The following is a 55,431-nucleotide window of genomic DNA, read 5'->3' on the forward strand; positions in this document are numbered from 1 at the left end:
AGCAACTTGCCACTGTCAAAATAACCTGGGGTTCACTCATCTCACCCCAGGTCTGCTACAGGGAGCGATTTATTGTTCAAAGGTGAGCCACTTGCCTAGATGTCGTGGGGTTGGCCGGTGGTTCTGGAACCCTCTTCCCTTCAAACTGGCTACAGCTGGACTGCAAGTCTCTTAGATGCTGCCCAGGTGCTCACAGACTACCTCTGCGCGATGCAGGATTGCTCAGCATTCATGGCTTGCCCTGGCTCCCTGCCCCTGTGAGCCAGGGGCCACCTTGTGTTCCTCCCTACAAGAGGGAGCCTGGGGTTTTTCTGCCACCAACACTGTCCTACCTCCCCGCCTTTATCTTCCCAGCTCTGCCGCCTATCTCTGCACCCCACTGAACCACAGACTCACCCACCTGCCCTATAGGCCTCCCAGCTCGCAGGGGGGTTCCTTGGCTTCCCAACTCCGCAGTCGGTCCCATGAACCAAAAATTGGACCAGCTCGACCTGAGAGCTGGGACAGGTCACCAGACCTTGGAGGCACTGGGGGTGGCCTCCGAGGTCTGAGGTGGTGAGTCGGGGGGCCTTCTGCACAACACCCAGCGGTGCACTCAGGCGGGTCCAGGAGCGCATGGTGTGTCGGCAGATACACGGATGGATCAGAGCCGGGCCACCAAGGAGGACCCCGGAGGGTGCTGGAGAGGACTTGCAGAGAACGGAAGAGAAAGGGGGGCCGGACTGAGCGCGCAGCAGATGGGGGTAGGTTCAAAGGAAAGAGCTACAGCACAGCGAAGAAACCTGTGGTGGGTTCAGGCTAAACAGCGCCGCAGGGCGGGGCGGGGCGGGTTGGGACTGGAGGCCGGGCCCCTTATGCGGGGCGGGGGTCTAGGAAGCGGCCTTGTCGCACAGAGGGGCCCGAGCGCTTCTAGGACCCCGAGCCTCGAAGGACTCAGCCCGGCCCCGCCCCGGCCCCGCCCCCGATCCCGCCCAGCGCTGCCCCCAAAGCCTGCTTCCCGGCCCCCCGCAGAGGCGGTGCCTGGAGCAGAGTCCGGGTGCCTGGTGCCGGCTGCGCGCGTCTCCTCCTCCGTATCTGCGCCAGGCTAGCTGTCCGCCACCCACCCTACCGCCGGCCCCTGGTGCTCCGGGCCGCCTGCGCCCCCCAGGTAAGTGAGACCCCAGCGCTCCGAACGCGGCCCGGAAAGCCACCCTAGCAGCGAGCTCCGGCCCCGCCTCCACGGCTATGGCGTCCACGGGGGTCCCCAGACACAGCCGCTGTCCCCCATCACCTCGTCCGGGACGGCCTCCCGGGGCTTACCGTCTGGTCCTAGGCCCCGGCCGCCTCCCTGAGAGAGCCCCGCTCCTCCGAGGGCCGGGACGCAGCGAGCGCAGGAGGACGAGGCGGCTGCGTAACGGGCGGGCGGGAGTGGGGACGACCCTAGCGTGGCGGGGGCGGGGGTCGTGGGGAGTCCGGAATGTGTGAACGAGAGGAGCGCAATGCGGGGGTCTGTCGGTCGGTCACCAGAGAATCTATACCTGCTGGGGATGCAGCCGGGGCCCTAACCTCAGAGCCCGTAGCCCGGCCGCGTAGACTGCTAGGAACCGCGTAAACAGACACGGATTATGCCAGTCCATGCACAGTGCGGGTCACGGAGGAATTCTCGGAAAAGGTGTCAGCCGGGCCTGAGAGAACCAGACAGCGAGGGGTTTTTAGGCCCAGAAAACAGCAGAAGATTATGAGGCAGGGCCCAAATTGGCGTGTCTGCAGAGCGGAAAAGAGGCGAGCGTGGCTCAAGTTCAGTGAGCCGGGTATCTGAGGTGCGAAGATTTTGGCCTCGGGCCACGAAGATAACGAGCAGTGTGTGGATTCCGTTCTCAGGTCTGTGGGGACCACGGAGGCTTAGGACAAAGTAAGTGACCGGGTCCAGCTGTGTCTTAAAAAGATCCCAGCAGCTACTCTGCCCCCAAAAAAGAGATGGGAGGAGGAGACTGTTGGTTTGGACCCGACAGGAAGGGGGAGATGGAAAGTGGGCGGTTTGGGGTTCTTCTTTGGCAGAGGGACTTCGCCTGCATTCCCTGCCTGCTCAGAAGAGGGGCAGAAGAAAGGGGCATGGAAGAGATTTCTGGTGTGGGCAGCTGGGAGTGTGGAAGGATGGGGAAACCGAGGGAGAAGCAGGTCAGCGGGTGTGAGGCTGTTATGACTCAGACTGATTTGAAAAACCTGAGATGCCACCCGAGGGGGGATGTCCTGAAGACACCACTGGGAACCCGGGCCAGGTCCAAGGCGACTGAGTGCAAGGGGGCAGCCTGGATCTGTCGTGTGGGGCCACTTGAAATAGAAATTCTGGAGTGCAGAGGTGTCTTTGAAGCCCCCAGAGTTCCCAGCCTCAACTCAGCCCCCTTCCAGGAGCATGTGTATGTGCTCAGTTGTGTCTGACTCTGCCACCCCATGGACCATAGCTCACCAGGCTCCTCTGTTCATGGAATTTTCCAGGCAATAATACTGGAGTGGGTTGCCATTCCCTTCTCCATGGAATCTTCCCGACCCAGGAATTGAACCCATGTGTCCTGCATTGGCAGGTGGATTCTTTACCACTGAGCCACATGGGAAGCCCCTTCCAGGAGCAGCTGCTATGAATAAACTTGGCAGTGATGGGAGTTCCTGGAACCTCACTCAGCATACCTGGGTCCCTGAGGCCCCAGCCAGGCTGCAGGGAGGAGGCAGTCGGAACCTTCCTAGCCTGGCCTTCTCGCTCACCTATTTCCAGCTGGGAGGGAGCCTTGGTCATTGCATTGGCCTTGGGGCCCTAGAGAAAGTTTTCCGGGCTTCAGTTTGCCCATCTATAAAATGGGTCCATAGTACCCGTATCTGGGAATGATGTTCCAATCAAAGGCAGCCTCAGCTAAGAAATAAAAAGGGGTTTGGCTAATCCCAGGGGCAGCCTTATGCCTCGGCTGCAGCCCTGGTGGGAGTTCAGGGCCCAGTGAGCCTCCATTTCTTGCTCTGAGAAATGGGAAGAACTCATAAGTGCGTCCACCTCTAGAACCCACAGGCGTCAACAGATCAAGTGAGTCAGGCATGCAAAGTGTTTGATTGGCCCAGCGCGAAGTGCTCACTGGGCACAGGAACTGCTGTCATGATTGTAGTTGGCCGTGGGGAGCAGGCCAGTCCTCCCACCGCCCCTGGGACTCCCACAGGAAGGCAGGCACTGGGGGGCACACTCCTGCCTTATCTGGGCACTGCAGGCTGTCCCCTCTCTGGCTGCTGGAAGCTGCCTCCGAGCTCATCCTGCCAGTTTGAATGCAGTGCTCCCAGGCTAGTGACTTCGCCTCAGGTTCAATTTCTTCACCTGTAAAATTGAGAATAATAGCAGTCATCACCTCAGAGGTGAGCGCAATGCCCGTCTGGTAATAATAACCACCTGGTAAAGCAGAGTGGATGCCTTGGGGGGTGGGGGAGGCAGAAGGAGGAGCCCAGAGAAGTGACCTGACTCAGCCTCGGGAGGGGTCAGGAGTCAGGCTTCTTGTTGGAGGTGACCATTGGCCTGGTTACTAAAGATGGTTAAGAGTTCATGGGCAGGACTTCCTTGCAGGTCCAGTTGTTAAGAGTCTGCCTGCCAATGCAGGGGATGTGGGCTCGATCTCTCTTCAGGGAGGAGTCCATGTGCTGTGGGGCAACTAGGCCCATGCACCACAGCAGAGGAGCCCATACTCTAGAGCTGTGACTACTGAAGCCTGCATGCCATAAAGTCCGCAGCAAGAGGAGCCACTGCAATGAGAAGCCCACATGCCACAACTAGAGAAAGCCTGTGCACAGCAACAGAGACCCAGCACAGCCAAAAATAAGTAAATAAATAAAAACTTTTAGTTAAAACAGTAGAGTTCACGGGCAGAGAGACCAGTGAACAGAGATGTGGAGGAGAGTCACCTTGGGTAAATGGGAGAAGCTGGGGGCATGGAACCAGAAAATCAGCATGAGAGAGACTGCACTGGTCCGGACCATGATGAGGCTGGACCAGGTGGAGGTGTGGTTGAGTGAGAAGTGAGTAGATCCTGGATAGACTTGAAGTTGGACTTCCCCAGTGGCTCAGCAGTAAAGAATCCGCCTGCAAAGCAAGAGACACAGGAGATGCGGGTTTGATCCCTAGGTCGGGAAGATCCCCTAGAGAAGGGAATGGCAACCCACTCCAGTATTCTTGCTTGGGGAATCCCCATGGACAGAGGAGCCTGGCAGGCTACGGCCCATAGTGTCGAAAAGAGTTGGATGTGACTGAAGCAATGCATGCACACCTTTGTCAGTATGATTCTGTCACACCAGGTCTCCACCCTGAAACAGCAGGAGTGCAGCCCTCTCCCCACATCCTCCTAGGCTTCCCAAATCATATGTGGCTTCAGGGCCCCGTGAGTATGTCTGGGGAGGGGGTCAAGCCCCTGCCAGCCAGCCCCTGGGGATCCCCTTCTACCTTGTGCTGGTCCCCAGTTCCCACCCGCCCCGTCTGTCATTGATTCATTCAGTACGTGCTGATGAAGTGTGCATGCTGGGAAGCAGTGGGGCCTAACAGGGAACAAAATGAAGCTTCTTTGCCACCCCCTCCCCAAGCACCAGCTCATGGGTGGAGCAGATGTTCTGGGAAGGGGGCAAGAGAAACCTGAAGGATGAGAAGGAGCCGGCCAGGCGGACATCTGGAGGAAGGGCATTTCAGGCAGAGGGACCAGCATGTGCAAAGATCTTGAGGCAGGACCCAGCCCGGCATGTTAGAGGTTTAGCAAAGAGGCCCGTGTGGCTGGAACAGCATGAGCTAGGGGGAGAGTGTCAGATGAAAAGACTGAGGGTCCTTAGGGCCCCTCAACCCAACAGCTGCAGACCCTGGGTGGGTCCCTGCTCAAGGGGGAGTGAGGTTGCTGGGCCCACTGCTGTGCAATCTGCTTTGGTGTGGTGTTCCCTGTGTGGAGTGGACAGTGTGCCCCAAAGGCAGAGGAGGCTGGCAGGAGGAAGGAAGAGAAGGCCAGCCCTTTCCTGGTGGGCAATGCTGATGCTGGGAAGGATTGAAGGCAAGGGGAGAAGGGGGTGACAGAGGATGAGATGGTTGGATGGCATCACCAACTCGATGGACATGAGTTTGAGCAAACTCTGGGAGATAGTGAGGCACAGGAAAGCCTGGCGTGCTGCAGTCCATGGGGTCGCAGAGTCAGATACAGCTGAGCGACTGAACAACAACAAAGCTTCTCCCCTTCCTTCTGCACATGCTGGGGCCTCTGATGACCTGGGAGGCTTCCTGGAAAGGCTGGAGGGAGTGGAAGGAAGGAACAAGGGGGAGGGCGCTAATGGATGCAGAGAAGGGGGCCAGGGAGGAAGAGAAGGACGCAGAGCCCAGAGCTGGGTGTTGGGGCAGCATGTTCACAGGGAGGTGACAGGAGATGGCAGGCAGGGGCCTGCTGAGCCTTGAGGACGAGCAGCAAAAACCCACGCAGGTGGTCCCCCCACCAGCCCACAGTCACTCCCTTTCCAGGTGTAGGAGAAAGGGTTTGGCGTCCCGCCCCAAACCCCCTGTGAACCTGGTCAGCTGCGCCTGTTCACCTTTCCCACCCTCACCATTCACCCGGGTGTGCACCAACCCCTCCAGTTTCAGACGCTCAGCGGTTGTGGTGCGTGGGCTTAGTTGCCCTCTGCCAGTGGGCCCTTAGTTCCCTGACCAGGGATCGAACCCTGAGGTCACAAAGAGTTGGACACGACTAAGCAGGTATGCATGCATGAACACAGGCCTGCAGACCTGTCAGGGGGCCAGAGGAGCCAAGGGTTGAGACAGAGGCAAACCGCGAGCTTTGGAGAAAAAAAGCCAGCCTGGACAGATCTGCTGTTGCATTGCAAGGCAAATTTTTAACCACTGGTCCACCAGGGAAGTCCCTGAAGACAGGCTTAGGTTTCAATGAATCCCAACTCTCCACTTCCTACCCGTCCCCTCCCCTGTGCCTCAGTTTCTCCAGCTGCAAAATGGAGATGACAGAAACACCAGGCACCAGACACCAGACACCAGCCACAGCTTCCTGGGGGCCTGACCAGGGAGTGGAAGGAGTTGGGGGCAAATTAGACCCTGGGGCAGGACACTTAGGACTTTCCTGTGTATTCCTAGAATTTTTCAGAAACGTGTGAAGAATGAGGAGGGGGGGCTACTTTACTTCTGGTAGCCCAAGTCTCTCTTAAAGGTAATGTGTGTGTGTGTGTGTGTGTGTGTGTATCTATCTATATATATACATATTTTTTTCCTCTCTTTGTAGGTTTCAAATCTCATTGTAGGATAAAAAAAATTTTTGGAACCCATTCTTCAGGACAAATGCCACAACCCTTTAGGATGTATGTGATCAGTATGTTACCTTCCAAATGGCTAATTTCTGGCATCCAAGTCCAGTTTCCCCTCTTCTGCTGAGTGTCAAGTTTTCTCTTGTCCTAGAGGCTTCTCTGGGCTGCAGTTTTTGTTTTTAGAGTTTTGTTTTATTTTGAGGTGGACCATTTTAAAAAATCTTCATTGAATTTATTACAATATTGTTTCTGTTTTATATTTTGGTTTTTTTTGGCCTTGAGGCATGTGGGATCTTAGTTTCCTGACCCAGGGTGAAACGCACAACCCCTGCATTGGAAGGCAAAGTCTTAACCACTGGACTATCAGGGAAGTCCCTGGGCTATAGATTTTAAGGCTATTCTTAAAGGAGGTATCAGGCTGTACTCTGGTACCTGCTTCCTCTGATGTAGTTCTCACTGGCAAAGTAGTAACTCTGAATGTTGAAACTGTCACCTTTTCTACACAACCAAATTCACATGACTCCACACACGTGTTGAGGTTTTATAGAATAAGATGCATTTATTTGATCTAAGAACCTGGCTTCCCAGGTGGCACTAGTGGGAAAAAAACCCACCTGCCAATGCAGGAGACATAAGTAACGCCGGCTCGATCCCTGGGTCAGGAAGATTCCCCTGAACGAGGGCAGGCAACTCACTCCAGTATTCTTGCCTGGAGAATCCCGTGGACAGGAGAGCTTGGTGGGCTACAGTCCATGGGGTCACATGAAGTCAGACACTACTGAAGCGACTTAGCACGCACACACACGAAGAGCCCTCAGAGCAAGCCTGAGTTGTGGGTTCTGGGTATGCCGAGGTTGACTCCGAGGTTAAGGATTTTCAGAAGCTTTTCCAGGGGTACAGCTATGGACTATAGTCTTTGTGCTTGAGTTGATAAAATCAGGAAGATGCTTGCAATGATGTCTACAAACCAAATAGCTGCAGACGCTTGCCTGTTTCAACCCGTTTCAACCAGTGACACTATTCAGTCAAGGCTCTGAGTGAAATTAACCGACTGAAATTTTAAAACTCGATGAAAAGGTCATGCCTTCGGACCTTGGGAAGTCCAAAAAGCACACAAGGCATCTGCATACCTTGCTCAAACATTACCGAGAAATAGGTCAAAAAATAGTGAGAAACCATCACTGTATGGACATTTGCAGCCACAGCTTTCTTCAGAGCAGTCCTTTTTTGTTATTTTATTCATTTCTGGCTGCGCTGAGTCTTCGTTGCTGCACAGGCTTTTCTCTAGTTGCAGCGAGCGGAGACTACCCTTCTTGCAGTGCACAGCCTTCTTATTGAGGTGGCTTCTCTTTGATGGGAAAGGTGGGCTCAAGGTCCCTCGGGCTTCAGTAGCTGTGTCTCAGGGGCTCTAAATCACAGACTCTGTAGTTGTGGTGCACGGGCTTCATTGTTCTGCGGCATGTGGTATCTTTCTGGACCAGGGATCGAACCTGTGTCTCCTGCATTGGCAGGCGAACTTTTTAGGAGGACATGGCAACCCACTCCAGTATACTTGCCTGGAAAATCCCATGGACAGAGGAGCCTGGTGGGCTACAGTCCATGGGGTTGCAAAGAGTCAGACACAACTGAGCAACTTAGCACAAACGCGCTGCATTACAGCCATGTTTCTGAGATTTGAACAGACCTCAGGAATCGTGGCCATGGACTCCAGGCTGAGAAGCATGAAGTCTCGTGGCTGAAGGAGGTTGGCGGGGTAGCGGGGGCCAGGCCAGAGCCAGATCATATAGACCTTGGTGATAACCCCAGGCACAAAGGGAAGATTGACTTCCCACCCCCAGCAGCCCAGTCTCCAGTGTGGGGGAAGGCTTTTAGAGTGAGACTCTGGGACTGCTGTGGGGAAAGAGGAAGTACTCTTGTTACAGAAACACCCCTGGGTCTTAAAGGGCCCATACACAGACTCCCCCTGGGGACTCTTCCCTTGGCTTTGGAACCTCCACCTACCCAGAGGGTGAGCCTTCTCACACAAGCCTAGCTTGGCTCCCCACCCTTACCTGGGAGGGCGGGTAGGTAGGCAGTGGGGTGATGACTACATCACTGGAGGCACTGCTAGCCTGGGGCCACCTGGCAAGAGTGGATCTGCCCAGGCTGGTTTTTTCCTCCAAACTCACAGTTTGCCTCTGTCTCAACCCTTGGTTCCCCTGGGACCCTGACAGCGCTGCATGCCTGTGTTCATGCATGCGTGCTCAGTTGTGTCCAACTCTTTGTGACCCTGTGGACTGTAGCCCTCCAGGCTCTTCTGTCCATGGGATTTTCCAGGCAAGAATACTGGAGTGGGTATCCATGTCCTCCTGCAGGGGATCTTCCTGACCCAGGGATCGAACCTGGGTTGCCTGCATTGGCAGATGGATTCTTTACCACTGAGCTACCTGGGAAGCCCTCCTTTAGGTTACTCACTTTAATGCTGTTACCAGAAAAGCAGCATTCCATTTCACTTCTCCTTGCTTCTGTTCCCTGTTGTTGAATACTTTAGAAACAACATCTACTAATTGAGAAGGGTTCAATTCAAATACACTGCCAGGGTCCTCTGTCCTTAGGATTCTCCAGACCAGAATACTGGAGTGGGTTGGCCATGTCCTTCTCCAGGGGATCTTCCCAACCCAGGGATTGAACCTGGGTCTCCCGCATTGCAGGCGGATTTCTTTACTGTCTGAACTACCAAACTACCAGGGAAGCCCATACACCATCTAATTTCTGTAATGTTTTAATCTCTGGGGCACTTCGCCTGATGCAGGTCATCTGAGGTCCCAAGGACAGCCCACGTGACAGGACTATTCACAGGAGAATCACCCCGCTTCTGGGAACATCAAGGCCCAAGGCTCCTGTTGCTGCTGCTGTGTCTTTAAGGCCCAGGTGACAACATTTGCCAACTTCCGCTTGAATGCTTAAACCAGGAGGGCTCAGACCTGGGCTGGCAGGCTCCCTAGAGTTCAGTACCTGCCAGGACCAAATGTCATCCTACTTACATTGTGTTTGTTTTATGCTCACTGTCTGCTTATGATGCTGACACTGGCTCTCTTTTTTCCTTTCCCATTAAAATTTATTACATGATATTGAATACAGTTCCCTGTGCTATCCAGTAGGTCCTTGTCGTTTATCTGTATATAGTAGCTTGAATCTGCTAATCTCAAACTCCTCATTGATTCCTCCCCTCACCCTTATCCCCTTTGGGAACTGTAAATTTGTTTTCTATGTCTGGGAGTCTGTTTCTGTTTTGTAAATAAGTTCATTTGTATCCTTGTTTTAGAGTCCACATGTAAGTGATATATGGTATTTGTCTTTGACTGACTTCATTTAATATGATATCTAAGGTCCCTCCATGTGACTGCAAATGGCATTATTTCATTCTCTTTATGGCTGAGTAATATTCCATTGTTAATATGCACCACATCATCTTTAAACATTCCTCTACTGATGGACTTCTAGGTTGCTTCCATGTCTTGTTTGCAAATGGTGCTGCTGTGAACACTGGGGTGTGTGTATCTTTTCAAATTAAAGTTTTCATATTTTCTGGGTACATGCCCAGAAGTGGGATTGCTGGATCATATGGGAGCTCTATTTTTAGTTTTTTCAGGAACCTCCCTACTATTCTCCATAGTGGCTGCACCAATTTGCATTCCTATCAACAGTGTACAAGGGTTCCATTTTCTCCACACCCTCTCCAGTGCTGGCTTTTCTCTTTCAGGGAAGGAAATGTGGATGGAGGGAGGCAGCCTGGGGAAAACCAGAGGCAGGGGACTTCCCTGGTGGTCCAGTGACTAAGATTCTGAACTCTCAATGAAGGGGGATCAGGGTTCGATCCCTGGTCAGGGAACTAGATCCCTCATGTGGAAACTAAGACCTGGTGCAACCAAATAAATAAATAAAAATAAATATTGATAACATTTTTAAAAAGAAAAGTAATACGAGAGGCAGAGAGATCAAGGTGGAGGTAACCACGAGAATTGAGATCAGAGACGGGTCCTTGGTAGTGGGAATTGAGCGGAGAAGAACTCGCTTGATTATTACGGGAGAGACAGATGCAATTGCAGGACCTGGAGAGTAGCTGAGTGTCTGGGGTGGTGGGGGGCGGGGGTGATGAGGAAGGGTCTGAGATGACTCTCAGATTCTTGTCCCCAAAGACTGGGTACATGGTGGGATGTTGGCCAAGAAGCACACTTACGGTGGAGGATGAGTTGAGTGAGATATATCTGGGCAAGGCATAGCCAGGCGCTGTTGGGTTAACCATTTTGACATTGGGAGAGAAACCTGGAAACTGCAGGAATCTGGAAAACCAAAGCACAGGCTCACTGATAGTGGGGGTGAGATTTCCCAGGGAGAAAAGCTGGTGTGAGAGGGTTCAGGACTGGCCTCATTTAGGGTCATAGGGGAAGAAAAACGGCTTGGATTAGATTAGCCAGGATGCCATGGTTCTTGGAAGGAGAGACAGACAAAAGGGGCAGATAGACCACTAGGAGGAATTGATGCTTTTGAATTGTGGTGCTGCAGAAGACTCTTGAGAGTCCCTTGGACAGCAAGGAGATCAAACCAGTTAATCCTAAAGGAAATCAGTCCAGAATATTCATTGGAAGGACTGAAGCTGAAGCTCCAATACTTTGGCCACCTGATGCAAAGAGCCAACTCATTGGAAAGGACCCTGATACTGGGAAGAATTGAGGGCAGCAGGAGAAAGGGACGACAGAGGATGAGATGGGTGGATAACATCACTGACTCAATGGACATGAATTTGAGCAAACTCCAGGAGATAGTGGAGGACAGATAAGCCTGGTGTACTGCAGTCCATGGGGTCTCAGAGGGCCGGACATGACTTAACAACAAGAACACACACCACTAGGAGGTCAGGAATCCACAGACAGAACTGACCACTGGGGTTGGCGTGGGCCAGGGGGTAGTCACTGAGGATCCAGGCAAAGCCCAGAGTAGATGGGGTGAAGTGTGGGCATAAAGGCAGCAGGTCCTGTTTTCCAAGAATGCAGGGGCTGATGTTCCGTGAGCCCATGTCCATCTAGAACACCGGGTGGTACGGGGCTGAGCTCACATGCAGCCTGGTCAGTTATCAGCTATGTGGCCCTGGGTAGATAAGTCAGTTCATCTGTGACAGGAGAACAGTAACTGCCTTTAGGATGGTATATTTTATGTTAGGTGAATTGTGCAATTAAAAAAAAAAAGATTAAGTCACCTTGAAATACACCTCTTGTAAAAATCAGTGACTCACAAAATAGGTGGACCAGCTCCCCCCATCCCCCAGCTTCCTGATAGAATACCTCTCCGGAGTGTGGACGATATCCTTTAGAGCACTGCAATTGCACATGTGTTGGATCTTTTGATGTTGTCCCAAGGTCACTGAGACTATATATTTTTTTAAGTTGTGGTAAAATGCATGCAAGCTAAACATTTTACCATTTTAACCATTTTTAATTGCATGACTAGGTAGCATTAAGTATATTCACAGTATTGTCCAGCCACCGCTGTCCATTTCTAGATACACATTTTTATTCAATCTTTAGTTTTTTCTTTTCTCTTCTTCTGTTCAGTATTTGTTATTATCAGTCTCCAAATTAGTTAGCTGTCTTTTTTACCATCTCCGATCTGCTATCAAGCCCACAGTGGGAGGGGAAAAAACACCAAAAAACTTTTTTTGGCTTTTTTTCTGGATACATAATGCTTTCTTTTTCTTCTTGTACAATGTATATTGTATTTTATCTATTTTTTAAGATATAGTTGATGTACAGTATTATATGTTTCAATATTATATGAATCACAGTATAGTGATTCACAATTTATAAAGGTTGTATTCCATTTGTTGTTATCATAAAATATTTACTATGTTCCCTGTGTTGTACAATATGTCCTTGTAGCTTATTTATTTTATATATAATAGCTTGTACCTCTTAATTTCCTACCCTTCTCTTGCCCCTCCCTCTTCTCTCTTCCTACCAGTAACCTGTAGTTTGTGGATCTGTTTCTTTTGTGGTATATTCACCCGCTTATTTTATGTTTTAGATTTCACATATAAGTGATATCATACAGTATTTGTCTTTCTCTGTCTGACTTATTTCACTAAGCATAATACCCTCCAAGTCCATCCCTGTTGTTGCAAATTGCAAAATTTCATTCTTTTTATGGCTGAGTCCACAGTCAATTTTTCTATTTCAAATATTGTATTTTTCAGTTTTAGAATCTCCATTTGGTGCATTTTTTTTTTTTTTATAATTTCTGCTTCCCTACTGAGGTTTTTGTTGTTGTTCATTCATTAGGAGGTACTTTTCCTTCACATCCTTGTACCTCTTAATTTCCTACCCTTCTCTTGCCCCTCCCTCTTCTCTCTTCCTACCAGTAACCTGTAGTTTGTGGATCTGTTTCTTTTGTGGTATATTCACCCGCTTATTTTATTTTTTAGATTTCACATATAAGTGATATCATACAGTATTTGTCTTTCTCTGTCTGACTTATTTCACTAAGCATAATACCCTCCAAGTCCATCCCTGTTGTTGCAAATTGCAAAATTTCATTCTTTTTATGGCTGAGTCCACAGTCAATTTTTCTATTTCAAATATTGTATTTTTCAGTTTTAGAATCTCCATTTGGTGCATTTTTTTTTTTTTTTATAATTTCTGCTTCCCTACTGAGGTTTTTGTTGTTGTTCATTCATTAGGAGGTACTTTTCCTTCACATCCTTGAATATATTTATAATAGCCACTTCAAAGTCCTTATCTGCTCATTCCAACATCTGGGTCATCTCAAGGTTGGTCCTCAGTAATTTCCTTCTTTCTTGGGCATAGGTCATGTGTTCCTGTTTCTTCACATGTCAAGTAATTTTGGATTGTATTCTGGACATTATGAAAGATACCTTGTAGACACTCTGGATTCTGTTGTGTTCCTCTGAAGAACATTGATTCTTCCCCACATCCCTTTTTTAAATTTTCACAGGCAATTAAACTGTCTGAACTCAAGTTCCAAAGTCTCTTTCCCCTGGGGTGGGAGGAGGGTGATATCTTACTTTTCTTTAGCTTAACCCAGGCTGGTTGAAGTCTGCCCTGCACATGGTTCAAGGGTTAGCAAGAGACTTGCACAGCAATTTTGGATAGAATTTGAACCTGATTTTTGGTTGTTGCTTTTTGGCTTTTTCCTTTCCTGTGTGTTCTGCCCCATTGTTGAACTGTTATAGTCCCTTTGGATTCTGTCTTATCATTTTTCAATCCAGTTTCTATTTCCAGTGAGAAATGGGAAGCTCACCCCATACCATTCCCTTAGAACAGGTAGAGACTCCCCTCCAACTTTTGCCTATTTTTGGTAACTCTCTAGAGCTGTACTGCCCAGTAGAATTTTCTGCATTGATGGGAATGTTCCATACCTTCACTACCCAATATGGTAGCCACAAGCCACATGTGGCTATTAAGTGTAGAAATGTTCATAATACAACTGAGGAACTGAATTTTAGATTTTAATTTTAATTAATTGGAAGTTAAATGAGCACATGTGGCTAATGGATACCATATAGGATGTTGGAACACCAAAACTTCAAGGTATAAGAGTTTTTTAGCCTTTAGTCCAGAGCTTATCATTATCATCTCCGAGAGGGCTGGTCTGATGCAGCTAACTCCACTGTTATAAATGCCAAGGACAGAACTTTTGGTGGTTTTCCATGACATGAATTACATATCAGTTCATTAGTGTCTCTGGATTTTGCTTTCATTTTTTCAACTCAGTGATATTACCAAGTCCATGAGCATAGCTTTCCCTCCTCTCTTCATCCCAATTTGATAATTTTCTTAATTAAAAATTATTTTAATTGTGGTAAACCACATATCGCAAAAAAATTATCATCTGGACCATTTTATACAAGATTCACATTGTCATGTAACCCATCTCCATGACTTATTCATTTTCCAAACAGAAACTGTTTTCATTGAACACTTAACTCCCCATCCAGCTACTCTAGCCCCTGGCACCCATCGTTCTACTTTCTGTCTCTATAAATCTGACTCCTCTAACTAAGGACCCCCTGTAAGTGGAATCAGATAATATCTGTCTTTCTGAGATTGGTTTATTTCACTGGGCATCATGACCTCCAGGTTGGTCTTCCTCCTCCTTTTAAATGCTTATGTAATATTTCATAGTATGGAATCCTGAATTTCTGATGGAATTTCTGATTCCCAGCATTGGACATCCAGGTTGCTTCCAGTTCTCACTGGAAGGGAGAGAGGGAGGAACTCCAAAGGAAGCAAGAAAATTTGGGGAGTGATGGATATGTGTGTGCTCTTTGCTATCTCGTGGACTGTAGCCTACCAGGCTCCTTTGGCTATGAATATTTTCAGGCAAGTGTACTAGAGTGGGTTGCCATTTCCTCCTCCAGGAGATCTTCCCAACCCAGGGATCGGGCCCACAGCTTCTGCATTGACAGGCGGATTTTTTCCCACTAAGCTACCTGGGAAGCCTATAGTGATGGATATCTTGATCCAGGTGATGAGTTCCATCAGTCCATACATATGTCAAATGCATTGAATCACACACTTTAAACATGCATAGTTTTTGTGTGTCACTCAATAAAGTTAGGTTTTTGGTTTTTTAAAAAAAATTTTGGCTGCATCACATAGCATGTGGGATCTTAGTTCCCCGACCAGGGATCAAACCCATGCTCTCTGCAATGGAAGCACAGAGTCTGGACCTCCAAGGAAGTCCCAGAGTTGTGTGGTTTTGTTTTTAACTAATTGCCTGAGCAGGAGACATAGGAGATGCAGGTTCGATTCCTGGGTCAGGAAGATCCCCTGGAAAAGGAAATAGCAACCTGCTCCAGTATTCTTGCCTGGGAAATCCCATGGACAGAGGAACCTGGAGGGCTACAGTCTATGGGGTCACAAAGAGTCAGACACGACTGAGCACACACTCAGCAAGCACTCTCCTTACAAGCCCATCAGTTTGCTTGACCTCTCTGAGTCCTGTGCAGGTAACAATCAGATACTGCTGCCCCACCCCCCTTGCCTCTGGGGCTGGATCTGCTCACTTGCCCACAAAAACTTCCAGAGACCTGATCTCTCTTCCCTCCGTCCTTCTTGAAACTACCCTAACCAACTCCCAACACACCCCTACACTGGGTGATGCTGGGGACCCCACAGGTCTCTTCCTGGTCTGACCCTCACTCTCTGGTAGGAAGGCTCAGCTCTCTAAGCTCCCTGGGGCCAGCCAGGGCTGAACAGAAGCTTTGAAGAAAGGCCCTGGTGGGGTGGGCGGGACTAGGGAGGGAGCTCTGCTTCCTTAGGGTAGGAAGGATAGAGAAGGCCTCTTAAGTAGGGAATTTAATCTGACCCAGGTTTTAAAGACTAGTACAAATGAGCCCAGTGAAGGGGGTGCCTAGTGAAGGGGTGAGGGCACTTAAGGAAAAAGGCACCACCTGTGTAAAGACTTTGCCGCCACTGGGTGGCGCCCTTGGGGGCTCTAGCACCTGGGATATTCCAGGAGATGTAGGAGGGAGGGAACAGATTCCAGGAGGGTGGATGGATGTCCCACAGTCAGCCCTCAGGCATCTGCAGATCAACCCTCACAGCCCTCCCTGATGGTTACTTTATTAGGGGGAGGGGGCAGTGGTAGGGGGTTGCATTGCCAAGGGGTGATTCTGAGAAGGTGCAGCCAGGGAACCTGGAGAAACAGGCTGTAGTGATGAGGGGTGGCCAATGGGCTGGGGATTCCAGGGAACATGGGCCAAGACTCTATGCTTCCAATGCAAGGGACCAGGGTTCCATACCTGGTCCAGGAAAATCCCATGTGCCATGGGGCAACTAAGCCCATGTGCTGCAACTACTGAAGCCTGCACACTGCAACAGAGACTCAGCACGGCCAAAAGTAAGTAAAGAAATAAATAATTGTAAGCATTAAAAAAAAAAAAAAGAAAACAGTTCAAGTGGGATGACAGGACTGAAGCAACAAAATTGGGTAAGGAGATGGAATAATATGATGGCTTCTTTGGTAGTGATCTGAGAAGAATTCTCCAAGGAGGTAACAGTGAAGCAAGATGTGAATGATGAGACAGAGATAGACAGGGGTTGCCTGGGAGAACAGCATGTGCAAGGGTCCTGAGGCAGGAATGAACTTGGTGAGTTGGTCATAGCACATGTAAAGGTCCTGAGATGGGAGTGAGCTTGGTGAGTTTTGGACACAGCACATGCAGACCCTGGAGGAGGAATCTGATTGGTGAATTGGAAGCCCACCAAGCAGCCATTGCAGTGAATTGAGTTGGGGGAGGGGGTGTACCAGCAGGGCCAGAGCATGAAGGGGAGAGGCAGAGCCCTGGACTTGGGACACCCCCCCGCTTAGGATCCTTGAAGGTGGTATCTCCTGGCCTGGCTACATCTCTGGTCGTGAGCACCCTGCAGGGACCCAGCTCAGAGAGGCCAAAGTGGAGGAGCAGGGGCTGGGTGCAGGAGTGGCTGTGGTTATCTACAAATAACCCCCTCTTAGCCCATCACGTGCTCCCTGCCTGGGCCTCTAGCCGAAGGAGTCAGGTGACCCCAAGCAGGCCAGGCTGTGGGGGCAGTGAGTGAGTATGTGTGTATGTGTCTGTTCTTCCCTGCACAGCCCAGACAAGCCCTGCACTTCCAGCCAGATTTAAAATAAAACGTGTGTGCACAGCTCTGCTCTGCTGGGTGTTGCCAGGGCAGGGGGGTGGGGGGCGGAGTTCAGGGGTGCTCTGCTCATCCTCCCCCTCCCCGTGTCAGCACAAAGCCCTGATCGCTGTCTTCTACTTGCCCCTCCAATCTGGGGATATTTTTAGGCACTAAGAAGGATTATCAGAGTCTGGCTCCCAGGTGGCAGAGGCAGGGCTGGGAGTGGGGCCAAAGTGCCTTTGAGAAGCAGTCCAGGCTGGGAGACCAGCTTGGGGAGGAGGGGGAGGAACTCGAGGGTGGGAGGGGAGATGAGGATAAAACCACAGGCTGGTTAGGCCTGACCAGCTGCCCGCTTGGTGATTCTCCAGATGACCCCTCAGCAGCCATCCTGAGCTCATTCATTGGCTACAGCTTTAAAGAAAGGCTGCAGAGGGAGGCGGGAGAGGAGCATGGATGGGAGGATGTCCCTGGGAGAACCACTCAGAACCTGCAGGGATCAATGCCCTCATTCCCAGACTGCTTCCCCCACCCAGCTGCTAACAGTAACTACATTTTTACTCAGAGCTCACTCCACCCCAGGCATCATTCCCAACCCCTCCCCCACATGGCGGGCGGCAGCGGGGGTGGGGCGGGTTGGGGGGTGGGGGTGGCATTGTTATTCCCATTTTACAAATGAGGAAACTGAAACAGTGGTGCGGTCAATGGCAGGTAAATTGGAGGAATCAAATCCGTTGCAAGACCAGCGTGGAGCATACAAGCCACCCAGCTTCCTGAACCTGTACAGGGTGCAGCAAAGCAGAAGATCTGGCTGTACACATTTTTCAGATGGGGCACCTTGAGGCCCAGAGAGGCAGAGGGTCCACAGGGAACAAGCAGAGGAGTTGGAGTCCAAAGGAGAAACAAATGAAAGTTATCCCTCACCACCCTGAGCCTTGCTCCCGCCTGCCCCTTAGGAGGAAGGCATCTGTTAGAGGAGGGAGTAGAAAAGAAGTTTGAGGCTTGCGGGCCATTGATGCCTAGTTACAGCCATACCTGAGCCCCTTCTGCATGTCAGACACTGCCCATGTTTTCCACATGCAGGCTCACTGGCCTGCTTGACCACAAAGAAAGGAGGTGGGTGAATTCTCAGAGTTCAGTGTCTCTTCTTTATCAAGAGAGTGAAGGGGGTGAGTGAATAGACAGACACAGTTTAGAGAAAGGGTTTTTCCAGTAGTCATGTGTGGATGTGAGACTTGAACCATAAAGAAAGCTGAGCACCAAATAATTGGTACTTTTGAACTGTGGTATTCAAGCAGACTCTTGAGAGTCCCATGGACTGCAAGGAGATCAAACTAGTCAATCCTAAAGGAAATCAATCCTGAATATTCATTGGAAGGACTGATGCTGAAGCTGAAGCTCCAATACTTTGGCCACCTGATGTGAAGAACTGACTCATTGGAAGAGACTCTGACGCTGGAAAAGATTGAAGGCAGGAGGAGAAGGGGATGACAGAGGATGAGATGATCGGATGGTATCACTGACTCAATGGACATGTTTGAGCAAGCTCTGGGAGTTGGTAATGAACAGGGAAGCCTAGCATGCTGCAGTCCATGGGGTCATGAAGAGTTGGACATGACTGAGCAACTGAACTGACTGAGGAGGCCCAAGGCTGAGTCTTCTGCAGTCTGCAGCCCCCTTTGGAAGGCTCTGAGATTTGGAAAGTGCATTTCTGTTTTCCCTTCTGACTTGATGACCAGACAAGGCTATGCCTGCTTCAGCTGAGAGGACTAGGCATTGAGGTTGGTCATGCTCCCTTCCTTCTCCAACCCCCCTCTAAAGAAGGGCTGTCTGGCCAGCTTCCAACATCACAGTGAATGAGGCAGGGCTGGCAGAGGGTGCTTTAACTGGATCTGAGGTGGGAACAATTGAGAGGTGCCTCCAGGAGGAAGTGGCAACTGAACCGGGTTTTGAAGGATGTGTAGGAGTTTGCCAGACAGACAGGAGAGGTACGTTAGCCCTGTGAGGGCTGAGACCTTACCAGTTTTCGTCACCATTTTGTGTTCTCACTACTCAGCATGGGGCAAAAAATATTAGATGGTCACTCTAGGCAGAGGACGGCATTCGTAAAAGCTGGGGTGTGTGCTAGGAGCGGAATGTATCAAGCAGTGGAAGTGGGCTTTGAGCTGGGGACATGGGCAGAGGCCTGGGATTATGGGATGCCACTGCTTGCGTGCATTTTCACTTGTCCCCAAAGCTCATCGTGACATGCCAGCACCATGGGTGCAGGGGACTCAGATCTTGGGAAGAACATGCGGCTGGGGGCCTGGACTTCTGAGTTCTGGCTCCAGCTCTAGCTGGCTGTGGGCCTTTCCAGGCTGCCCAGCCCGCTTACATCTGTACTGAGGGGTGTTCAGATAGGTGTGAGGGCCCTTGAGAAGGCTATAGATACCCTGTCGTGAATGTAGCTCTTGCTGGGAAGTTGTGTGGGGGTGAGGCCAGAAATTCTGGGCAGGGCATGTGCACTCATGCCCCTGTGGGTGCATGGGATCAGGCCAGATTTTCCTGTTAGTGAATTTTTTATGTGTTTTTTTTTTTAACCATTTTTAAAAATTGAAGTTTTGTTAATTTATGTGTTAGTTTCAGGTGTATAGGACAGTGATTCAGTTTATATATATATATGGTTAGTTGTGGAGAAGGAAATGGCAACCCACTCCAGTACTCTTGCCTGGAAAATCCCATGGATAGAGGAGCCTGATAGGCTACAGTCCATGGGGTCGAAAAGGGTCGGACGCAACTGAGCGACTTCACTCACTCATGGTTAGTTGCTCAGTCATGTCCAACTCTTTGCGACTCTATGGACTATAACCCTCCAGGCTCCTCTGTCCATGGGATTCTCCAGGCAAGAATACTGGAGTGGGTTGCCATGCCCTCCTCCAGGGGATCTTCCAACCCAGGGATCAAACCCAGTCTCCCACATGCAGGCAGATCCTTTACCATCTGAGCTACCAAGGAAGCCCAAGAATACTGGAGTGGGTAGCCTATCCCTTCTCCAGGGCAATCTTTCAGACCCAAGAATCGAACTGGGGTCTCCTGCATTGTAGACGGATTCTTTACCAGCTGGGCTACCCAGGAACTATATATATATACTTTTTCAGAATTCCTTAAGTTCTTTTATATATATATATATTCTTTTTTAGATTCTTTTCCATTCTAGTTATTACAAGATATTAAATACAATTCCTTGTGGTATACAACTGGTCCTCTTGTTTACCAATTTCATATTTGTGTGTTTAGTTGCTCAGTCATGTCCGACTCTTTGCGACCTCATGGATTATAGCCCACTAGGCTCCTCTGCCCATGGGATTCTCCAGCAAGAATGCTGGAATGGGTAGCCGTTACCTTCTCCAGGGCATCTTTCTGATTCAGGGATCAAACCCGGTCTCCTGCATTGCAGGTGGATTCTTTACTGTCTGAGCCACCAGGGAAGTAGTGTTATCTGTTATATGTTAATCACAAACTCCTAATTTATCTTTTTTTAAAGACATCAACCACTTGGGCAGAAGTCCCTCCATCCTCCTATCCATCTGTCTGTTCTGTCTGGGTCTCCTGAACCTTGTGGGTCTAAACTAACCACTGTCACACACCTGTCTTAAGGAAAATTGCACAAGAGGAGAGCTGTGAGTTTACTTTTTATTCAGAGTCTTTATATGTGCACTCAGTCGTGTCTGACTCTTTGCAACCCCATGGACTGTAGCCCGCCAGGCTCCTCTGTCCAAGGGATTTTCCAGGAATAGAGGTGTAGGTTGCCATGGCCTCCTCGAGGGGATCGTCCCAACCCAGGGATCAAACCTGTGTCTCTTGTGTCTCCTGCATTGCCAAGGGGGTTCTTTACCACCGCGCCACCTCAGGGTCTTCTAGAGACAGCCACTTGGTAGCTCTGAGTAAACAGCTCCAAAGATGAAGGGGAGGAGCCAGAATATACATGAATTTTGCGGGGTAGGAAATACATGCAGTCCAGCACACACCTTGGGAAAATATGATTGCCTGTCATGAAGAATAGATAAGATAATCATTTTCGTGCTTTTCTGTGTTTGGGAAGATGCGAGAATCTGAGGTCATTGAAATTCTTCTGGCTACGAGTCTAACTATCCAGGGACCCTTTTTGTCCAAAGCACAGAATGCCTCATCCTGTTTTTCTTCTATCCTGAATTCCCCTGTGGGCTCACTGCCTGTAGGTTGCAATTTAACCCTTCATGTAACTGGATGGTGAGCAACACTCTTTGTTCCCTTTTTTTTTTTGACACTTTTACCATCTGTCAGGCTGGGGCCTCTTGGTGTCCCTCCCACGCCAGCGTGTCCAGTGGTGGTGGCTACTCTTCATCACTTCACTGATGCCTGAACTCGAACGCCCTCTGCCATGGTCTTTGGGCTGATTCCTCATGTACACTTCCTCCCTGGGGGATTTCATCCATTACCTGCCCCAACCCTGGAGGAGCTCCAGCCGAATCCGTGGCCTCAGGGACATCCAAGGCACGGCCCTCCAAATCCACCCAACTCCTGCCCCCCAAATCCACTGTCCACTGAAAAAAAAAAAAGCACAACCTAAAACCTGAGAATTATATTTTACTCTGTGGACATTCTGAGGACTTCAAGCCCAGAGACAGCCTCTCAGATAGCTCTGAGGAAGTGCTCTGAAGAGATGAGGGAGGAATCAGGATATATAGGAATGTTTGTAACAAAGACCAGGTAGTCGGAACTTCAAAAGATTACTGCTAGTTAAAACCAGGGCTTCCCTGCTGGTCTGGTGCTTTAAGAATCCACCTGCCGATGCAGGGGACACGAGTTCAATCCCTGACCCGAGGAGATTGCATGTGGCAGAGGGCAACTGGCCTGGTACCCCACAATGACTGAAGCCCATGCTCCATAACAAGAGAAGCCAAAACATTGGGTCCTAGATTTTTTTCAAGGCAGATGTTTTAATCTGCACAGAGGAGGGCGCACAGCGTGGAAGCACAGCTCAGCGTGTTTTCTCAACCAGAATACCACATGCATCAGGAGACAGGACATTCCAACCCCCAGCAACCTCTCCTGGCCCCTCTGATCCCTGCCTGCTCCTAAGAGTAACCCCCCTTACCTGGCAATGTGCGTGGGGAGAAATAACGCCCCCCTTAATGACGTCTGCATCCTAATCCAGAACCTGGGGGTATGTGCTACCCCATGTGGCAAAGGGAATCTGAGCTTTCAGGTGGACCTAACGTTGCTAGTTGGCAGATCTTGGTGGGGAGGCGGGGAATGTAGTAGCTTCTCCGGGTTTATCTGGGTGGGCCCCTATTCTGGCCTCCAAAGCCACTTCCTGTCTGGGAATCCACCCCCGCCCTTGCCATCTCACCTAAAATAAAACTGAGGGCCATAAAACTCCCAGACTTCACAAGATCAAGTGTAAAATGGTGCAGCCACTCCAGAATACAATTTGGTAGTTGCTCATCAAGGAAGATATGCAGTGAAAGTAAAAAAGTGAAAGTGTTAGTCACTCTGTCATGTCTGATACTTTGCGACCTCATGGATTCGGGCAAGAACACTGGAGTGGGTTGCCGTTCACTTTTCCAGGGGATCCTCCTGACCCAGGGATCAAACCAGGGTCTCCTGCATTGCAGGCAGATTCTTTACTGTCTGAACCACCAAGGAAGCCCAAGTATGACCCAGTAATTCCACTCCTCTGGACAGACCCAGGAAACAGAAAGACATCTATTCACACAAGACTGGGGACGTGAATGTTCTGAACAGTTTTGCTCATAACTACCCCAAACTGAATGCATCTCGGATGTCCATCAAGTGAATGATAAGACTTTCTTGGTGGTCCAGCGGTTGATTGGATCCCTGGTCTGGGAGGATCCCGCAGACTTCGGAGCAACTAAGTCCATGGGCCACAACTACTGAAGCCCACGTGCCCTAGAGCCCGTGCTCCTCAACGAGAAGCCACTGCAACAAAGCCTGCTCACTGCGATTAGAGAGTAGCCCCTGCTCACCACAACTAGAGAAAAGCCTGCATGCAGCAACAAAGACCCAGTGCCGCCAAAAAAATAAACAAAACAAATACATTTAATAATAATAAGTAAAAGTTAAAAAAACAAGTGAATGCCAACCAACTGTGGTATATTCATTTAGTGGGGCTTCCCTGGTAGCTCAGATGGTAAAGAATCTGCCTGCAATGTGGGAGACCTGGGTTTGGTCCCTGGGTTGGGAAGATCCCCTGGAGAAGGGAACGGCAACCCACTCCACTATTCTTGCCTGGAGAATTCCATGGATTGAAGAGCCTGACAGGCTAACAGTCCATGGGGTCGCAAAGAGTCCGACACCAGTGAGCAACTTTCACTGTTCATTTAGTACCAACAATTTGAGAATTAAAGCTACTGAACTTGCAACAACAGAGGTGAATCTTGAAAATATTATACAAGTGAAAGAAGCTAGACACAAAGATGGGGTTTGTGATTCCATTTATATGAAGCTCTGGAACAGACAAAAGTAACCCCCAATGGAAAAAAAAAAAACTGGAGCAGAGGTTACCTTTGGACGGTGGAGATGGAGGTTGACTGAGAAGGGGCTGAGAGAGAGACAGAAGGTGATGGAGGGAGGAGAATGTTTGTGGCTGGAGGTTGGTTTACATAGGTGCGTGTATTGGTCAAAACTCAGCAATTGCGCACTTAATGTTGATGCATTGTGCTCTAGTAAATTTTACCTTCAAAGAAAAAAAAACACGTAAGTCAATATTGAACTCTAGTTAATGATCTGCATGCTGAAATATTTAAGGGTGATATGACTTGATGTCAGCTACTTTTTTAAAAGAATTTATTGAAGTATGGCCCTAGTGGCAGTGGCAAAGAATCCGCCTGCCAGTGCAGAAGATGCAAGAAACTCGGGTTCAGTCCCTCAGCGGGGAAGATCCCCTGGAGGAGGAAATGGCAACCCACTCCAGTATTCTTGACTGGAAAATTCCATGGGCAGGGGAGCCTGGTAGGCTACAGACCATGTGGTCGCAAAGACTTGGACACACCAGTGTGCATACATGCACCAGTGTGCATGTACATGGACACACCAGTGCATACACGGTTGATTTCCACTGTTGTGTTAGCTTCAGGTATACCGCATGGTGAACCAGTTATACACGATATATATTCTTTTTTAGATTCTTTTCCATTACAGGTTATTACAAGAAATTGAATAGAGTCCCCTGTGCTATTCAGTAGGTCCTTGTTGGTTATCAGTTTTATATATAGTAGTATATTGGCACCCCACTCCAGTACTCTTGCCTGGAAAATTCCATGGACAGAGGAGCCTGGTAGGCTACAGTCCATAGGGTTGCAAAGAGTCAGACACGACTGAGCAACTTCACTTTCATATGTATTTTAACCCCAAACTCCTAATTTATTCCTCCCCCTAAGCTGCTTATTTTGTGGGTTTCTGTTTGCTTTTAATGCAAATTCAGATCAGATCAGTCGCTCAGTCGTGTCCAACTCTTTGCAACCCCATGAATCGCAGCACACCAGGCCTCCCTGTCCATCACCAACTCCTGGAGTTCACTGAGACTCACGTCCATCGAGTCAGTGATGCCATCCAGCCATCTCATCCTCTGTCGTCCCCTTCTCCTCTTGCCCCCAATCCCTCCCAGCATCAGAGTCTTTTCCAATGAGTCAACTCTTCGCATGAGGTGGCCAAAGTACTGGAGTTTCAGCTTTAGCATCATTCCTGCCAAAGAAATCCCAGGGCTGATCTCCTTCAGAATGGACTGGTTGGGTCTCCTTGCAGTCCAAGGGACTCTCAAGAGTCTTCTCCAACACCACAGTTCAAAAGCATCAATTCTTCGGCGCTCAGCCTTCTTCACAGTCCAACTCTCACATCCATACATGAGCACTGGAAAAACCATAGCCTTGACTAGACGAACCTTTGTTGGCAAAGTAATGTCTCTGCTTTTGAATATGCTATCTAGGTTGGTCATAACTTTCCTTCCAAGGAGTAAGCGTCTTTTAATTTCATGGCTGCAGTCACCATCTGTAGTGATTTTGGAGCCCAGAAAAATAAAGTCTGACACTGTTTCCACTGTTTCCCCATCTATTTGCCATGAAGTGGTGGGACCGGATGCCATGATCTTCGTTTTCTGAATGTTGAGCTTTAAGCCAACTTTTTCACTCTCCACTTTCACTTTCATCAAGAGGCTTTTGAGTTCCTCTTCACTTTCTGCAATAAGGGTGGTGTCACCTGCATATCTGAGGTTATTGATATTTCTCCTGGCAATCTTGATTCCAGCTTGTGTTTCTTCCAGTCCAGCATTTCTCATGATGTACTCTGCATATTTATTATTAATAGTATACCAATTTTATGCTAATATCACAGGATTTTACAACTTAACAAATAGTTATTAAAGTACATTTAGAAAAGACATGTCAAAGAATTAAAAGGTAAGATAAAAAGACAGCAAATCAAGACGTGGTAATGGTGTAAAGATGGAAATATAGATAAGTGCAACAGAAGAGAAAATTCCATAAATAGATTTTGAAATATAATAACTTTTTAAAAGCTAAAATACTTACTAAAACAAGATAGGAAAGGTGAGCTACTAAGTGGTACTTAAAGAACAAATTGAGAAAAAAGTTCTGATTCCCAGCTTAGTTGTCCCAGCCAAATAAATTCTAAGTAAAGTCTTAAATACACATGTATATGTATGTGCATATATAAAATCACATTGTAGAAACTGTAGTAATAAAAATAGAATATGTATTAAATTGGAGGGTAAATCGCAATCTCTGAAGCAGCAGATAAAATCTTGAGAATAAGTCTTTTTTAAAAAACCATATTATTTAATCTTGAAAGAAGTAAGGTGTTAGTCGCTCAGTCGTGTCCAACTCTCTGCAACCCCATGGACCCCATAGCCCGCCAGGTTCCTCTGTTCATGGGATTTCCCAGGCAAGAATATGGAGTGGGTTGCCATTTCCTCCTCCAGAGGATCTTCCCAGCTCAGGGATGGAACCCAAGTTTCTTGCATCTTCTGTATTGGTAGGTGGATTCTTTACAGCACCAACAGTCTGAACCTGGGTCTCCCGCATTGCAGGCAGATTCTTTAACATCTGAGCCACCAGGGAATGATGTCTTAAGATTAAAACAGCATTAAGAGGAGCTGGTTCTTTTGTTGGTTCTCTGCTGTCATAGACTTTGGGGTGATAAAAGTTCTCCTGGGCTGAGTAAGAAGCAACGTTGTGGTCCCCCAGCTGTTTTTTTGAAGTCCACCCAAAAATGCACTGGTGGGTGGATAGAGGGATGGATGGATGCATGGGCAGATGTGTTATAAAGCAGCAGAGCAAAACGCGAATGGTAGCCTAGTGGTGGGTATATAAACACTCACTGTAAATTTGGCTTCTCTGTAAGATGTTGGAGGAAATCATCTGATTCCGCCTCACAGTCCACAGAGCATGACCTGCCCCCACCCCCTTCCTGCACTCACCTCCTCCCACTCTCTCCCCTTGCTCACTCTGCTCCAGCCACAAAGACATCTTACTGGTCCCCCCCTGCTCAGTGTTGCTCAGTCCTGCCTCAGGGCCTTTGCACCTGCCACTCTGGAAAGTCCCTCCCAGCCCCTCTCCCACCACCACTACCCACTTCTGCACATACCCAAGCCTTCCTCATCTCTAGGTCTCAGCTCAGATTGTGTTTCCTTAGAGACCTTCCATGATAAATCATGTCACCCTGTTTCTACCAGGCCCCATCAAGAAGTGTTGTCTCATTTATATATGAATCTGTTTACTTGTGGGCTGGCTGCCTCCCCCTGCAGGGCTGTGAGCTTCATGGGAACAGGAATGTGTCTGCTTTGTTCCCTGCTGTGTCTCCAACATCCAGCCTCAGGCTCTGGCATGTATAAGACACTCAGAGAACATCTCATGGATGGATGGGTGGATAGATAGGTAGACAGATGGGTGGATGAATGGATGGATGAGTGGATGGATGGGTGGGTGGATGAACAGATGATAGATGAATTGATGGATGGGTAGATGGCTGGATGCATAGATGTAAAGGTGGGCAGGCATGTGGCTGGCTGGCTGAACAGATGAATAGGTGTGTGGAGGGATGGACGGATGAATAGATGGACAGTGGGTGGGTGGATGGATGAACAGACAGGTAGACAGACAGGTGGGTATGGATGTGTGGACAGGTGGATGGATGGATGGGATGATGGACAGGTAAATGGGTGGATGGATAGGTGAATGGATGGATGGATGGATGGATGAACTCGTACATGTACAGGTGGGCAAGCAAATGATATGGCTGGATAGATGAATAGTTGAATAGGTGGACTGAACGGATGGGTGGGTGGGCTGATGGGTGGATGGATGGATGGACGGACAGACAAATGAATGAATAGACTTTGCAAGTGAGGAACAGTATAGGGGTTGGGGCACTTGTTTTAAATCTTGGGAACCAGAGAAGCTATTTGGGCTCCTCAGGACAGCTGGGCCCCACAGCAGCTCCCCAGCAGCTCTTGGTGGAAAGCTGGCCCACCTTGACCATTGCTCCATTATCTGGCAGCAAGCTCGGTTAGACTGTAAGTACTCTTGCCCAGCCGTGGTCAGGAGAAAGTGAGACAGCTGACATTCACACCTCAAGGAGAGTCCATGCGTGGAAGGATGGCCAGGGAGGGAATTGTGGATTCCTTAAATCCTTCATCTTTGGGCTGTTTCAGAGGAACCTCCCCTCAATGACAGAAAAGCTTCCCGGCTGCTTGAGAACTCAAGGTCATCACCCTAATCAGCCTCTCCCTTCTGCCTGCCTTTCTCATGTCTGTAAAGTACAGTATAATAACTACCATCATGAGCTACATTTAAGGGTCAGTAGTCACCAGGCTAAGCACTTTGTGCACCTTATGAAGCTGGGCTGTGAGGTGGATATTGCCATTCCAGTTTTACAAATGAACTTGAGATTCAGAGAGGTCAGGTCATTTGCCTGAGGACATACAGCCCCAGTCTATCCTTCACACTGGCTCTAATAAGCTCCAGGTTGCCAGGGGCTGGGGGGAAGAGGGCAGGTTGCCCGGTCCTCCCACTCAACGTGTCCTGTGTGCCGAGCTGTCCATTCACTGGACCCTGTGTCCACAGGATGTGGTCCAGCCTGAACGACTGGCTGTGGAACGAGAGGTTGTGGCTCCCCGCCAACATCTCATGGGCTCAACTGGAGGACCACGATGGCCTGGTCTTCCCCCACCCCCAGGACACATTGATGGCTGTGCCCCTGGCGCTGGCCCTGGTGGTCGTTCGCTTCACCTTCGAGAGGTAAGTGACTGCGCCACCCACCCTGCGCTCTCCCATCTGCAGGATCGCATCCTCGTGTGTCCCTGGAGGGAGCCTGGCTTTGAGTCACAGTGCTCTTCTGGCTCCATCCTGCCCCCTACCCCAGCTGCCGCCGCCCATATTCTGAGGGTCTCCGAGGCCTGGGACATTGGCTGCAGGTTTCTGGAAGTGCCAGCATCTCGGAAAACAAGTGGGGGCCTTGGGGGGGCAGGGGATGCTCTTGCTTTGCTGACCTGGGATGGGTCTGCAGAGGCCAGTCAGTAAGTGAAGAACTCCCACCCACTCCCTCGTCCTTCCTTCCTGTATGAGTGCCTCTCCTCCCTCCCTGGGCCCCACTCTTCCTTCCTGGTTCCTTCCAATGCCTCCCCTTTGATCTCCTTTGTAGCCAAAGGAAGGGCTAGGGTACTCCAGCCCCCACTTTGGGACCCCCTGTCACTCAGCTCCTGTAGCCGGGCCCCTGGCCCTGAGTGTATGCTGAACGCACCCATGGGTTTTCAGTTATTTCTCATGCGATCCAGCCACTGCCCCAGACTGCAGTTCTTCTTTCCCTGGCCGTCCGTCTCCTGGGTCCCTTCCCTCTGTCCCACGCTCTTCTACCTGACTTACACTGTGGTCACAGCTCCCACATCTGCCTGGCCCCCACGGCCCACCCCCCACAAGGTTTGCCCCCCTCAAAGCTTCCCACTCGGTGCTAGGGGCCCCTCCCGCTCCCCTTCCTGCACAGCTCACATGTGATTTCAGATTCCACTTTTTTCTAAAAAATATGTATGATCTTCGCTGCAGGATGTGGTATCTTTAGTTCCAGCATGCAGCAGCTGTGGCATGTGGGATCTAGTCCCCTGACCAGGGGTTGAACCTGGGCCCCCTGCATTGGGAGCATGGAGTTTCAGCCACTGGACTGCCAGGGCCGTCCCAGGTCCCCAACCTTCTTTGCAACCCCCTGGCGTTTCTACACCGTGCTTGTCCCACTCACAAGGAGCTTCCTGGAGTCAAGGTTCCCGGGACACAGGCTGGACATGGGGGACCCAGGGCCCATTCATTGACATTATATTTACCAGACACTCTTGGAGCTTTTACTCTGCCAACCCCTGCTCTGAGCAGTTTGCCTGTCTTAACTCAGCCCTCATGGCCACCCGGTGAAGTGGTACTGTTATTATCCCCATTTTACAGAAGAGGAAATGGAGGCACAGAGAGGTCAAGTGACCTGCCTGGGGTCACACAGCAGGTAGGTCATCTAGGACCAAGGCTTTGCCTGAGGGATTCTGGGAGGCCCAATTCAGCCAGGCCTTGAAGGCTGGGTCTGTTTTCTTACCTATTTAGCCAATGGCTCCAGCTGAGATGGGCATGTTAACTCCTCCCAAAGATATCCCTTGCTTTTCTAAAGGGCAATGAGGTTGTAAGTAGCTTTTCTGGGGTCAAACACAGGCAGAGGTTTTCCCCATTAAGGGAAAGTGACTCCTGGGCCTGCCTTTCGCTTGCTGTGTCGCCTGGGGTGGATCTCTGGCCTTCCTGAGCCTCAGTTTGCCTATCAGGACAATAATAATAGGGTTAAGTGAGCGGCACACAAGGTGGACTTAGACACGTGCTTGGCAGATCGTACGTTTCAATAAATGGCAGTCGTGGGACCTCCTAGTGGTCCAACGCTTACGAGTCCACGGTTCAGCTGCAGAGGGCCAGGGTTCCATCCCTTGTTGGGGAACTAGGATCCAGAATAACCTGAGGCATAGCCAAAAGAAAAAAACAAAACATGGCAGTCATGTCCCATTCCTGCCTCCTCCCTTCCTGCCCCCCAGCATGAGTGAGTCTGGAATGAGTCCCTTGCTGCGCTGCCCTGAACCTCAGTTTCCCCCAATGTAAGGTGATATTGACACGGTGGACATGCAGCTTGGTCCTGACCCTGGTCTTGGACACCCCCTTGTGAGCACTGTGGTGATTGCCTCACCAGGGTCCCAGCTCCTCCAAATGTCCACAAGAGAGGAGGGGATGCCAGGAGGGAGGAGCCCTGAGAAGGAGCAGACGTGCTCCTGCCTATGGGGGGCCCCCACCCAGGTTGGGGGGCGCAGATCAGAACTCAGGCAATGAAGGGATGATCATCCCTGCTTTGGGATGGAGTGAAGGTGCCTGCTGTTTAGTCACTAAGTCGTATCCAACTTTGCCACCCCATGGACTGCAGCACGCCAGGCTTACCTGTCCTTCACTATGTCCCGCAGTTTGCTCAAACTCATGTCCATTGAGTCTATGATGCCATCCATCCATCTCATCCTCTGCATCCCCCTTCTTCTGCCTTCAATCTTTCCCAGCATCAGGGTCTTTTCCATTGATTCAGCTCTTCACATCAGGTGGCCAAACTATTGGAGCTTCAGCTTCAGCATCAGTCCTTCCAGTGAATATTCAGGATTGAATTCCTTTAGGATTGACTGGTTGGATCTCCTTGCGGTCCACAGGGCTCTCAAGAGTCTTCTCCAGCACCACTATTCCAAAGCATCAATTCTTCGGTGCTCAGCCTTTTTTATAGTCCAACTCTCACATCCAGAGCTACCTGAGTACCACCAAAGTTGATCATCTCACATCCTGAAGACCAATCCAACTACCTTTTTTTTTTTTTTTTTTTTCAATTTTTGGCCGTACTCCGAGGCATGTAAGAGATCCAGCCTGTGCCCCCACCATTGGAAGGTGGCGTCATAACCACGGGACCACCAAGGAAGCCCCCCGAGCTGTCTTTCTTAGGTCGTGCCCATTGCAACAGGCTACCCCCTGCAGGCTCCCAAACTATGGCCTCGCCCCAGTGACCCCTGTTTCCCCACTTGGACTGACAGGCTTTGTCTCCCCTGCACCCAGATTCGTCGCCCTGCCCCTGAGCCGGTGGCTGGGCGTGCGGAACCAGATCAGGAGGCCAGCGGACCCCAACGCCACGCTGGAGAAGCATTACCTAATGAAAGGGCGGGAGCCCACGGAGGTGAGATCCCCGACCCTCTCCTCCATCCCCGTTGGCCTGCTTGGGTGCCCTGGGGGTAGCTCTGGAAGGGGTGCAAGAAAACCCCCACCGCCAACCCCTTGAATCCCAAGGCCCATCAGCCTGTGAGCAGGACTGGGTTTTGGTTTTTATCCTTATTTTCGGCTGTGCTGGTTCTCTTGTTGCTCTGCATAGGCTTTCTCTGCTTGTGGTGAGTGGAGGGAGGGCTGCTCTCTAGATCGGCATGCAGGCCTTTCATTTTGACTTCTCTTGTTGCACGGAGCATGGGCTTCAGGGCGCTCGGGCTTTTGGCACACGGGTCTGGTGGCCCTGAGGCATGTGCAGTCTTCCTGGACCAGGGATTGAACCTGTGTTCCCTGTGTTGGCAGACAGATTTTTAACTGTTAGACCATCAGGAAAGTCCCAGGGCTGGGTTTTTATAAGGCCTGCTTTGGGGGGCTCCACCCTATGGACTTCCCCATGGCTCAGCAGTAACAAATCCACCTGCCAATGCGGGAGACTTGGGTTCAATCCCTGGGTTTGGGAAGATTCCCCTGGAGGAGGAAATGGCAACCCACTCCAGTATTCCTGCCTAGAGAATCCCAAAAGAGTTAGACATGACTGAAGCGACTGAGTACACACACATCACCCTGTGAAACCCCCTATTCCCCTATCAACATAGGTAGACCACCCCACGGGTGAGGTTTAGGACCACGGCGCGGGGAGGGGGTATGCAGAGCTGGGTCTTGGCTGTCCTGGGACAGTGGCGGGAGGCCACCTCTGTGACCCTGGCCCCCATCACCCGCTCTCCAGTCCCAGATGAACCTCCTGGCCTCGCAGTGCGGCCTCACGCTGCGGCAGACTCAGTGCTGGTTCCGGAGACGCAGGAACCAGGACCGGCCCTGCCTGACCAAGAAGTTCTGTGAGTCCAGGTAAGCCCAGGGTGGGGCTGGTGAGGGGGTGTCTGGGGGTGCTGTGAGGGGGGCAGTCTGCTCCTTTGGCAGCTTGCTTCATGGGCTCCCTCCCCACCTGCAGCTGGAAGTTTGTCTTCTATCTGTGCTGCTTCGTCTGTGGAACCATGGTTCTTTATCACGTGAGTGTACCTGATGTGTACCTGCCGTACCCCACAAGCGCCTACTATGTGCTGGGCCCAGACTGGATTGGGGAGGGGTGTGTGGGGCTCAGGCAGAGGGGGAAGCGTGCAAAGGCACAGAGAGGGCGGAAGGAATGTGGCAAGGTTACAGTGAATGTCCACTTGATGGGTGGCCTGTTGAGGACCTACTGTGTGTCAGGGCTGGGGATTCTGAATAATAAGCCTCTGGTGTACAGTGAGAGGGCCTTCCAGGTGGCACCAGTGGTAAAGAACCTACTTGCCAACGCAGGAGACATAAGAGATGAGGGTTCAATCCCTGGGTCGGGAAGATCCCCTGGAGGAGGGCATGGCAACCCACTCCAGTATTACAGTCCATAGGGTTACAGTCCATGGGGTCACAAAGGGTTGGACACAACTGAAGGGCCTTAGCACACACACACTCATGCCCACACCCTACAGTGAGAGCAGGGCTGTAGTTGGCGGGAAACAGCCAGCCTGAGTGAGAGCAGCACGTTGAGAGCCAGAAGTCCGGGAGGAGGACCCAGGCCGGGGTGGGAGTTCTGGGTGCTAACCTTTGGATATCCTCAGACTCCCCCCGTCCCTGCAGGAGTCATGGCTGTGGACGCCGGTCAAGTGCTGGGAAAACTACCCACATCAGGTGAGTGCCAGGGCGGGTGTTTGGAGGCTGGTGGGAAGATCAGCATGGTCAGAGTTCCTATGGTCACAGGCAGGAGAGCCAAAGCGGGACATCCTACCATCATTCCCCTGAGTCCCACTCTATTTTTTGGCTCCCTTGTGGAATGGAGAGGGGCCAGGAGTCAGGACACTCAGAGCAGGAAACCACAAAACCACCACTCTTGGTTACCTTTACGGACAAGGAGCTCATGCCTTCCTCACTCATTGGGATTCATGTGTGGTGGGTTTGAGCAAATGGGGAGGGCCTTGCCCCATACCCCATGCCCTGTGGGCGCCTCCACTCCCCACAGCTAACCTTGCACCCCTGCCACAGCCCCTGAAGCCAGGCCTGTACCACTGGTACCTCTTGGAGCTGAGTTTCTACATCTCTCTGCTGATGACACTGCCCTTTGACACCAAGCGCAAGGTGAGGCCAGGCCAAGACTCTGGCTGAGGAAGTGATGCCCTGGGATGATTATGACCCAGTTCCAGGTGGGGAGGGGTGGCCTTATCCCACACCCCAAGAACCTTGGCACCTCAGGGAGGTGGCAGGGTATCCATCCTCCAAGCAACCTCCCTGGGAGGGCCTGCTCCAGCCACCCAGCGTCATCCCAGCTGTAACCCTCCCTCTCACACAGGACTTCAAGGAGCAGGTGATTCATCACTTCGTGACCATCATCCTGATCAGCTTCTCCTACAGCTTGAACCTGCTGCGCATCGGCTCTCTGGTGCTGCTGCTGCACGACTCCGCCGATTACCTGCTAGAGGTGGGCGGGGCCCAGCCTGACTCCTTCCGGCTTCCACCCCACCCCCCGCCCCGCCCCGCCCCACCGTCCCTGGTGCCCCTGGGGTTGAGGCCCCACCCCCTGTCACCCCCTATCTGCAGGGAGCTGAGGCCCCACCCTATGTCTATCTTCAGGGAGCTGAGGCACCACTCCCTGTCAGTCTTCAGAGAGGTGAGGCCCCCACCCCTGTCACCCCTGCAGATCACACTTTACCTGTCTAGGCAGTTCCTAGAGATAAGACCCTGCCCCAACTCACCTGGCCCAGCCCCGTGGCCCTTTTTCCCTGGAAGGAGGCCCTGCCATTTCTTGGCCCTGCCCCTCCCACGTCTATTTCTCTCTGCTGCCCTCCCCAGGCCAGTAAATTGTTCAACTACATGCACTGGCGGCGCATGTGCGACACTCTGTTCATCATCTTCTCGCTGGTTTTCTTCTACACTCGCCTTGTGCTCTTCCCCACCCGGTGAGTCAGCCCTTCCGCTGTGGGGCGTGGGGGTTCGGGGGGAGAGGTGGCTGAGATACGGGTCTGCCTCGCCATCGGTTCTTGGGTTCCCCAATCCAGGGAACTGGGGCCGTTGGCTGGGAAAGGGGTTTCCAACACAGGGCACAGCCTGTGCAAAGGCCCACAGGTAGGCAAACAGAGCACTGGGCTTAGCCATCATCGGCCCCGGGTGCCTGGAACACGGACTGGGAGACCTGGTTGGGTCCCTGTTTGGTCAAGTCTTTGGGACTTTGCTGAGCCTGCCGCCTCCCTCCTCTTTCACGCCAGCAGAGGGAACAGCGGGAAGGTCCTGTGGAGCTGACACTGGTGGATGGAGAAGTATAATAGGCAAACAAGTGGGTTTCAGAATATGTGCAGCCGTGATTGTGCTAAAGAGAAGAAAAGTCAGGAAGGGCACAGGAACTGTGTGGAGAGTTGGAATTAAGGTGGTTGGAGAAGGCCTCACTGACAGCATTGTAGAGGCAGGATAGTGTCCAGCATGTTGGAAGAACAGAGTAGAAGATCCCTGTGGGGGAAGCAGAGGGAGAGAGGGAGGAAGTGAAAGTGGAGAACGATGGGACAGAGTATGCAGGGCTTTGGGGAGAAGCGGGCCCTTATCCCAAGTCACTTGGGAGCCCTGAGAAGAGGACTGGAGGGACCCGATGTGGGTGCTCACAGGCTCTCTCTGGTGGCTGCTGGGGGAATAGCTGGTAGGAGGCTGGGGCTGAAGCTGGGGGCCAGGGCCCAGATGACAGCACTGGCCCAGGTAGCCAATGATGGGGCAGGACCAGGGCAGGTGAGAGAAGTGTGTGGGCTCAAGGAGATGACTCAAGGGTTATGAGATGGGAATGGGGTCAGAGTTGCTGCTTGAGGAACAGGAGCTTCGCTGTGACCGTTCTGGGTTTAAGGGGCTGGCAACACCCCCAGTCACCACCACAGCCACCGAAAAGTGGAGGAAGCGGTGGACACTAGCCTGCGGTCCTGGGGAGAGGGGCAAATGTTCAGTGTTTTCATCCACGAGACTGGATGGGGTCACCGGAGACCAGGTGTTGACAGAGAGGCCCAGTTCTGGGGGTGTGGGTCAGGGGAGCCTGCAGAGGAGATGGAGAGGGAGCAGCCATGAAGTGGGGACCTGGGAGTGTGGGTCCCTGAAGGTTCAAGGGGAAAGAGGAGGTGGGCGGGCCAGCCAGGTGCCTGCTCTCTGATCAAGGCAGGTCACTGATGACCCTACAGCTGATCTGGGTGGAAAATGACGGGGACCTGAGAAGGTGTGAAAGGACCACCCAGGAGAGCTACTGGGACACTAAGCTCCCCCTAGGGGTTCAGGGTTATGGCTGCCAGTTGGCCAGCTTGTGCATTCTATGAATTTAATATAATCAGGTGAGGGGATTACTAAACTGCCCAACTGAAGAGCACAGGCATTACTCTTTGGTGGGAGGAGAGTAATGGGGAGCCATAGAAGGTTCTAGAGCAGGGAAGGTCATGCAAGTTAGAGATTCCCAGGACTGGGGGCTACAGCAGCCAGTAAAGCCCTGCCTCTCCCTCCCGCCCACCCACCATAGGATCCTCTATACCACTTTCTTCGAGTCCATTGGCAACTTCAGCCCCTTCTTCGGCTACTACTTCTTGAACATACTTCTGGTGATTCTACAGCTGCTGCATGTGTTCTGGTCTTGGCTCATCCTTTGCATGATCTACAGCTTCATAAAGAAAGGCCAGGTAGGGAGTCTGGTGGTTAAGACTCCATGCTGCCAATGCAGGGGGCGCAGGTTCAATCTCTGGTCGGGGGAACCAAGATCCCCTGTGCGGTGCTCGGGGCCAAAAAAAAAAAAAAGTTAATTAATTAACAAATAAATTTATAAAGGAAAGAAAGACCAGATAGGGCCGGGGTAGTGTTGGCTAGCGGCATGCCTCTCTGGGGCCCCAGCCAAGCCAGTCCCCTGCCTCCTCCTCTTCCCCAGATGGAGAAGGATGTTCGCAGTGACGTGGAGGAGTTAGACTCCAGCGATGGGGAGGCAGCCGAGGAGTGTCCTCAGATGAAGAATGGGGCGGCACAGCGGCCCGGAGCAGCCCCCACTGACGGCCCTCGGAGCCGGGCAGCCGGTCGCATGGTTAACTGGCATACACCAGCCACGTAGCCGGCCAGAGGACTGGCCGCGAGGGGGGCTGCCCCAGCGTCGGGGGCAGCTCTGATATGTGGGGCGGCTGGACTGCGGGATCTCGGGCAGACTTTGTGGAGACAAGGGAGGGCCCCAGGTGGCGCTGATGATCGGTCTCCAGCCCCTTCCTTCAACCCACCCTCCCACCTTCTCTGAGCAACCAACAGAGCTGGGGGAAGAGGGGCGGCGGGCAGCTACAACGACACGCCAGCCCGCTAGCGCCACCTGCAGGCTGCAGCTGGCAACTGTGAAGAGCGCCGGGCGGAAAGGGGTCCAATAAACCTTGACCGGAGCCAGATTCTCTGCCTGAGAGCTTGTGTCCCCCTTACAGCTCCTCATCCATCCCCAGAGGCCCCAAGGCAGCCAGGACTTGGGTACCCCACCAACGGGACCCTCAGTGCCACCCCAAGATACATGCTCACCCCGTGGAGACCCAGAGAGCAGGCAGTGCATAGAGACCCCCTTGAGTGAGTCCCCATCTCCCAGCCAGCGCCTGAGCCAAGCCATCTCCTCCCACAGCAGGGCAGCCCTGCATTAGCTACTCACAGACCCTGAGTACAGATGAGCAGGTACTGAGCTCAGACAGGCGGAGTCCTTTGCCCAAGGCCACACAGGTCCAAGCAGATGGGCAGAGGGGAGACTCACGCCTGTCCTGCAGTTCCCTCTCAAGGCCATCTCCAAGGTCCCCAGGACCCCCCTGAAGACAGTGAAATAGTGGTGGGGGTGGGAGAACGTACTTCAGGCTCCTTCTCAAGGGTCCACCTGGGAGAATTCAGCATCTCCTTATGAGCTGTGCAGAAGGGTACCCCCACCCCAGTGCTCCAGAATCCACAGCCTCAAGGTTCCACACAAGACCGGAAAGGGGTGCCTTCTGGAAACACCAGAGACGGGGTTGGAGAAGAGAAAGGGTAGGGACACCAATCTTGCCTTCTGTGCTTCTCAGCAAAGAGGAGAGGGTGGGAGTAGGGAGAGATGGCAAAGAGGAGAAAGGTTCCTGTTCTGTGTCCACTGAGAGACAAGGACAGAGGGAGAGGAAGGCAGAGAAAAGAGATTCATGTGATCCAGCAACCCCAATCCCGGGCATATATCCAGGCAAAACTAATTCAAAAAGATCCATGCACCCTGTTTATAGCAGCACTGTTTACAACAGCCAAGACATGGAAGCAACCTAAGTGTCCTTCCACAGATAAATGGATAGAAAAGATGCATATACACACAATGGAATATCACCCATAAAAAAGAATGAGATAATGCCATTTGTGGCAACATGAATAGACCTAGAGGTTATCTAGATAGACCTAAAGTACAAAAGTGAAAGTGTTGGTCACTCAGTCATGTCTGACTCTTTGCAAGCCCATGGACTATAGCCCACCAGGCTCCCCTGTCCTTAGAATTCTCCAGGCAAGAATACTGGAGTGGGTAGCCATTCCTTTCTCTAGGGATCTTCCTGACCCAGGGATCTGCTTGGGGCTCTTGCATTGCAGGCAGATTCTTTACTGTCTGAGTCATTTATATATGAAATCTAAACTATGACACGAACTTATATTTATGAAACAAATAGACTCAAGGGGGCAGGGGAGGGACACATTGGGAGTTTGGGATTGGTAGATGTAAACTAGTATGTAGAGGATGGATCAACAGTAAGGTCTTACTGTATAGCACAGGGAACTATATTTATATAGAACTAAATATAAACTATAATGATGGAAAAGAATATGGAAAAGAATATACATATCTGAATTACCTTACTATACAACAGAAATTAACACAACTTTGTAAATCAATTATACATCAATAAAGTAAAAAAAAAAAAGAGGCAGATGTTAAAGATGCCAGAAAGAGGGACTGAAAAGATGAGAAGGGAAAACAGTAAGAACAGCTGAAATGGCATGGGAAGGAACAAACAGGAAACAGAAGGGACGGTGTGGGAGGCAGAAGAAGAGGAGGCGTTGGAGAGAACAGAGAGAAGAGGGAGAGCAGACTAGGAGCTTGGTGGATGCCATCTCTGAAGATGGAGTGACCTAGAGGGAAGAACAGGAGAGGAGAGGAGAAACGGGGGGCAAGGAACAGAAGAACGAGCTGTGAAGGGTTGTCACGCAGAAATGTGAAACAGGAAATGTGACGAGAAAGAATCAGATCCTGAGGGGAGAGAGGGATGAAAAGGTGCGCAGTGGTCCACACAGGACAGAGGTGACAGACAAAAAGATGTTCAGGCTCCCTTGATCTACTACTGCTACTGCTAAGTCACTTCAGTCGTGTCTGACTCTCTGCAACCCCAGAGACGGCAGCCCACCAGGCTCCCCCGTCCCTGGGATTCTCCAGGCAAGAGTACTGGAGTGGGCTGCCATTTCCTTCTCCAATGCATGAAAGTGAAAAGTGAAAGGGAAGTCGCTCAGTCATGTCCGACTCTTAGCGACCCCATGGACTGCAGCCCACCAGGCTCCTCCACCCATGGGATTTTCCAGGCAAGAGTACTGGAGTGGGCTGCCATTGCCTTCTCCGCCCTTGATCTGAGTAAAGCGCAAATTAAACCCAAGATGAATGCCGGTTCTCCTTGCTGTCCCAGCAAAAACAGAGTGACAGCACCCTCTGTGGATGAGATTTGCAGGGGAAAAGGATAGACCCGGACCACGCCCCACCCCACCCCACCCCGGCGTGTGAGCACACGCACACACACATACACACACACACACACACACACACACACACACACACACCCCTGGGGGTTTCGGCAGTAAACAGAAGGGTAAATGCCTTACCTCTTTATCCCTAAAGATACATCCAGTTTTTCCTAGTACATCTAGAGCTCAGTCAGAAAAGGACAACTGACCTAAAAACAAAACAGAAGCAAAAACCACAATGGGCATTTACAGAAGAGATGTTGCTGTTGCTAGTTGTTAAGTCGTGCCTAACTCTTTTCGACCCCATGGACTGTAGCCTGAGACGCTCATCTGTCCATGGGATTTTCCAGGCAAGAATATTGGAGTGGGTTGCGATCCTTACAGCCAATGAACATATGAAGACATACTCAAATCCCAGTATCAATCAAGGAAACACAAAGCAAGACGGTGAGATACAATTTCAGACCCATTCAGTTGTCAAAAATAAATTGGCCAAAGCAAGTGTTGGAGAAGATGGGAATCAATAACCTCACATATAGGGCTTTCTCTGGTTAAGAATCTTCCTGCCAATGCCAGGGGCATGGGTTTGATCCCTGGTCCAGGAAAGATCACATATGCTGCAGGGCAACTAAGCCCACGCACCACAATTACTGAGCTGGAGCGCCTAGAGCCTGTGCTCTGCAACAAGAGAAGCCATGGCAATGAGAAGCCTGGGCCCCTCAGTAAAGAGTAGCCCCTGCTCAATACAACTAGAGAAAGTCCACATGTAGCAACAAAGACCCAGCAGAGCCAAAAATAAAAATTAATTAATTTTTTAAAATTAAAAAAAAATTTAAATAACCTCACATGGGGGGTTATAAATTGGTGCAACCACTCAGGATCTATAAAGTTCAGAAACAACTCAAACAAAATGATGTATGGTTTAGACGTGAACATCTATTAGTAGAATTATTTCTGTAATAAACAGAAAACAAACACAAAATTCAGAAAATTCATGTCACTTTTGATCTTGGGAGGCAGGGGGATGGGATTCAGGTAGATTTAAATTACTAGCACTGTTGTAGCTTTTGAAGTTGTGGGGTGTACAGACACCCATTCTATTATTAATAAATACAACTTAAACGGGACATGCAAAAAGACAACCAGCAGGGTGGGAGAAAATATTCACAAATCTTATATCTGAAAAGAGTCTCAGTTCAGTTCAGTTCAGTTGCTCAGTTGTGTCTGACTCTTTGTGACCCCATGAACCGCACCACACCAGGCCTCCCTGTCCATCACCAACTCCTGGAGTCTACCCAAACGCATGTCCATTGAGTTGGTGATGCCATCCAACCATCTCATCCTCTGTCATCCCCTTCTCCTCCTGCCTTCAATCTTTCCCAGCATCAGGGGCTTTTCCAATGAGTCAGCTCTTTGCATCAGGTGGCCAAAGTATTGGAGTTTCAGCTTCAACATCAGTCCTCACAATGAACACCCAGGACTGAGCTCCTTCAGGATGGACTGGTTGGATCTCCTACAGTCCAAGGGACTCTCAAGAGTCTTCTCCAACACCACAGTTCAAAAGCATCAATTCTTCTGCGCTCAGCTTTCTTTATAGTCCAACTCTCACATCCATACATGACCAGTGGAAAAACCATACCCTTGACTAGACAGACCTTTGTTGGCAAAGTAATGTCTCTGCTTTTGAATATGCTATCTAGGTTGGTCATAACTTTCCTTCCAAGGAGTAAGCGTCTTTTAATTTCATGGCTGCAATCACCATCTGCAGTGATTTTGGAGCCCCCCAAAATAAAGTCTGACACTGTTTCCACTGTTTCCCCATCTATTTGCCATAAAGTAATGGGACCAGATGGCATGATCTTAGTTTTCTGAATGTTGAGCTTTAAGCCCACTTTTTCACTCTCCACTTTCACCTTTATCAAGAGGCTTTTTAGTTCCTCTTCACTTTCTGCCATAAGGGTGGTGTCATCTGCATATCTGAGGCTATTGATATTTCTCCTGGCGATCTTGATTCCAGCTTGTGCTTCTTCCAGCCCAGCGTTTCTCATGATGTACTCTGCATAGAAGTTAAATAAGCAGGGTGACAATATACAGTCTTGACATACTCCTTTTCCTGTTTGGAATCAGTCTGTTGTTCCATGTCCAGTACTAACTCTTGCTTCCTGACCTGCATACAGATTTCTCAAGAGGCGGGTAAGGTGGTCTGGTATTCCCATCTCTTTAAGAATTTTCCACAGTTTATTGTGATCCATACAGTCAAAGGCTTTGGCATAGTCAATAAAGCAGAAATAGATGTTTTTCTGGAACTCTCTTGCTTTTTCCATGATCCAGCAGATGTTGGCAATTTGATCTCTGGTTCCTCTGCCTTTCCTAAAACCAGCTTGAACATCTGGAAGTTCACGGTTCACATATTGCTGAAGCCTGGCTTGGAGAATTTTGAGCATTACTTCACTAGCGTGTGAGATGAGTGCAATTATGCAGTAGTTTGAGCATTCTTTGGCATTGCCTTTCTTTGGGATTGGAATGAAAACTGACCTTTTCCAGACCTGTGGCCACTGCTGAGTTTTCCAAATTTTCTGGCATATTGAGTGCAGCACTTTCACAGCATCATCTTTCAGTATTTGAAATAGCTCAACTGGAATTCCATCACCTCCACTAGCTTTGTTCATAGTGATGCTTCCTAAGGCCCAACTGACTTCACATTCCAGGATGTCTGCCTGGAGATGTGATCACCATTGTGATCATCTGGGTTGTGAAGATCTTTTTTGTACAGTTCTTCTGTGTATTCTTGCCACAGAGTCTAGTAAATAGCATACATAAGGAACACTTACAACTCAACAACAAGAAAACATTTTAGAGATGAGCAAAGGACTTCAGTTGACTTTGCTTTTGGAGTCGATTGCCATTTCCTGCTCCAGGGGATCTTCCCAACCCAGGGACCAAACCCGCCTCTCCTGCGTCTTCTGTATTGGCAGGAGGATTCTTTACTGCTGAGCCACCAGGGAAGTCCAACTGATACAACGGTATTATCCAAACTACAGACCATCAGAGTTTTCCAATTGTCCCCCTTGTATGCTATATAGGATGCAACCCAGGGTCACATGATGCATTTAGTTATCCTTTGTCTCGTCAATTATCTTTTTCAATTTCATCTAACCTGGGAGAATTCCTCAGGCTCTGTGTCTTGAGTAACTTTGCCTGCTGATCAGCAGAAGTCTGCTGTCTTTGGACACACACTCTTATCATGTCCTAGGTGAATACATGATGTCCCAAACAGGGGACTCGATCAGGCCTCCTGTGTCCCAGGAGAGGTTGTGGCTCATCGGTGGAAGGCAAGGCTGTGTGGAGCCTGCTGGGTGGACCTGAGGTCTCTGAGAGCCTCTGATGAAACCTCAGAGCCCTTAGACCACTAAGGAATTCGAGGACATCCAAGGGGAATTTGAGGAATGGGAGCAGAGTTGCAGCTGCAGGAACAAAGGGGAAGGACCAGCCTGGACTCCCCCAGGGCCAGCTGGCAAACAGGGATCCAGGGCTTCTCACAGACCCAGACACCCCCTGTCCCCTAACAAGGAATCCTGCTTCTAGTGCTGGCCCCTGCCTCCAGCCAGTTCTCCTTCCTGTGCTTGTAGGCTTCCCCTTTCTCTTGGACATGCAGACACCACCAGTACCTTCAGCCTGACCCACCTCAACCAAGGCAGTGAGCACCTCTGCTTCCTGAAAGGGGATGGTAGAACTCCAGCCTCCCTCCCAGAGAGAAACAAGATTAGGGCGTCAGGCCTTTTCTCTGTTCACCGACCTCTGATATGATACAGTAATCCTGGATCTTGCTTGACCTGAAGGTGTCCTGTCCATCTAGTGCCCCATGCCCTTGGCCCACTAGCCCCTCAGGATGAATTAGGAATTCTGGTGATTTTCATTCACTGCTGCTTACATCCTGCAGCTGCTCATGTTTGTTCCTCCGTGTGTATTCTCATGGGTCCTGTGGGCTTGTGCATATTATCATGTGTGTGTTGTGTGCTTTCCCCACAGAGGATGTTTTATTCTACAGAGAATGTTTGTGTGCATCTTTATAGGGGGCCTATATGGAGGGCCCAAAAGTCTTCTCCAAGGTGCGGAAAGTTCACCATTCAAGACCCACATCCACTCAGCTTCCCAACTGAGTTACATCTCCAAGAAGACTTCTCGGATTGCCCCCACCTCCTCTTCAACTAGGGGGGATGCGACATCCACTGCCTATGCCTTCAAGCCCCCCAGCCTCCCTCCCCTGCACTTGGCCCTGCAAAGCCTGGCATCACCTGTGCAGACCCTAGATTCACAAGTCAGGACTGAGAGCCCATCAGCTTGACCAGGACCTCCTGACTGGACAACAAGCACCTTGCCAGGGAGGGAGGCTGCGCTCAGCCAGAGAGGTGACCTGGCACCAGATTAGGACACGCACAATAGAGAAAACCCAATGACACAGGAAAATAAGGAACTAACACAGATTAAAGAAATCAACAAAACAGAGGGCAAAGGAACAAAACATGGCAAGGATAAAAATTCTGACTCTTTGGGAACGTTAATAAGAGAACCCCCTGAAGAGAATGAACAAGAAGGAAATGAGGAGAGTTTTTAAAATACATACGGGAAGACTAAGAATAATTATGTATCAAAAAGACAAGAGATAACAAATGTTGGTGAGGATGTAGAGAAAAAGGGAACCACAGTGCACTGGCGGTGGGAATGTAATCGATGCAGCCACAGTGGAAAACACTACAGAGATCTCCCCCAAATTAAAAATACAATGCCATTTGTTGTTGGGGTTCAGTCGCTCAGTTGTGTCTGACTCTTTGTGACCCCATGGACCGCAGCACCCCAGGCCTCCCTGTCCATCACCACCTCCCGAAGTTTGCCCAAGTTCGTGTCCATTGCATTGGGGATCCAGCCATCTCATCCTCTGACACCCTCTTCTTCTTCCCTCAATCTTTTCCAGCATCAGAGACTTTTCTGATGAATCGGCTGTTCGTATCAGGTGACCAAAACACAATTACCATCTGATCTAGCAACTCCACTTATGGGTTTTTATCTGAAGCAAACAAAATCACTGTCTTAAAAAGATAAATGCACCGCCCCCCATTTCCACAGCAACAGTATTTACAATAGCCAAGATATGGAAACAATCTTAAGTGTCCACTGACAGATGAATAGATAAAGAAGATGTGATATATATACAATGGAATATTATTCAGGCACAAAAAGGAAATCCTGCCGTTTGCAACCACATGGATGGGTCTTAGAGGCATTATGCTAAATGAAATAAGTCAGAGAGAGAAAGACAAATATTGTATGATCTCACTTACATGTGGAATCTTAAAAAGAAAACAAAAACCAAGCTCATAGATACAAAGAACAGATTGGTAGGTACCAGAGGCAGGGGAGGGAATGGGACAGACAAAATGGTTGAAGGCAATTTTTAAAAACTATATAAACTATATGCTAATAAATTTGACAATCAAGATGAAATGAATTTATTTATGGGGAAATATAAAATGCAAAAATGGTATCATGAACAATCAGAACACTTGACTAGACCCATAAATGTCAATAAACTTGGAATAATGGTAGAAAACAGAAACCTACCTCTCCTTAAAGCACAAAACCTAGAGGATTTTACAGTCAAGTTTTATCGCCATTACAAGTAGCACATAATTCCCATCTTATTCAAACTGATACCAAGATTAAAAAAAAAAAAAAGTAGGGTGCAGGACTTCCCTGGTGGTCCAGTGGATAAGAATCTGCCTGGCAATTCAGGGGAGATGGGTTTGATCCCTGGTCCAGGAAGTTCCCACATACCATGGAGCAGCAAAGCCCAGGCACCACAACCACTGAGCCAGTGCTCCAGAGTCAGTGTTCTGCAACAAGAGAAGACACCGCAAACAGAAGCCCGTGAACCGCAACTAGAGAGTACCCGTCGCTCGACACAAGGGAAGGCTTGTGCGGCAACAAAGACCCTGCCCAGCCTAAATAAATAAATAAATCCTTTAAAGTAGAGGTAGGGTAGAATACCCAACTTCTTTTAAGAGGATGATAAAGACTACAAACCATAACCAAATAGGGCTTCAACATGGCCAAACCTCGAAAACCCAGTATGCCAAGTGAAAGAAGCCAGATTTAAAAGGTTACATATTGCATAATTCTGTTTATATGATATATCCAGAACAGGTAAATCTACAGAGACAGAAAGCAAATTGGTGGTTACTAGGGGGAGGGGAGGAGAAGGAATGGCACATCTGTTTAATGAGTACAGGGTTTCCTTTTGGGACAATGGAAATGTTTTGGAACTAGACAGAGGTGATGGTTGCTCAACATTGAGAGTGGCCTAAATTAGTCCCTGAATTGTTTGCTTTCAAAAGGTTGATTTTGTTCATGTGAATTTCACCTCAATGAAGAGAGATAAGAATATGGAGCAAGGTAGGAAAATTCATAACAGTTTTCAATGATGTCCACAGAAGCAAAAATCTTAGATAAAATACTACCCACAGATATGGAAGCAACCTAAATGTCCATTGACAGATAAATCGGTAAAAAAGATGTGATAGATATAAATTATAAATACAATGGAATATTACTGAGTTATTTTTTTAAAAGAATGAAATAATGCCATTTGCAGCAATGTGGATAGACCTAGGGATTATCACACTAAGCAAAGTAAATCAGAAAGAGAAAGCCAAATATCACATAATATCATTTATATGTGGAATCTAAAAAAAAAAAATGATACAAATGAACTTACTTACAAAACAGAAATAGACTTCACAGACACAGAAAACAAATTTATGGTTACCAAAGAAGAAAGGGAGGGAGAAAGGATAAATTAGGAATTTGGGATTAACATATACACATATGTAAAATAGGTAACCAACAAGGACCTACTGTATAGCAAAGGGAAATATACTCAATATCTTGTAATTGCGTGCACGCATGCTCAGTGACTCAGTCTTGTCCAACTCTTTGCAACTGTAGCCCACCAGGCTCCTCTGTCCCTGCGATTCCCTAGGCAAGAATACTGGAGTGGGTTGCCATTTCCTCCTCCAGGGGTATCTTCCCTACCCAGGGATTAAACCAGCATTTCCTGCAGCTCCTGCGTTGGCAGGAAGGTTTTTTTACCACTCAGCCAAAAGAATCTGAAAAAAAAAAAAAAAAGCAAAAAGAATCACTCTGCTATACCCCTGAAACCAACACAAAACTGTAAAGCAACTATACTTCAATAAAAACGTTTGTAAAATACTGCTACTCACATCTCACAGTGTGGGGAGGAAAATCACATCATGGCCAAGGACAACTTGGCCAGAAGAGCATGGAGGAGTCAGCCACAGAAATCCAAAGCTGATTGATCTCTGTCAGCAAATGGACTTGCTTCTAACATAGATGCTTATTTTTGCCTCCGCACCACGTGTGTGTTCCAGGATCTGGGGACCTGAGAGGGTTAGGACTGGTGCAGGAAGTGGGGGTGGGGGTGGGGGTGGGGGTGGGTGGGGGCGGGGCCAGGTCAACATCCTGGCAAACCTGAAGACAGAGCCTTAACAAGAGCAGAAAGGCGCTTAAGAAGAACACCAGTAGAGTTTAAACGTTGAATTTTTAACTGTTACATTTCAAATAGGCATCAAAAAATATAGGAACTCTTCTTTTTAAAAAATTCAGAGGGCTTCTCTGGCGGTCCTGTGGTTAAGATTCTGTGCTTCCACTGTAGGGGGCAGATTAAATAAATATGAATAAAAATTAAATAAATTTAAAAGAAAGTGATTCAGAAATTCTGACATATGCTACAACATGGATGAACCCTGAGGACATTATGCTGAATGAAAGAATCAGTCACAAAAGGATAAACACGGTAAGAGTCCATTAATGTGAGGTCCCCAGAGTAGTCAAATTCATAGAGACAGAAAGTTAGAACAATGGTTACCAGGGGCTGGGGAAAGAGAAATGGGGAGTTAGTGTTTAATGAGCACAGAGTTTCAGTTTTGCAAGATGAAAGGAATTCTGGAGCTGGATGGTGGTGATGCTTGCAGAAGATGAATGTACTCAATGCCACTGAACTGTGCCCTTAAACTGGTTAAAACGGTAAATTTAGTGTTACGTATAATTCACCATGAAAAAATACAAAGGTGGAAAACCAAAACAACAAAGAAAAACAATTTTTAATAAAGATAAAATAAAAACCCAAAGGTGAAGGTCGCTTGATGGAAAACAGTGAGGAAGGATGCAGGCAAAGGCGAGTGAATAAACGCCCCGCGGGGAAGAAGCGGAAAATAAGCACGTGGGCAAAAGGAAACCCATGGCTGGATGTACGTCAATCGCACGCAGAGAGCGCCACCTTCTGGTGACTTCCTGTGTTCGTCAGTTCAGTTCAGTCGCTCAGTCGTGTCGGACTCTGCGACAAGGGGCTGAAAAAGCAAGCTTAGAATTCACTGCCATTTCCTCCTTATACCAACATCATTCCCCACCCCCACCCCCACCCCCGTTTACCAACCATTGTGGCAGAACAGACAGCATCACTGAGAAAACAAAAAGCAGTAGGAAAAAATAACTTCTGTCGCCGCCACCCCCCGCACCGCCGCCACCTCCCGCCCCACCAACCTGTGACCTGAATCCAGAACCATGCACCAGCCCATCCCCCCTTCCTGCTTCTATGAGGAAACAATTTGCCCTGATCCAGCAAATCCAGGCCACCTCCACCAGCTCCCACCGGACTGTTTAACGAGTCACCCCAACTGTCCTCCTTCTCCATTAGATTATTCCCACCAGCAAACAAGTATGCTGATTCATTTTTCACCTTTTTGTTTTATTATTGAGATGAAATTGTCATAACATAAAATTAACCATTTAAAATAAACGTCAGGGGCTTCCTTTGTGGCTCAGTGGTAAAGAGTTCACCTGCCAATGCAGGAGACACAGGTTCGATCCCTGGTCCCGGAAGATCCCATATGCCTCGGAGCAGCTAAGCCCGTGCACCACAACTACTGAGCTTGTGCCCTAGAGCCCAGGAGCCACAACTATCCAGCCCACATGCTGCAACTACTGAAGCCCGCACACCTTAGAGCCGGTGCTCTGCAACATGAGAAGCCAGTGCTCCGCAAATAGAAAGTAGCCCCTGCGCACCACAACTAGAGAAAAGCCACGCAGCAATGAAGACCCAGCACGTCCAAAAAATATAATTATTAAAAATAAGATAAACTTCAGTGCATTTAGTGTATTCATAAAACTGTGCAGCTGTCACCAACATAGACTTCCAAACATGTTCATAGTGCAAATGAGCACATGAAAAGATGCTGCACATATATCACCAGGGAATTGCAAGTTAAGACAACAAGAAACCAGTACATACCTTTGAGAATGGCCAAAATCCAGAAAACAGACAACACCAATTGCTGGTGAGGGATTGCAGCAACAGGAACTCTGGCTCATTGCTGGTGGAATGCAAAATGGTCCAGTCACTCTGGAAGGCAATTTGGCAATTTCTTACAAAACTAAACATAGTCTTACCATATGATCCAGCAATAGCACTCCTTGGTACTTACCCAGAGCAGCTGAAAACTTACGGGCACACAAAAACCTGCACACAGCTGTTTATAGACGCCTAATTCATAATTACCAAGAGTTGGACACAACCAAGACATCTTTCAGCAGGTGAGTGGATAAATTGTAGCACATCCAAACAATAAAATGTTATTCAGAGCTGAAAAGAAATGAGCTATGAGGCCATGAAAAGACATGGAGGAGACTTAAATGCATATGACTAAGTGAAAGACGCCAACCTGAAAAGGCTGCTGCTGCTGCTAAGTCGCTTCAGTTGTGTCCGACTCTGTGCGACCCCATAGACGGCAGCCCACCAGGCTCCCCCGTCCCTGGGATCCTTCAGGTAAGAACACTGAAGTAGGTTGCCATTTCCTTCTCCAATGCATGAAAGTGAAAAGTGAAAGTGAAGTCGCTCAGTCGTGCCCGACTCTTAGGGACCCCATGGACTGTAGCCCACCAGGCTCCTCTGTCCATGGGATTTTCCAGGCAAGAGCACTGGAGTGGGGTGCCATTGCCTTCTCCGCTGAAAAGGCTACATACTGCATGATTTGATCTCTATGGCATTTTGAGGAAAGGCAAAACTATGGAGACAGTAACAATATCAATGGTTTCCAGGAATCAGAGGGCAGGGAGAGATGAATAGGTGGAGCACAGAGGATTTTTAGGGCAGTGAAAATATTCTGTATGATGCTGTAACGGTGGATACACATCATTATTGTTGTTGTTGTTTAGTCACTAAGTTGTGTCTTTGCCACCCACGGACTGCAGCACACCAGGCTTCCCTGTCCTTCACCATTTCCCAGAGTTTGCTCAAAATCATGCCCATTGAGTTGGTGATGCCATCCAACCATCTCATCCTCTGTCACCTCCTTCTCCTCCTGCCCTCAGTCTTTCCCAGTATCAGTGTCTTTTCCAATGAGTCGGCTCTTCACATCAGGTGGCCAAAGTATTGGAGCTTCAGCTTCAGCATCAGACCTTCCAGTGAATATTCAGGGTTGATTTCCTTTAGGATTGATTGCTTTGATCTCCTTGCAGTCCAAGGGACTCACAAGAGTCTTCTCCAGCACCACAGTTTGAAAGTGTCAATCCTTTGGTGCTCAGCCTTCTTTATGGTTCAACTCTTACACCCATACATGACTACTGGAAATACCATAGCTTTGACTATATGGATCTATATGTCGTTACACATTTGTCCAAACCCATAGAATGTACAGAACCAAGAATGAACTAGAAGGCAAACTACAGATTTAGGGTGATAATGACATGTCACTGTAGGTTTATGAAAGATTGTAAGAAAGGTACCACTCTGGTACTCATAATGGGCGAGGCCACGCATGTATGGGGCCATGGAATATAGGGGAAGTATCTATAGCTACCTTCCTCATTTTCCTGTGAACCTAAAACTGATCTAAATACAAAGGTTTTCAAATAGTTTTTATCACCACTTATTTCTTTTAAAGTTTTATTTATTTTCTGGTTGTGGTGGGTCTTCTTTGCTGCACGAGGGTTTTCTCTAGTTATCTCAAGCAGGGGCTACTCTTGGTTGTGGGGCAAGGGCTTCTCACTGAGGCGGCTTGCTGCTGTGAGGCACAGGCTGCAGGCTCACGGGCTTCAGTAGCTGCAGCAACTGGGCTCAGGAGTTGGGGCACACAGGCTTAGTTGCCCCGTCACATGTGGGATCTTCCCAGACCAGTGACTGAACCCGTGTCCTTTGCATTGTGAAGCAGATTCTTAACCCACTGAACCACCAGGGAATCCCACCACCTATTTAGTAAGCAGTTGTTTCCCCTTACCTGCTCCCCACCAGCCCCTGGCAACCACTGATCTACTTTCAGTCTCTGTATCTATTCTGGACATTTCACAGGCTAAATGAACTCATACACCCTGACTTTTTGCCTCTAGTTTCTTTTGCTCTGTGTACGTATTCAAGGTTCAGGCACATTGTAGCGTGTGTCAGAACTTCCTTTGTTGTCATGACTGGATAGCACTCCATTCTGGTCAGACCACATTCTATATGTCCATTCATCCACGGCGGGATACATGGATTGTTCCCGTCTTTTAAGTAATGTGAATAACGTTGCTAGGAACAAGCAGGTACACGTATTTTCCTGAATACCTGTTTCCAGTTACTTGGGATATATTCCTAGGAGTGGAATTTCTGGTGATGTGGTAATTCTATGTTTAACTTTTGAGAAAGCACCAACTCTCTTCCCCAGCGGCTGCATCCCTTTACACTGCCACCAGCAACTTACTGGGGTTCCAATTTTGCGGTAACCCCCACCTTCACTTATCTTCTGTTTTTGCTCCCTTCCCCCAATTAGAGCCCGTCTCCTGGGCATCTTCCACTTTAAGGCAAAAAAAAAAAGAAAGACTGAGCGCCCTCCCTGTCTAGCCTCTGCCCTAGTCTCAGCCTCCACTCTGCCCCACCCCAAGAAAAACTGTAGAAAAAGACGCCCACACACCCTTTCTCCTTCTTACTTTATCTTCAACCTGTGGCACTGCTTTCGCCTCCATCACCCCCACGGTGTTAAAGCGCGGGTCTCGCTCTCGGGTTTTACGGGAAGCCTCGTGGCCTGGGCCCCGATGGTGCTCTTTTATTTGATTCACTCCTTCCTGAACTCTCCGGGTTTCCTTCTCATCCCTATGGTCGCTGCTTCCTTCCTAATTCTTCCTCACCCCCAGAAACCGCTAGTTATGGGGACACTCCCTCCTCCTCTCCAATCCAGGGACACCCACTGAGACAACTAAACTTCTCTCTCCAACGCACAGTCCGAGGCCTTCCTGATCTCTCCATGTGGGGGCCCCGCAGGTCCAGAGCTCTACTCCCAGTGGTACCCGCTCCGTCCTCCCCGCCTTCCCCATCTTCCTCCCCAGAATGGCGGGCTCCATCCTTCCGCAGTTCACCCCAGGTACCTCAGAGGCGCTCTTGCTTCCTCTTTCTCACGGCCACAGGAGATCGACTTTCCCCTCGAAACAAATAGAGAATCCGACCACTTCTCACCCCCTGCACGGCCCCACCCTGCACCAGCGCCATGATGCCCTTCCTGGACCAACATGATCGCCTCCAGGCTCCCACTTTGGTGCCCATCCACCGTAACAGTGTCCCCCCTCCACTATCATCAGAAACACCCTTCCCACTTTAGGGGGCTTTTGCCTTTATTGCTGCATCCTGTGCACCTAGAAAAGTGCCTAATACCTAGTATAATACCATTCAGCTATCTTTTTTTTTTTTGGACTTGGCTTTTGGGATCTTAGTTCCCCAACCAAGGATCCTACCCCAGTCCCCTGCAGTGGAAGCATGGAGTCCTCACCAGTGGACCACCAGGAAGTCCCCAACAAATATCTTTTTTTTTTTTTTTCTAATTGCATCAGTCTTAGTTGCAGCAAGAAGGCTCTTAATTCTGGAGCAGGGGCTCTAGAGTGCCTAGGCTTAGGGGATGGGGGAAGGAATGACCCCAAATGGGGAGGGAGTTTCCCTTTGGGGAGATAAAAATGCTTTGCAGCTAGATAGAGTTGAGGATCACACAACACTGCAAGTGTACTAAATGCATGGTAGACTTTAAAATTGTTTAGTCATTAAGCTGTGTCTGACTTTGTGACCCTATGGACTGTAGCCCACCAGGTTCCTCTGTCCATGGAATTTCCCAGGCAATAACAGTGGAGTGGGTTGCCATTTCCTTCTCCAGGGGATCTTCCCTGCCCAGGGGTCAAACCTGGGTCTCCTGAATTGACAGATGTATTCTTTTATCGCTGAGCCACCAGAGAAGCCCAGACTTTAAAATAGCTAATGGCTAATTTAACGCTATGTGAGTTTCCCTCAAGGTAAAAAGAGAGAAATGGTGAGAGCTGGAGAGATATATACAGACGCGCACACACACCCTGGACCCCCTCTCTATCTTCACCACTGCAGCCCCCACCCCACTCCATCCCTAGCTTCTCAGGCCCATCAGTATTCCCCAAGTGCCAGGACCCAGGCGCACCGACCATGTTCCCCTCCTTGTGGGCCCCCCTCCCTTTTCAACCTGGACCCTCCCTGGAGTATCCTGAAAGTGACTCACTGGGCTTGTTGCCAACAGGACAGGATGGGTAACTGGCAGCACACAGTGACCCTGCTCAAGAGAACAAAGGCCGCTAAAATCCAGGCCTGCTCATGCGAGACAGGTGTTTGTAACCATGGCTGCCCCAGTGTGCCAATGACAAAGCTGGCCCTCGGACAGCAAAGCCACTTGCCCACGGTCACTCAGCAGGCTCCAGTGGCCAGGAGTCACCCACCACAGCCTGCCCGTTCCCGGCCCTCTGTCCCCTTGGTGGCCCTGATGAACCAGGCCTCCCTGGCGTTCATGCCCTTGTGGGGTCACCACCTCTGCCCCTGACACACATCTGGGCTGACCTGAAACTCCACTGAATCAGCAGAGCACGGAGGAACTGGTGGCCCAGTTCTACGTCTGAGTGTTAGAAGCTCTGGGGGCTTCGGCTCTCTACTTTGGGGGAAGCCCGAGTTGTCAGAAAAGGACTTCGGTCATCCCCCTCGGGTCATCACATAGAAGGGCCAACTGGAGAAGCCACGCAGAGGGAGAGGTCCAGCTGTCCCAGGCACCCCCACCCACCTGTGCACCAGACATGACCCTGGTGCCGTCCAGTGACACAGTGACATCCAGCCAGTCCAGCCCCGAGATGCCAGCAGCCACCATTCATGGGAAAATAAAGAGACACTAGCCAGGTGAGAGAATATACCAGTGGGAGTTTGGGGCCGGTGGGTACAGAGTGGTTTGTGCCACTGATCACTGGAAACCCAGCTGACACCCGAGGAAGATCCAGACCTTAGACCTCATCAGCTCAGGTGGCGTCTGACATCAGCCTCGCACCCCCTGACCTGCCTCCATGGCCCACTCTGGCTGGCCACACCTGAACAAAAATGAAGGTGGAAAAAAAAAATCTTAAAAAAAAAAAAAGAAAATTCTACCCTCTGGCATAACTCCTTCCTGACAACCAGAAGCCCATCAGTGTTCCAGTTCTGCAGCATGAAACGTGGGCCCAGCTTGGGGGCTGGGGGTGCCCAGCGGGCACCAAGGGAAGGCCTTGTACCCCAGGAGGCTGGGCACCCTCTGCTCCACTGTTGATCAAGATCCCCTATCCTGGCTGCAGCCCACCTACCAAGCCCCCACAGCTGTCTGACAGAACTCGAGCCCCCAGCACGCTGCCTGAGGCCCAGACTTCAAATCCCATGGGTAACTGCCCAGTGGTCTAGTGGTTAAGACTCCACTTTCACTGCCAAGGGCGCAGGTTCAATCCCTGGTCAGGGAACGAAGATCCCTCAACCCTCGTTGTACAGACAAAACAAAACAAAAACAACCCATCTCCTATGGGAGCAGGGTCCCAAAGCTGAACTTTCATACCCCCAGGAAACTCTGTCCTCTCCCAGCATCTTGTCATCAGGGGCCAGCTCTCCGCCTGCTGGATATCTGAGCCTCAAGACACTGTGTGGGTACCTGGGTGCTTCCCCAGGCTACCAGGGCCCCGGCCACCCCATTAGGACATGAAAGAAACGAGTCAGGGAAGTCTGTCCTCATCACTCCACAGCTAGAGTATATTAAGCACACTTCCTGTATTCTTTTTTTTTTGGCTGCACCACATAGCCTGAGGGATTAGCTCCCTGACTAGGGTTTGAACCCACAGCCCGGGCAATGAAAGCTCAGAGTTGTAACCACTGGACTGCCAGGGAATTTCCCCTTTCTATAGTCTCAACACCCTGGCAGCTGGGGCCTCACTGCCCAGGAACGGACTGTCCCTCAAGGAGTAAGCGAGTTACTGGAGATAATTAACAAGTCACCAGTGACTTGTGCCTCTCGTGTGCATACCAACCAACCCAGAGCCACCATCCCCCTGCGCTGCTCATCCCTGGGGCCAGTGCAGTGTGACTGCCTGACGGTAAACTTTTCTCCTTTTTTGGCCACGCCACTCAGCATGCAGGATCTTAGTTCCCTACTCAGGGATCGAACCCATGCCCCTGCATTGGAAGCCTGGACCCTTAACCACTGGAAGTCCCTGACACTAAGCTTTCGATTGCTGACGTCCATCGTGAATGTTGTGAACAAACGCATCACCAGCTGCACAACACAGCTACTAGCCAAAGCATGCGGAATCTTCCCAGAGCCTGGATTGAACCCATGTCCCCTATACTGGCAGGCAGATTCTGGACCACCATGGAAGTCCTCCCCACTCTGATCTCAGTCGGGGGCCTGCCGTGTACCCTCCAGGACCTTCAGGACAAATCTTGTCCCTCAAAGTTCCTTGATGGCCAGGACTTCCCCAGCGGTCCAGTAGTTAAGATTCTGCGCTTCCAGTCCAGGGGTCATGCATTTGATTCCTTGTCGGGGAAGTTCTGCATCACGCAGAGTGCAGCCAAGTGGTTTTTCGGGAAGTATATCCCGCACTGGTCCAGCTGCCACACTGGCTCTGGTTGGGGAGCATCTGTCGGGGTCTCGCTGTAACAGGGCCCCAGCGGGTGCCCTAGGTGGTGCTCTCTGATAGCCTCGCTGTTGACAGGCTGAGACATTTATAACAGTCCGTGCCGACACCCCAGCTGCTGCTGCTGTTCAGTCACTCAGTCGTGTCCAACTCTTTGCGACCCCATGGACTGCAGCACACCAGGCTTCCCTGTCCTCCACTATCTCCCAGAGCTTGCTCAGATTCATGTCCAGAGTCAGTGATGTTATCTAACCATCTCATCCTCTGCTGCCTCCTTCTCCTTTTGCCCTCAACCTTTCCCAGCATCAGTCTTTTCCAATGAGTCGGCTCTTTGCATCAGGTGGCCAAAAGATTGAAGCTTTAGCTTCAGTATCAGTCTTTTCAGGCCTCAGCATGCC

General features: G+C 49.8%; 1 protein-coding gene across 3 annotated transcripts; it reads left to right on the forward strand.

Moving 5' to 3' along the window:
* The first annotated feature begins 897 nt into the window (after positions 1-897).
* On the forward strand, positions 898-36,687 carry CERS4 (ceramide synthase 4). Of its 3 annotated transcripts, XM_019964280.2 has the most exons (12): positions 898-1,147; positions 9,071-9,189; positions 28,055-28,228; positions 31,085-31,202; positions 32,013-32,131; positions 32,235-32,292; positions 32,900-32,950; positions 33,302-33,394; positions 33,606-33,734; positions 34,106-34,212; positions 35,793-35,949; positions 36,192-36,687. In XM_019964280.2, the coding sequence occupies exons 3-12, from the start codon at positions 28,056-28,058 to the stop codon at positions 36,366-36,368; spliced, it is 1,182 nt and encodes a 393-aa protein (XP_019819839.2). In that variant the 5' UTR covers positions 898-1,147; positions 9,071-9,189; position 28,055; the 3' UTR covers positions 36,369-36,687. The 3 variants fall into 3 exon arrangements, with proteins under 3 accessions (XP_019819839.2, XP_019819838.2, XP_070649025.1); XM_019964279.2 differs by lacking the exon at positions 9,071-9,189 and having other exon boundaries at positions 902-1,147; XM_070792924.1 differs by lacking the exons at positions 898-1,147; positions 9,071-9,189; positions 33,302-33,394.
* Positions 36,688-55,431: the final 18,744 nt, after the last annotated feature.

The sequence above is a fragment of the Bos indicus genome, chromosome 7, assembly GCF_029378745.1.
Source record: "Bos indicus isolate NIAB-ARS_2022 breed Sahiwal x Tharparkar chromosome 7, NIAB-ARS_B.indTharparkar_mat_pri_1.0, whole genome shotgun sequence".
Taxonomy (NCBI): domain Eukaryota; kingdom Metazoa; phylum Chordata; class Mammalia; order Artiodactyla; family Bovidae; genus Bos; species Bos indicus.

Bases quoted from the DNA above. Each gene is read 5' to 3' on its own strand.
- CERS4 (XM_019964280.2), top strand. From the start codon at position 28,056: ATGTGGTCCAGCCTGAACGACTGGCTGTGGAACGAGAGGTTGTGGCTC. The intron at 28,229-31,084 runs GTAAGTGACTGC...CCCTGCACCCAG, and splicing joins GTTCGCTTCACCTTCGAGAG to ATTCGTCGCCCTGCCCCTGA. The intron at 32,293-32,899 runs GTGAGTGTACCT...CCGTCCCTGCAG, and splicing joins GAACCATGGTTCTTTATCAC to GAGTCATGGCTGTGGACGCC.